Below are 70,209 nucleotides of genomic sequence, written 5' to 3'. Positions count from 1 at the left end.
CATTCTTTTGTTTTCCCATTGTGAAATCTTATATCCTGGCATGTTTATGGACTGAGAAATACAAATGACGGTTGGATTTGACTTGCAGAATCTACTTAAATACTTGATCTGTCATACTTAATTGTACAGTATGATATTCTGCTATACATATTTTCCTTTTTGAGGCCCAATTTTTGTTCTCCTAGCCCCGCCATTCAGTTGGAGAACCGATACAGTTTGATGACAATACTGCAGTGCTAGCTTATGCATAAGAAACCGTAAGGGAGACATGAAATTATGACAGTCAACCTTCCTCTTCTTTCGGTGATCCCTTCCCTCTTCCATCTCCTTCATCTGCTCTCTGGCTGCAGAGTTTGGCCTCTCGTGCTGATGGGCAGTGCCATGAAATTAGCGCTCTCCTCCTCTTTCTTCACCTAAACACAGCAGGTCTCTTGTACTGATGGAAACTTTTAGTCCGTTTATTTCTAACCCTACCGCAATTAGATAAGCGGCACAGCTCTCAGCAGGTGGGTTTTTAAAAGCAGAGGTAAATCTCCAGTAGCTGTGTGACTTGGGCAAATCTCTCGTGAGCTATCACAAACTCGCCTGAAAGATTTCCTGCCATTCTTCATGGGGTGTAGTCGTTGGAGAGTCATTTCCAACCTTTTTTTTTTTTTTTTGGACTTTTTGGGCTCAACGTGTTGCAAGCGGAAAAGAAGACTTCTGGTGGGAAGTGAGTATTATGCAAGCTAGTCAGAAAAGCCACGCTGGCTAACATGGTGTGGTGGCATCCTATGCTGGTGGGCTTGAAATGGTTGGTTTAAAGCAGACTTGTCGTTAGGCATCTGTGGCCCAAAATACTTAGAAGGAAGCATATATGCAGATTCAGAGAGCTAAATTAGGCTTGGTATAATTAATTATACCAGGGATTAATGTGTCCTGTTGCATTTTCCCTGATCTGCTAGATTAGTTGGTCTGTAAATGGTTGCATGAAGGTCTGAGTGCCATCTACCACTGTAACAGAAATTGAATTAGAGACCCTAACCATTTTGCAGGGAACTTGTATATTACCTGTACCTGTTATTTAAGAGGCAAGTATAGGGGACTTGATGTATTCTCATATATGTTTTATATTTTAATGCAAACTTGTGATTTATGCAAGTTTATTTATTTATTTAGAATTAATTTATTTAGAATTCCCTGCAATAATTTTGCTTTTGTCCAGTGTCAGGGATATGTAAATCATTGTAGCACTGATAACTTTCTGATATGAATCCCAGTGCAATGACTTGGGATAAGGCTCAAGGAAGTGTTTCTTCCTTGTGTTCTACTCCATGCCTTCAAACTCATTGCTACAGATGGCAGATGCCTGTCTTATTTTTAGCTATGTGAGGACAAAATAGAAGAATCCTAGTGACTCCCTACGATTTGTCATCATGGCTGATCTCCCTTAAATTAAACATAGGGATTGGCAGAGGAGCAAAAACAGCAGGAAAGCTGCCTCTGTTTGTTTTTAAAAAAGCTTGTCTGAAGCACTAAAATAATACTGTAAAAAAAAATATTCACTACTATGCACAGAGACCCTTGGGAGGAGAAGTACTTGCTGAGCAGTTTATCCTGCTTGGGATAAGGAAATTGAGGTCTAGAGCAGTAAAATAACTTCCCTGGAAGTCAGTTGAAGAAAGGAGATTAAAAAGCAAAAGAGTTCCTGGCTTGTGGTCCTGTACTCAGGCCATTAGACCGTGTGTTCAGGGTTGGGAGGAGAACGCATATGTTGGTGGCTTGCTTGGCTGCAAATTGTAAGATGGCCTTTTAAGGCAGGAGCATCTTTTATTTTTTTTATTTTTTTTTTTCCTTTTTTTCCTCCCCCTCGGTAGTGATCTGTTTTGCTGTGCGTTTGCCCTGATAAGTTAGAAAAGAAAATCTCAGTGGCCATAGCCAAAATTCCCCTGCTTTCCCAGTCACTGTATGTTACACGGTGTAACGGAGGGCGATCAGTGGCTGTGTGTTAGCAGTGCTGTGCTTGTGCGCAGTGTTTACTGAAGAGCTTTGGTGCAAGATGTACTTAGGAGTGCCTGTTAATAAATTGTATTAACGGCCAGCTTTAATAGCTTTGCCCATCTTGAGCCTGCTAATACATTGTCCTTGTAATTTAGTATTGCTTCCCAAGCAGTGTCCCCTTCTAAACTGAACTTTTGTTTCTATCAGGAGCAGGCATGTGGAGTTGGAGCTTAAACCTTTTTGTCTTGTTTCATACTCAAATCGGGTTTGGGATCTGAAGCTGAAACTCTCCCGAGCTTTCAGTCGACAGCGCGGGTTGTCTCTGAGAACCGTACATCCAGCTCAGTGATTCCCGCCAGCCCTTTAGTTTGAGCCTCTTGCTCTGGATGAGGCTGGACTTGTTGTCTGTCCCTTTCCCCACACGATTTAGGAACCGTAGGACCAAAATAGACCATGACCCAACTGGTCAGGCCTGCATTTCCCTCTGCTGCTGGAAATGCTCAACTTTGCAATTCTCTGTTGTTCTCACACCAGAACAAGCCAATGTTTTCTTCATTTCCCAGATCCAGAATTGGCTGCGAGTGTTGCTCTGTGCATCAGAAGAAGCCAAAGAAAATGTTAATGTCTTGCTAACTGTGCGGTAGATGGTGTTGTCTTGGTGAGGAGTGTGTTATCAGCCACCTGTAGCTGCTGAGCCCCGAGGATCTTGTCTTGTGGGTTTGTGGGGGTTGTTTTTTCCACTTTTTTTGGAACATAATTTCACTTGTCTTCATTCATAAAATTATTATAGTCATTCATTAAAGTCTTACTAAGCTGTTTGCTTTGACCTCCTGCAGCAGTTAGTTGCACAAGGTAATTATATGGTTATGAGGTATTATTTTATTACTCCAGGAATTGCGGCTTTGTTCTTGTACTCGCCGGGGGTTCATTAAGAGCGCTTAGTGTGTGTGTGTGTGTATCTTCTTTCCTCCAATTCACAAAGACTCGAACTCATCTGTATTCTGAAGAGGACCTCATTGCCTGCATACCTCTGGAAATCTCTTCCTCGCACCCCCTAAAGTAAGGTCTTTGAGGGGATTTTTTTAAGGCGCGTGTAGGGTTTGGGTTGGAAATCCCTCTCCGTTTTTAAAAATTGCTTTTTTGATCTCTTGGATAATTTGCTTAGTATAAAGTATTAAGAATTTAAATTTATGTCCTATCCTTAAAAAGCAAAATGAGCTGAACTGAGCTTACTGCGCTTTAACCTGGAGAGGCTTTTCCTGGAAAACTTTTCTTTCCTGCTCCCGTTTTTGTCTGTGGGTATTTGAAGAACTGCGGCAGCTACAAATGGCAAGCGCTGCCTTCACCTTGTCTTTAGCTAGAACTCTTGCTTTCCCCACTTATCTGCCTGCTTAGCTCTAGCCTTCCTTGCTGAAGATGCCTGAGATGAGTCAGACAGCGTTTCTGCCGTTTGTGAATTCTTGCCTTTTTCTTGCTACTTTCGCCTTTTGGTTTTGGCACGTGTGTAGTGGACTGATAGATGGAGCCGCTTCAGCCAGGGTTGTGCTGTATCAGAAAAGCCTACGCCGACTTGGTGTTGCTGGGTTGGTTTTGTTATTACGGACGATGTTCTTGGTTCTTAGTCACTGGGCAAAAAATCAGTCTTGCTGGGTGCATCACCTGGGGGCGGTGATTCACCACACAGCGCTGGTCCTTTTTGCTGGACGCTGGGCTGCGCTTCGGGGGGGGGGGCGTTCAGTCTCTCCCTACGCTGAATCTCAATCCCTTGCTCCGTATGGCACGAGGACTTGGAAAATGTGCTGACTTGGGAGACCTCCCCCCTAACCGGTTTTGCCTCCCAGCCCGTGGCCGAGCTCTGGGCCAGGTGGTGGGTGTGTGCCTGAGTTGAAAGGTTGTGTTGACTTAGCGCTGGGGGAGCTCTGCACTAGCCAAATATTTAGCTTTCCATCTGATAACCTGATGGTTGTTTCCACCCTCGCAACAACAAAATGCATTTTTTTTTTTTTTTTTTTATTCCCAAACGAATTTATGGCCTCCACAGGAGTTCTGCAGCTTCTCAGCTTTTGGTGTGGCAGATGGGAGGGCGCTGACAAGGTGGTCCTCTGACTGAGGCCCGGGTGCAGCCATAGCTCTTCCTAGGCTCTCTTCTCGATTCTTTTTTGGTTTTTTTTTTCGGTCGTTGTGTTGGGTAAATCAGGTACCACCTTTGTGTCTCAGTTTTTCCATCTGTCAAAATGTTTTTATTTAAATAAGTAAATAAATGGCTCACACTGAAAGGGTCCTATGGAAAAGGTGGAGAGGGACCCTTTATCAGGGAGTGTAGTGATAGGAAGAGGGGTAGTAGTTTTAAATTGGAAGAGGGGAGATTTAGATTAGATATTAGGAAGAAATTCTTTACTGCGAGGGTGGTGAGACACTGGAACAGGTTGCCCAGAGAAGCTGTGGATGCCCCATCCCTGGAAGTGTTCAAGGCCAGGCTGGATGGGGTTTTGAGCAACCTGTTCTAGTGGGAGGTGTCCCTGCCCATGGCAGGGGGGCTGGAACTCAATGGTCTTTAAGGTCCCTTTCAACCCAAACCTTTCTGTGATTCTGTGACTCACAGCAGTTCAAAAGAAAACTTGACTATAAGGTGAATTCACTGATAATGTGCAAGGACATTAGGATCGCTGGACAAATTCAAGTTTGGGAGTAGGCTGACCAGCTACAGCAACTTGAAGTGAGGACATTAGTAACTAAGAGACCTTTTTACATTGCTGGTTTCAATTTCAGAGAATGACGGGGGAGGGAGAGAGGAAGAGGAGAGAGAGCTGTTTGTCTGCCAGCTGAAAGTCATGACTGTTACGGTATATATTTAATCCCAAAAGTTGGAGAATCCTATACTGTTTTACTCTTCCCATCCTTCCAGAAATAGTTTCACCGGGAGCTAGTAACTGTCTTTTGCAGCCTTGCAAATAAGGTTTTATAAATAAGCCACTGTCTGGGACACAGTCAGTTGTTGTCACCTGTGGGGTGACAACAGAAGCTGTATGTACAGTGGCAGCCCTGGGGCAGGAGCCTTTCACTGGGGCCAGAGTGAACTGTCCAGGTCTTAAATGCTCCTTTCCCATTGTGGTCTGGGAGCTTGCGCCCTGGAGCTTATCCAGACGGTCCAGTTGCTGGATATATGTTGCTTTTTGAAGGAAGCGCTCCTAGAAGCCAGTGCTCCTGACAACAGGGGAAGGAATTGTTAGATACTGGGATGCAGGAGTGGGTGTTAGAGATGGGTGGTGCTGCTTGCCGTGACACTTTTAATTCCACGCTCCTTGGCTCGTACTTCCCCTGTGCGGTTCCCAGTTCCTTTATCCTTTTGCTCCACACTTGATGGTAGCTGTGGTTGAGGGTATTACCACCAGCCACCCGGAGGGGCTGGAAATGTCCGTGGTGTTTTGTCAGCACTGGTAGTTCCCCGTGTTTCGTGTGGGCACTCTGCAGCCCTGTGGCGAGGGTGGCCTGTTGCGCTTCCCTGTGCGGGAGCACTGCAGGGGTGGCCGGTGCGTTTCCATGCCCGCGTAGCCATAAAGCACGGGCACCCCCAAATAGAAAGCCTCCTCTGTCACTGAGGAGGAGGCAGGCACTCCACCCTCGCTAATGGCCACAGAGGCAACGTGTTGCTTCACCCTAAGACATCATGTGCTTACTCGGCAGGAGGAAAGCTGCTTTGATCAAGATGGAGAGTTGCAAGGAGAGACCTGTGGTCTTCTCGGGCCGCATTGCTGCAAGTGAGGATGGCCACATTTCCCTTTCTGCTCTTGAGAGTATCTTGTTGTAGGACTTGTGGAGCCAAGGAGAGCCTCTTGAATGTTTTCCAAGCTCTGAGAGTTCTCACGCCTGGGTGCAGCGAGCTTCCCCAGAGGACTGGAGGCTCGGAGTTTTCTCCAATTAAAAAACGTTAACGCCATCAAAATAACTGGCTGAGCATTGTAGCGTTTCCAGCAAAGAGATGGGGAACCAGGCAGACTTCTCATTCTGATGACTCACTGACTCTCTCCTGACCTGCCTCTTGGTAAGTGCTGTTTGGGCAGCTGCTGATGCAGGAACATGATTCTGAGTGATGGTCCCCAGGGAGCAGGACAGGGCTGCGTGCTGCTTCACCTCTGAACTGGTGGATAGTTGGATAATTCATCTGCCTGGCTCTTCGTCAGTAAAGCCTTGCTCACAGCTGTGGTTCTTGCCCGCCTCGATCCTGCCTCATCAGGAGAGCTGGGGAGCTAGCGGGGAGGAGGGGTGTTGGTGCAGAGAAATGAAGTGCCGAAGTGCTTTCTGTAGTCCTAAAAGCATGGATTGGAAATCAGTGTCTGATGCTTTACATTTCTGAATCTTCTTATAACCATGTTGCAGCTGAAGGTTTTGTCTCTGTCCCAAAGAGTGTGGTCCCTCTCTAGGACCCAAGAACTGTCCCTAACCATATCCTTCCCTGTGCACAGACAGGACCACTGGATGCTGTTCTGTAGCTGGTCCCCAGATCCTTCTGTGTTTTTTTTGGTGCCCACGTCTGCCTGAGAGAGGCAGTTTCTGTTCTGGGGATGTTGAGGATGAAGGGACTACAGGCACGTGACTTGTTTTTGAGGGAAATTATAGGTGAACTGGGAAGAACAATGTGGAATCACATTAATGGACTAAAGAGTCTTGTCAAGAAAAGCTTTTATTTTCCATTACTGACTTTTTGTGCCTGAGACTATGTAAAATAAGATCACCGATGGGGTGGGGACTCTGCAAACAGAGAAGGGAGCCTAGTAGAGCTCTGCAGGCTCTTTTATTAATACTTAATATGACTTGGATGCACACAGGAATCTTATCTGTTGGAGTAAAGGGTCATGGGTGCTTTTTTTTTTTTTCTTGCTAGCATATTTTTCACAGTAGAATCATGCCTTTGTTTATTTATTGAAAACTATAAAAAGGCTTTTCCCAATGTCTCTCTCCTCAAAAAGGAGAGCTGATGATTGGTTCAAGGCCAAAAAAAGCAGACTTAAGAGTCAAACTGATCTGTAAGCTCACTGCTTTGTTTAACTTTATCTGAGGAGCTTCAGTTTTGTGTGGCCAGTTTTACAAAACAAAAGCAAACAAAAAAGGAATGGTTTTTAGGCAGATTTTCCTCTAGCAGACACCTACCTAATTTGATTAGACTCCAGTGAAGTAACGTTATTTAAAGCTTGGCTTGAAGAACTGCGCAGTCTGTATGTTCAAGGATCACTGTGAAAGGGCTTATTCAAGTGCATTTAAAATATGGTGCACTGATGTTAAGGACGGCTCCTTTCCACAGGCATTCTTTTTTACTGGGTAGAAACCTGCATTTTACTGGTTTGCAAAACTGAAGGGTGGAAATGCGATTACTTAGTATCCAAGCATCTATATTGGCAAGCATGTGGGGCATACTAATGGGATAATACTAATGAGAACTGTTAAATTATTTACATGAATTACTGAACGTGGCATAAAGTACCTTCCACTGTTACTACCACTAATTAGACCACCGACGTATTGCATCCGTTATAAATAACCTGTACGTTGAATCAGATCAATTGTTTTAGCTTTCACAGTCCCTGTAATAATTTAATTTGGTTTTAAAATGGCTTTCAAAATTGCTCCTTTCTTTTTTTTCTCTTTCTCTTCACGTTAACTGCTTATGTAAAGTGTCTGGATGCCCTAAGTGAATTCTGCATTGTCTGTTGCTGTCCCTGCTTATCTTCTGCATGTAGGAGAATTTTCTTCTGTTTATATATAATTCCTGAAATACAAAAATTCCCAAATAAAACTCTAGAACATCTAGAACATCCTAGAGTAGGCTCTCTGGAACCTTTAGAGTCCTGACTAGAAAGGTAAGGAAGGCTTCAATTCTCTGTTGTGTTGTCATTGGAATTATAATGAGAGTTTTGAAGTCTGCCAATGCCAAAACAGATTATTTTCCTCCAAACCCAAATTGTCCAATATTTGCTCTCTCTTCATGCAATTTCACAACTCCCTTTTTTTGGTTTACTTTTGTTTTTATTTTTGGAAGTGACCTTCATGCGGGTATGTCTTTTGCAACATTGTATTTGATTTTTTTGTTGGAATTTTGAGAATTGGTTATTGGAGTAGAGACGAAGCTTGGGAAATTTTAATACAAGTGCCAATTCTTTGAGGGAGTTTTTTAGAGTAGTTATCCTGCACACTGTGTTCATGGTGACAGTGGTGTGACTCATTGAGCAAACTTCCTGGCATTTCTGCCAGCTGTGATTTCTCAGGATTTTAAAGGAGGTGATAGCTAAATTATAAATAGACAATAGGTTCCATCTGTAAATTTCAAAGCTAGATCCAGAGTTTCCCAGAAGGTGGGAGTGCTTTTTTGGACCCTGGGTTGGTTCTGTCTATGACATTTTATCAAAAGGGCAGACAATTAGTCTCCAGACATGCAAACCTGTGTCCTTGTAGTGAGATGCTCCCTCACAGTGTCTTGATTCTGGACAACACACGCACTTGGAGTCACTTCCAGATTTGCACTCCAGTTCAGCCCATCACTCTTATGTCTGCTAGCCACCAGGAACTTACTTGACTGCCAAAATCCTTGCTATGTCATGTGGAAGACCAGTGAAGTAAAAATAAATATTTACAGGCTTACTTATAAATATTTTTAAGTCTGGGGTATATAATTGCCTAGCCATGCATTTGAAAGACATACGTTTTGCTGCACTACTCTGCTAGCTAGAACCACTTTTAAATGGATGTCCTACCATCGTGTCAGTCAGGCTTTCTTAACACAGAGGGGAGCTGAACCATGCAATTGGAGACCAATTCACGGAGACCAATTAAGGCTGTCTGTTCTGAGCTCTGGCAGAGGATGTCCAGCATCAGACCCTATCAAATGATGTATTGGGTGGTTAAAAAGACCTGTGAAGCTCTAGTAGCTCCTTGCACCAGAATGGGGAGAGGGCTCTTTCACTGAATTTTTTTTTTTTTAGAGTTGGAAGGGGCCATAGAGATCATCTAGTCCAACTCCCCTGCTGAAGCAGGATTGCCCAGAGCATGTCAGAGCATGTTACTCAGGACTGCATCCAGGAGGGTCTTGAAAATCTCCAAAGAAGGGGACTCCACAACCTCCCTGGGCAGCCTGTTCCAGGGCTCTGTCACCCTCACCATGAAGAAGTTTTTTCTCGTATTTGAGTGGAACCTCCTATGTTCAAACTTGTGCCCGTTGCTCCTCGTCCTCTCACTGGCAACCACTGAAAAGAGTCTGGCTCCCTCCTCCTTCAACCCACCCTTTAGATACTTATAAGCATTGATAAGGTCTCCCCTCAGCCTTCTCTTCTCCAGGCTAAAGAGTCCCAGCTCTCACGCAGTCGTGTGGTCCCCAGTGCTGGAGATGCTTGGTGGCTCTTTCCAGCCAACAGGAAGTGCTCAAAGTCACTGATGGCTAATTTAAGCAGCTGCTTTTTAAAGACACAGTGTCTGTGGTATCCGTTCTGTGTATGCAAGCAGAGGCTGGTCTGGTGCTGTTGAAATGGCACAGTGTTTTAAGGTGAGATGGGTGTCCCCACAGGGTTCTGCATGTATGAGAGTGGCTTCCTTTTGCGTGAACTCACTTGGCTGGGGTGTGAACTAGGTGACCAGCCATTTGCAGCTTAAGTGATGTTTTCTGCCTCCTTTGCAGACCTGGGAAGGCTTTGGGATCGTTGTCTGGGTCTCGGGGCACAGCCTGCCGGAGGCACTGGAAGTGGATTGGTTCCTGGTCATGCCCGGTGGAAGGAGGGGACCCAGCCGGCAGCAGCTAAGCCGTTCAGCTTTGCCTTCTCTCCAGACGCTGGTTGGCGGGAGCTGTGGAAACGGTACTGGTTTGAGAAACAGGTGAGGAAAAAGGTAGGGTTGTTGAGACACCTGTGGCTAGGATAGTGCTAAAAGCTAGCAGCCTTGATCCATTCTGAACACTGTGCAGGAGTGTGGGTTCGTGGTTAAAGCAAGGAACTGGGAGATGGGAGCCTCGAGCCCTCTGCTGTGCCATTAGGAGATGGCTCGTCCAAGAGGGAACGTGCCCTGCATGACAAATATCTTCCAGCTTCTCTTCTCAGCTCTGCTGTGGCGTGTGCTTCCCTCTGCAGCCCCTCTCTTGACTTCAGGTATTAAAACCAGCCCTGTGGGGAGGATTGTGGAAGTGGTCCCTGCCACCCATTGCCACTCACCGTGGTTGCAACAGCCAGGGGTGAAAATCACACAGTGCTGAGTTTGTCTTTCCCCGCAGCAGATCCCAGAGCAGTGAGTCCCAGCAGATTATGAGTCCTTGTCTCTCTTGCTCTCTTGCCTGCAATACCACAGGGAGTTAGCATGACATGTCAGAGCTCAGCTGTGAATCCCCCTCCTACATGACAGAAAGGCAGGGCAGGAGGATGCCTATATTCTGTTTTAGCCCTGCTGGCTGCAGATGAAACTAATTCTCACAGTTGGCAAAGCTCATCTCCATTTTCTGGGGAAGTTGGGGGCTGAAAAAGGAACATGCAGTGACATTTAGATCTCCACATTTGGCACAAAGGCTTAAAAGGGACCAAGGTTACTTCCTTCCACACTGAAGTTATCAGACTAGACAAACTACTTGCTGCATGTTGAGACCCTGATCTACTTGGTGTACGTTCATCCTTACAGAGTAGAGAGATCCAAACCATTTATTTAGCTTTGGCCTTTAAAGACTTCTCTGGCTGCGACAGGGGAACAAGTGAGACTGTGAAGTCAGTGCCCTAGGGTTCTAGGGGAGCATCACTTATCCTGGTTTCAGTCAGACACAGCATAGTTTATGTCTGACCTTCCTCCATCAGTTTAGTCTGCTGGAGTTTTTAGTTTTCCTAGCCTCCTCTGAAGGCTAGGAAAGAGGGAAGTGTGAGAATAGTTGAGAGGTCAGCCTCTAGGAAGTGGCTGTACTCCTCCATTTCATTTTTTAGTTATCTCTACTTTCAAGAGGGAAACTGTGGACAGAATGATGATGGGCGCTTTGCAATACTGGAGAAGGAGGGTGGGTGCTACTGTAATGTCCTAGTGATGGGTGGAAGGAGCCAACATTAAGTGCTCTGGCACAGAGTCCTCAATGATTTTTTGCTTGGAGTTGCTTCCTCACTCTGTACCTCTGTTCCTCCATCTACAAGTTTACTGAAATACTGCTGGGCATGGCACAGCACCTCTGGCAGAAGAATCTGTTTTCTAGAGAAAATGCTGGATAAGGGTTTTGTCTGAGCTAAGAAGATGATGAAGCTCACCTCCAGTCTTGCACCAAAAATATGAATGCAAGACTTCTGCCATGTCTCCTCTAGCAATTCCCAGTCCCAAATTCAAAATCCCAAGCACTCCCTGTACTGGAAAATGGTAGAAGTGATGTAGAATGTTTACCAAGTGAGTGATAAATGTCTGCTTCAGGAATGGTAGCGCCATCAGCCTCTCTGCGCCTCCAATCACAGCGCTGATTACTCCAGAGCCTGTACGTCACTGCCGGATCCCTGAACTGCCATTGGATGGGAGCCTTCTCTTTGAATTCCTGTTCTTCATCTACCTGCTGGTAGCCCTCTTCATTCAGTACATCAACATCTACAAGACTGTCTGGTGGTACCCATACAATCACCCTGCTTCCTGCACCTCACTGGTGAGTTCCCCAGCAAATGCCATCGCTTGACCTTTTTCATTACACAGCTTCTTTTCATGCTTCTTCAGTCCAGGAATCACCAAGCATTTGACATTAGAGGGGTGACGGGGAGTTCACGTGCACCCCCATCAGTCAGGGCCATGTCATCCCCCATTTTGCAGGGGAGAAAATACATGGAAGGTGAGAGAGAGGTGTCAGCAGGACTCCGTCAGTCACAATTTATTGCAGTTACTTGCATGGTCTAGCTAGCCGCTAGGGTTTGAAATAGAGCTGGGACTCCAGGAGGTTGCTCTGTCTGCTGTGCCCCTTCCCCGGGGGAACAACAGAGCCTGAGATGCAAGTTTTCATTAGGATCTCACAGCAGGTCAGCAGCAGAGGATTTGGAGAGGGGGTCAGATCCTCAGCTTATGTAAACCTTCCAATCTCCTCGGTTTCAGTCTTCTTCCTGGCCCAATCAGCTGGACAACCTAGCAGTGACCTGTACCTGAGTCAGCAAACCTCATCTGAGTGAAACTAACCGCTGAAGCGGTCCTTTGGTTTATAGTGTGTCCTTGCTTCTTGGAAGCATGAGGTGGTTTCCAGCGATAGGACAAGGGGTAACGGGCACAAGCTGGAACATAGGAAGTTCCATTAAAATATGAGGAAAAACTTCTTTACAGTGAGGGTGACAGAGCACCTCACTGCTGCCAGGGAGGTCGTGGAGTCACCTTCTCTGGAGATTTTCAAGACCTGCCTTGATGCAGTCCTGAGTGATGTGCTCCAGTCAATCCTGCTTTAGCAGGGGAGTTGGACTAGATGATCTCTAGAGGTCCCTTCCAACTCTGACAATTCCGTAATTCCTTAGTTAACTATGCCGACAGGTGGTGCTGGCGTACCAGTTACCCAGCTATTCGTTTCAAGTCCACCTATGGAGTGCTGGAGACAGCTTGAAGAAAAAGCAATTCTGTTTGGGCTCCCTACCCGAAAGGATGGTCATTTGTCTGTTCCCATCATAAGTCAAGCATTCTTTTTTTACCTGAAATGTCCCTGAAGTCCCAAACAGCAGTATTCAGAGTCTGCTAACTGTTCTGGCCAGAACACATATGATGCCTTCACTGGAAAATTGTAAGTGGTCCAAGAGCTGTATCTCATTTGACACAGCCAAAGCCAACATTAAACTCCTAATTCAGGTCTATCATCCGTGAAGATGACATTTCTCAGATCAGCTTGATTATCAGGGAGCACTGATCACTACAGAGCATTTCTGAGACCAAGAGCCAAAGTGAGCTGGCATGCTCATTCTGTACTCTCGGCTGCCCTTGCTCTGGTTGCTCAGTGGCTTTTCCCGGGAGAACTTGTAACCTGTTCTCCATAGTACGTAGGATCCTGGTCCTAGATGTCCCTTTGACTCCCAGAATACCTGCCTGAAGGGTGGGTTTGTTTTGTTTTCACTGGAAATCTCTCCATGGGAAGGAACCTCCGTGTGGGGGAAGATCTTGCTTCTGGAGACATTCCTGTGTTACTGATGTTTATCCCCTTTCTCTCATTCTTAATAGAGAGATTTGGGGAATACTTACAGAAGGTCCTAATGTGCTCTCAGCAGACAGATTTCGAGTCCCACCCCAGCTGGGTGGTTTCAGAGTCCCTTCCCCTGGTGAAGACATTTTTTCTTTCCTCCTTCAGAATTTTCACCTCATTGACTACCACCTGGCGGCATTCATCACAGTGATGCTGGCGCGGAGGCTGGTGTGGGCCCTCATCTCTGAGGTAACATTCCCACTGTTCCCTCTCCTGTCTGTGGTACTGATTGCAGAGCGTGAACATCCATGGCCTGAGAAAGTTCTGCGAGTTGGAGAGCTGGAGGGTTTCTTCCCCCAGAACAATCCTGGGCGTGAAGGACTAAGATTTTTGGGGATGCCTGTCTGCCTTGGAGCTTTTGTCCTTGAGCCCCCTCATTGTCCCTGCAGCATTGGGTAGCTCTGTTGCCTCTGCAGCTATAAGGAGATTAAATGGTCCCCCTTGCTTCTTTATCCCTGCAGGTGCAATACCGTACCTCACTATCTATCTCGTGCCAGTGAAGTGGCTGAGAGAATTGGAAGCAGAAAGGTGAATAGTGAGGTTAGCCAAGACTGGAAAAATGAACAGGAGATCAGAGGGGAAAGGTCAGGAGGAGGATGTCTGAGTAACTTTAAATGGAATAGGAATAGCTGGCAGAACTGCTTTTCCAGGTCCTGGTTACTCAGTAACTCTGAGGACTCTGGTTGTGTCACCTCAGATTTTGAGACCCTCTCTGTGTTTGTGAGAGCAGAACCAGGACACATGCATGTTTGAGAAAGGTCAGTTTGAGGGAAATGCAAGTTCTGTCCACTGAAACTGTTAATGCAACTCCAGACCAAGCAACTAAGCAGTAAGTTTAAAAATAAATAAATAGATAAAAAAACTCTTAATGTCCTGTTGAACAGGTGAATGGAGAAGATGGGATCTCAAAAGTTCTCTTTCCATCTCTGATTCCTGCCATTTACATTTATGTTCCCATCCTCTGTAAAACCTCCCATAGACTGAAATTTCTGCATTGAAACCTTCCATGCAAATTCTTGTGCATCCATCTATTGGTTCTAATCCCTAAGAATCTTTTCATATTTCAATTTGCCTTCTCCCCTTTGGAAACTGGAACAAACTTTTTTGCTCTCCTTTTGAAAGTGGTGCCTCTTCACTAGACTGTAGCCTGTACAACCAGTAGAAATGGAAACCTAGTGGAAATCTAGTTTTCAGATTGCCGTGGTGCACCATCTTCTCTTCCCTCAGCTGAGAATTGTGACATTCCAGTTCTTTAGGAAAAGTAATGCTGAGACCTGATCATTCTGAAGGAAAGAGCAAGAGGAAATGTGTTTCAGGTTATCCTGGACTATCATCAGAGCAATAAGTAACTTGTGCAAATATATTTTATACTTTGCAGCTCTGAATTTTTTTTTTTAAGGTCCTATTTTAGTCATGCCCTACAACTTACGCTTATTGAATCTTTTGGGTTCTACCAAACATGAATAAAATCAAAGGAGTTCATGTTTGTAGGAGAGAGTCAGTCTCCTGGGAGGAAGAGGGCAACCATCCTTCTTACAGTGCCTCCTGGCACCCCTCTCCCTGCTCCTCTTCCAGGGGCACCCGCTGTGCTCCTATTCTAGCACTGGTGTTAGAGGGTTGTTGAGTGTTTCTTCTCTGTTTGCAGGCCTCTCAGGTGGGTGCAACATCAGCGATTCACTACATGGTGCGCCTGGTGCTGCTCACCCTCTGTGGGTGGGTGCTCTGCTGGACTTTGGTCAACCTCTTCCGCAGCCACTCTGTTCTCAACCTTCTCTTCCTGGGCTACCCGTGAGTGAAACCACCTTGTACCTTCAGGGTGGGGGGACCATAGCCACTTGGGGGTGGCATGAGCCACCATGGGATGCGAAGCTGTTGGCTGTAATCTGTCTCTTCGTTTTATGATTAAAGGGGAAGTAGGAAGGGCTGAGGGATGATGCAAAGAGGTGGTGCTGGGCTGATGATGCAAATTGCCTCAGTATGCTGTTTGCATGAGGGGCCTTTACTGCAATTGAAGACTGAGCCATTGAGATCATTGGTTCCACAAATGGGAATTAAAGAAGCTTCTCTGCACAGTTGCTGAAGCTGTAGCCTCTAGCTTTTTATGGGGGAGTTGTCCAATAGCTTCTGGAGTGAAGGTTCCTATGTGGTGTCCCACGCATTAGGGCCAACACCCATTGAGGTACCCCCTGCTTTGTGTTGAAATGGCCATCATTTCAGCCCTTTTTTTTTCTTTCTTTCCCTGCAGATTTGGTGTCTATGTTCCTCTGTGCTGCTTCCACCAGGACAGCAGAGCACAGCCCCTACCTGCAGACTGTGGTTACTTGGTACAGGACCAGATGGTGGATGATGGGTCTTCAGCTGTCAGCAGCCTGGTCAAACCCAAAGATTTCCTCTCGCTTCTGTGGGAATCCCTGAGAGAACAGTTCAATAATCCTACGTCTATCCCCACCCACAGCTGCCCCCTCTCCCCAGATCTCATCCGCAATGAAGTGGAGTGCCTAAAAGCAGATTTCAACCGCAGGATCAAGGAAGTTCTCTTCAACTCTCTCTTCAGTGCCTACTATGTGGCATTCCTGCCACTATGTTTTGTGAAGGTAGCTTTTGTCTGGCTCTCTCCGTGCCCCTGCCCGCCGTCTCCTTCTGAATGTTGCGTGAATTGCTGCCAGGCCGGATTCCTGGTTAATTCCCCTTTTCTCTGTCTCCCCTTTGGCAGCCCGGATAGCGGAGCATGGCTGCATCCGGAGTGCACTAGTACTGTTCCTGGTTGGCGGATAGGTATTGCCATAAATGTGATGCACCTCTAGTCCCATCAACCCCACTTACTAACTCCCCTTCTCCCACCCACCCCTTGTACTAGGCAGATGGATAGCTGTGTTCTTCCTAGAAAAGGGAACCTGTCGTTACCTGTCTCAGATCCAACATCCTGGCTTTCAAGTGCTTGGATCAGAGGCTTTGATGTTCAGCCTGTTGGAAAACAAAGCCAACTAGGATGCTTGGCAAGCTAAATCCAAGAATCTCTTGTCAATGTGGGGGCTGTATTTTTTTTAATCTGTCTTTTTCCTAACTTGAATGAGCTCCAGTTGGTGTAGTGAAATGGGCAGGGCTTCACAATCCATGTAGCAGTCTTGGTGCAATTGGTGCTCCTGGGGTAGTTCTGTGGCAAGCAAACCCCCTTGTTATCTGCTGCTGGAGGAGGAGCTGTACCAGCTGCAGCATCATCCCCCTGCCCTTTCTCCTTCAGGTCAAGGAGAAGGGAATCTTGAGTGTTTCCTAAGCTGTAACCCTCTGAAATCACTGGTCCAAAAGCGCATGCCTGTGATGTGTGGTGTGGGTCTGCTGGATGCACATGCAGTATGTCCCTTGTCATTGCCTCCTCTGCTTTGTGGCAGCGGTGCCAAGTTCTTGTCTGGTCTCTTTGCAGAGCACCCAGTACTACGACATGCGCTGGTCCTGTGAGCATCTCATCATGGTGTGGATCAATGCCTTTGTCATGCTCACCACGCAGCTGCTGCCTCCCAAGTACTGTGACCTGCTCCACAGATCAGCTGCCCACCTCGGCAAGTGGCAGAAACTAGAACATGGTTCCTACAGCAATGCTCCACAGCATATGTGAGTGTGGGGAAGAGGAGGGGTTGGCATGCCCAGCAAGGGGCTGAGAAGACGTTCTAGTAGATAAGCAAGTATCGGCAATGCTTATTTACTGAGGAAGCTTCCCCATTCACCATAGTGCCAGGGGTCACAGGTGCAACTCTGCTGGTCTTTCTGTTCCCTAGCAATAGAGATATCTGCTCTAGAGAGCTGTAGTCACTGCTGGTTCCTTCCCAGAAACAAATGCTGAGATCTTCTCAGCCACTGGAGAATTAGCTTGTGCAGGGGCAGGGGGTGTTGCAGGGGGCTAAATTCTTGCACTGGGAGCCATTTGTTCACATTCCTCGGTCAGAGTCCATCTGGTGGGCTTGTGATCACCTCTCTGTGCTCTTCCAGTGGGAGCTAGGACATGTCCTGGTAGTAGGGGCTTTGGTATTTTTCAAGGTGCAGTCCATTCCTGTGAACCCATGTTCAGGGTGTTGGGAGCACGGATGGTAACGCTCTGGCATTCTTTCCCCGCAGCTGGTCAGAAAACACAATATGGCCACAAGGAGTTCTGGTGCGACGTAGCCGATGCCTGTATAAAGCAGTTGGGCCTTACAACGTAGCAGTGCCTTCAGATGTGTCCCACGCCCGCTTTTATGCAAGTATCTCTTTTCTTTCTTGACATGTTATGATGGTGGGAGGAAGGAGAGGCTCAAACCTGGGCTGTTCAGCAGCCTGTTGCTGCCAAACAAAATACCTGTTCTCAGCAGAGGGGCTTTCCCGTTGCAGTACTGCAGTGATGTCTGGGCAAGATGGAAGTCATAGCTGCCTTACGAGTGCTTTCTCATGATGGTGACACAGCTCTCCCATCAGGCAGTGCCATATTCTTAAGAGGGTTCTAGTTAACATCTTCCAGGGAAATAGGTTATTTCACCTGTCCTCCCCTGCTTGAATAAAATGACACTTCCACATGCTTCAGTTTTTGTGCTGCTTTCCCTAAGTAGCAGCTAGCAGCGACTGGAGTACAACAAACATTTCCTCTGCCCAGCACAGTAGTCGTTAGCTCAGTGGTACCCAACGGCATTACACACGTACCCCTCCCCACTTTAACACTCCAACAAATTGTAGAAATCTGTCCTTTTTAACTGTTTCCCTGCAGTTCCTTTTTCATCGTCCATTACGGCTGCTCAACCTGCTGATTCTTATCGAAGGCAGTGTGGTCTGCTACCAGCTCTACTCACTGCTGCGCTCAGAGAAGTGGAACCATACCCTCTCCATGGCCCTGATCCTTTTCTGCAATTATTATGTCTTATTTAAGCTCCTCCGGGACCGGATAGTATTAGGCAGGGCATATTCCTACCCACTTAACAACTATGGACTGAAGGCACACTAGGCCGGCCAAACGTGTACCCCTTCTCTTTCCCTTCCCACGGGGCAGGGAGGGAACCTCAGAAAAAAAAAAATATTTTCGTACAGTTCTATTTTTTTCTTGCGGCGTTTATAAATATTTAAAATATTTTATATTTTGTATACTATTGTTTTTGTGGGGCGGGAAGGGAACCAGTGGCAATTAAATGTCGCTTTATAAACAAGGTGTTATTTTATATATATATAAAAAAAAAAATCAGTGTGTATATACCGTATATCTATACCCATACATATATCTATGTGAAGCAACAGGATTGTGTGTGTGGTCACTGTGTCTGCTTTGCTCACACAACTGCCTTGCTATTGCACATACTCTGGGGATAGAACTGCTGTTAATTAGGAACTGGTCTGCTGTAGAACTTGGATAAGCTAACAGCCAGAGGAAGAAAGGAAACACAAGGGGCTTTTCACCAGTATGAGTAAAGTTTATCTTGGTAACCCTCAGTACCAGGGAAGTCTTGCACTGGAAATGTGCACTGATGTGATACCAGTTTAGGGAAAAGGAGGAAGCAGTGTGCAGAAAGACAGCTGCTGTCAGTAAAAGCTCTCAGTTCTTTCTTCTTCCCACTGTTAGCAGGATGCAAGTATTTTAACAGACTCTTTATTTTATCTTCTCTCTCTTCTCCTAGCAAGTTGAGCTCCCTCACTCTGCCCAGAGAATGAACTGAATATTGAAATAATCATTTTAGGGTAGTGTGTCATTCAGGAAGGGATTTGAAATAAATAGCTTGATCTAACAGGATGGTAATTCAGTATTTTAAACATCCATGTCTAATCCCTTGAGTAATATCACTAAAATAGGGAATATTCAGCCATTTCCTTCAAGCAGTAATGTTCCTGGCAGAAATTTATTCTTGTCAAACGCCCATCAACTCCCTTATTGCTCTACAATGCATTTCAGCAGTATTTCAACCTAAGGTATGTTTAATAACTTATCATTAATAATAGAGGAAATACTTTGCTTTTAAGTGGTTCTTCATAAAGCTGAACTATACTAGAATCTAGTGAAAAAATTATTGTGGCAGTATCACCTGGAGGAACTGAAGACAGTATCAGCCATATAATTAATTTAACTGTGGATGCTGGTGACAGCTGATGGTAGCTGATGTTTTAAATCAGGTAATTAAGGAGGAGAGGGCAATGCAATGTTCTTCCATGCAGATGCCATCTGACTTAACTTTAGTCATTAGTAAAGTGCTAGCTCTAGTTTAAAGAGTGGATATATATGGGGAAAAAAAAACCAAACTGTACTGAGTTTGGGAGAAACTGCAACTACTTTCTGTTCCTTCTTTCCTTCCAAGCTAAGTAAGAATATGGTGATCTTCTCTGTTCCTGGCCGTAGGACAGCTGCTCCAGCAGCCTGATCGCAAGCCCAGGATACCTGATGAGGTAGGCAACAGGAGTTGCTTCTGAGCATTACTCAAGATAATCCAAAACAAGCACAGATGCTTAGCTTTGGTAACTTGTAGGCCTTTTCTTATCTTTCATGTGGCCCTAGTGCTGCTGGCAGGACACAGGTCATTGGGAGTTTACAGTCTGGGGCCTTCCAATGAAACACAGTACTGTGGCTTAGAGCCGTATCATGCTTTATGTAGTATAGCCTCATCTTTAAACCATAAAGCCTTAATTCTACCTTGATTACCTCAGGGAGTACATTTGGGATAAGAGGGGGTTGGCTTCTTATCAGGCTCTTTGCTGCACATGGCTTCAATTCTTGCAGTAGCTCAGCAGCGTCATGTCCATGTCACCTGTTTGTAATAGCTGGCTCAGCAGTATTTCACAGCTGTGAAGCGGTATTTCACAGCATTACTAAGTAGTTTGTTCCACTTGGACACCTAAATGATAGTAGGCTTATGCTCAAGCAACCACTGGGAGAAAATAATCTCTCCAAGGTGTAGCTTGGGAAATAGCGATGTGCAACAGAAAGCCTGAACCAGGGCTTCGGGTCACAGAGTCGATAAGGGTTCATGCTCTGCTTTTTCCTCCCCCTGCATGTAAGGCTGAAGGTAGGCAGGACTGTTCACGTAGTGAACACACCCATACTTTGTGCCACAGTTAAGAGTGACCTTACACTGTTCGCAGCATAAGGGACAGAAGCACAGTGACACTCCCATAGCGATAGGCTTTGTTTTGCTCTGAGGGACTAAGTAAGGGGGCACAACACATGCTACCTAATTGCAGGTGTGTTAAGGTCCTCCTCGTTCCAGGGGAGCTAGACGTTATTTCTCAAGGGAAGCTGCCTCTTCCCCTCAAAACGGTACCTTTGTTATATCCTGGAGCAGGAGAAATTCTCTGAGAAGGTTTAAGGTCTGGGGATTGCACCTTTCCATGCACAGTAGTATGAACTGCCCCCATGCAGTCCTGTGGATGCAACCGTCTTCCATCTTTACACAGGGACCCCTACATGGAAAGAAGTTGCAGAAGATAGTTGCAGCTTCTGTTGGCAGAAACACAGCGAGGAACTAGCTAGCACAGTTGGTCTCCCCAGTATGAACCAGACCATCCAGTAACAAGCAGGGAGCAGAAATGATGTCTGCTCAGCATCAGTGTTCCTCCCCATTCCTCAAATGGGCCTGCTCCTAAGCCTCATTCAGATGAACGTTGAAAACAAGTCCACTCTAATACTTGGTCAGGTCAGACTAGGGGGAAAAAAAAAAAAAAAAAAAGACATTCCCCATCTTGATCACTCCGTCATGCAAGTGTGTCGTAATAAATGGATGGCTTTTTGGTCTGGTAACGAAACTGCTCTAGCTTCAGGCCAATCCTCAGAAGAACAGCTTCATCCCACCATTTTGCCATGACCTGGGAAAAGATGAGAGAGAGGCAGAGAGAGAAAGGAGGAGGGGAAAAAAAAAAGTAGCATCATCACATACAGATGCTCTTGAAAGCCCTACAAAACATATGGCACCAAAACTACACATGCTTTTCCCTTTAACCCCAGTAAGTATGGCATCACTACATTTGGGATACAGGCAGCTGTGGTGACTTGTAATTACAAGATATGGACCTCTCATTTTCATGAGACCCATTTCAAGAGGGAGAAGAGAAAGGAAGGACTTAAAGAAGTTACAGAACTGAGAAGTATGGAAAAGAGAGGAAAGAGTGGTGATGAAATAGTGGGTACTAATGCAAGTAGACAGAGAGACAGAGAAATCTACCCCTCAGATACTGAGGAGTCCCTCTGCCACTCAGGAGTGAGTTACTCTGAGGCAAGTCTCTTCACCCACAAGTTAAAACTATTAGCATACCTGAGAAGCTGGCAGGTAACACTGGTGTGTGGAACAGTAGGAACCTGGTTACAGTAGTTCAGGACAAAGCCAGCATTCACAAAAAAAGAGTGCTCACCTGGAAGCTAACGGGAAGCCCAGCAGTAGAATATCCGATGGGGACCACAAGGCCTGGAATCCCAGTGAAGTTACCAAGCTGCATGAACCTGGGGGAAAAGCTGCCATCAGCATCCCTGCCTTGGGACAGCAGCAAAGCCATCTTTTTGGGGGAGAGGTAGCTAGGATCCATCTCTCCTGCATCAGGCTGAGCAATTTCAGTTCATGCAGCTAATCTTGCTCTTCTTACCTCATGGACTGGACTGTGAAGGAGGAATCGCTGCTCCCAGTCAAGAGGTCAGATTCATAGATTCTTGGGGCAGTGCAAGCAACAGCTGTGGAGGAATCACAGAATGATTGAGATTGAAAGGGACCTCAGGAGGTCAGCTTGTCTAACCTTCTGTCTCAAGGATGGTCAGCTAGAGCAGGTTGCCCAGAGCCATGTCTGAATGGCTTTTGCACAACCCCAGGGATGGAGATTCCACAGCCTCTCTGGGCAACCCGATCCAGTGTTTAAAGAGCAAAGGATGAGTCAGGCAGTGGGCAATCTTCAGGGAACAGCTTGGTTCATTAAAGCCACATGTTTGATATACATTGGTGATGCAAACTCACACCCCTGGAACACAATGAAGTCACCGAGATGTATGAATTAAGCAATTAGTTTCTATTTAGAGCAAGAACATTTGCATACATAAGTAGACATCCAGTCCCTCCTGTGTAAATGTGCTGGCTCTGCAGCTCCTGTTTCAAATACCAAGAAGGAGTTTCTCACTGCCATGGATATAGGCAGTAAGTCTATAAATATACAGCAAATCTAGAAATACACAGTAGTCTTTCTAACCAGGCTGCATTATCTTCTAAAGGCTTGAGGCACAGTGAAGTCTTTGCATAAAAGACTCTGCTCTTAAAACTGAGGAGGGAAAGTTAATGGAGTAACTGTTCTTAAAATGCACCACACAGCTGTTGGGGACCAGCTCTTTGGCCAAAGCTGCCAATACCTGGTGTAAGGATACAGTTCACAGTGCTGAAGATCTCTCGCAAAAATCTCATGCTCCGAGTTCTCTGTCGATTTGCCTGCAAACAGAGAGACTACTGTCTGACCGGGCCTTCTTGGTTCATGAGGCTCAAGTTTGATGATGACAGACTCTACCCATCAGAGCCTATGCCTTTGCAAAAGAAGACACATTTCCTGCAGTTTGGAATCAACATGGAGGAGACCAATCCATGTGGCATGCCCTCTGCTATGCCCCACTAATTCAGCATGCTTTCACAGCAGAGGCCAGTACAGCTGAGTGAAATCTTTCCACTTGTATGGGAAGGTTAAGAGAATCATAGAATTGGCTAGGTTGGAAGGGACCTTTAAGATCATCTAGTCTAAGCACCAACCTAACCCTGATAAAAAAAACATCACTAAACCATGTCACTAAGCACTATGTCTACCCGTCTTTTAAATATCTCCAGGGATGGTGCCTCAACCACTTCCCTGGACAGCCCATTCCAATGTTTAATAACCCTTTCAGGGTAAAAATTTTTCCTAATATCCAGTCTGAACCTCCCTTGGTGCAACTTGAGGCCAGAATCCTGTACCCCACCTTTAGAATTTCACTAGGTGCCTTCACTACAGTATGTTCCTTACCGTAATATAATCCAGAGCTGTGAACTGGGAAGCCAAGGCCAGGTTAGCCCGAGTGTCCAAATTCTGAAAGAGAAAACATCAATCATGGCTCTGCTTGCAAGAAACTGAAAGTGACAGCCCAGGAGTTCTCTTCCAGGTCTGCTGTCCTGTACTAGTAGTCATCCAACAGGTGGCTTATCACAGAAAATGCAGGAAAGCCTCAGGTTTCTCACTGACTTTGACACTTGTTCTGTATCAGCCAGGACAGCTACTGCTACTTACCATTTCGTGGAAATGTTTATTGAAGTCAGGTTGCAGGAAGTCCCTCATCTCACTAAGAATGCAGATTACATGTGCTACTCGCACTTCCTCCATCTCTGGAAGAGACACTTCAACCACACTGGCTCCCAAACTCTGCAGGTGCTCCACAGCTGAGTACAGAACAGGTAAAGCGCAGACATCATCCTTGAGTTCACCAGACTTCATAGAAGGGCTGTAAATCCCCACCCCCTTGAGAAGTTAGAGACCCCACAGGCCATTACAAGGCAAGTATCTTCAGCGCATCATGTGGCATGCAGACTGCTGCAGCTGCTTCTCGTAGGTAAAAACCTTCAGCCTAACAAGATCTCAATATTCCAACAGGGCAGAGGTAGGGGCTTGCAGACAGGTTCCTAACTTACCCACCACATTTCAGGCAAATTCATCTCCTCCCTCTAGCCCCCTAGTTAACCTAAAAAATAAAGGTGGACTGACAATACTTCCCAGAGCACTTGACATGACCGGTATTCTATCAGCATGAAACGATTGTTTAGCATCGTAAGATTCCCAATCAAAGCCTCTTCTGAACCATAATGGTAGAGGAACCCAGGGGATACTGAAGAGACCAGGTCAACAGTACAGGTTCACTAAATCCTGATGCACTTTAGCAAGGCCAAACATGAAGACTTCAGGAAAAGTGAATCTTTTGCAGTCTAGAAAGAATCTCCTTCTTTCTTTGATCCCAACTTCTTCATAAATACCCAAGCTTGCCTATTTCACTGGCTTATGGCGCATCTCTCCTAAGAAAACTCTACACGTGTAGAAGCATGTCTATGGAAATGAGGAGAAAAAACAGGCAAACAAAGCCTGAATACCGTGAACTCTCTTGCCTCCAATGCATAGGAGGCCAACTACTATACTAGGCATTGTAGAGTCTTTCTCCCCCACCCCCCCAAGTACTCACCAGGGTCAATTTTGCTTAGTGTAAAATCTAACAAAGCCACCCTAAGGGCACCATTTGGCTGACTTCATGGAAATACCAGAGGACTGGATACATCACAAAGACCTAGTCCTGTTTTTCCTACTGAATATTATACTGTGAAACAAGTCCCTCCCTTAGAAGTCTTTTATCATTAAAGTTTGCAGACTAAGTATTACTGAGCACAGATCTGTCTTTATACAGACAGAGGCCTAGCACACTGGACTGCATTCTTCCATTGTAACCTGACAAGCCTACAACTGCTGAGCTTTTTAACCCTCAGCAGTCAGGAGGGCTTCCCTAATACAAAGCTACTGCTGTTTGTCCAGACAGACTTCTTTAAGCATCTGCCTTCAAGGACTTCAGGCAAGATCTTTTTAATGCATACATAAGAGGAGCACCAAGCGATACCATGACATCAGACAGAACAAGAGACTTACAGATTTTTCCTCTTTACCTTTCTCACAGATGGATAGGACTTCAGCATCACATGCCTAGAGAAAAAGAGGAAAGAACTAAGTAGACTTTAGACACTGCCCTCCTCTCCTTGGTGAACACACTCACCAAGACTTCAGTCCTTATGGAGCTTTCCTTGTTCCTGTCCCTAATGGCAGTGAAACACAGCCCTCCAGGACCGCCTTAGGCCACCTGCTCCAAGAAAACAGCTGGCAGATCATCTTTTCCAGAGGAGAGGATATTCCTCCTCTGCACTGGGGCAGAGTCAGAAACTTATTTTCCTCCAGGGAAAAAATCCTGACCACGTTGTGGGGTTGCATTACAATTTCCAAGCGGTACTAGCTTGCAAGCCTAGTTTCTACTTTGGAATGATGAAATACCACTCAGCAGCTACAGCATTATCACCAAATGGATACACTAATTTTCCTATTTGATTTTAAACTAACTGCCTTCTGTAGTCAGTTCAGAAGCATTGCTTCCAATAGAAACAGCACTATGAGGAAGCATACTGCCATCAACTGTACAGTCATCACCTTTCCTCCTACCTCCAACAGACTTTCACTCAAAAGGCTTCCTTAGGAAAAAATCTATCCCTGTCAGTGTTTTCACCCAGGCTATATTCTCTTCCAATTACAGGGCTAAATATGGGAAGTTCTAATGATAACAGGCAAGAGAACAGTGAATGCACTGAATTCCTTCAAAATCTCATTTTGCAAAGCAGCAGAGAGAGAGAGAGAGAGAGAGAACAGGCACCTTAAAAAATGTCCAGTCCACTCCCAGTTTTAAGCCTTTCAGGTCAGGAGCACACATATCAGATAGGGTTGCTTTGGGCTGTTTTAGTCCTGCAGGGAACAAACAAGAGTTCCTCGTTTTATCTAGGATGCCTCTAGGGGGGCAGAGCACCTGGGCTCAGGGAGAGAGAGGGCTCACCTACCATACGGATAGAGAGGATCTGGCTCAGCAAGGATACTGTAAACAATGGCTGCATCCGCCACCGAGGTACAGATAGGGCCTGTGAAAGAGAGATCAGCGGTAAAAACATGACAATGGGTAAACAGTACCTTCCTCCCAAGGTCTTTTGTAGGCATAGATCGCCTCCCTTGTGAGAACACCACACAGCAAGATCCCTGAAGTGGGGCATGAGTCCTCTTACCTACGCTGACTGTGGAGTAGGAGAGTGGCAAGCTGCCATAAGAACTGATGCGCCCAAATGTACCTAGAGAAAGAGAAATTGGCAGTTAGCTAAATACCAGCAGTTGCTAGTTAAGATCTGACCTAGATGGCCCTGGTACACCCAGTGGGTAAGCAACAGACCCCTCACAGTCACTTCTACGTCTGCCATTTCAGAGCCCAGTCGCATCATCACTTTCAATACCCTGTTCTGCCATGATCAGACCACGATCTGTCTCATCAGTGAAACAGATGCATTCAGCAAATAGTGAAACTGTTTTCCCCCATAAGAAATTATTTAGTTGAGGAGAAATATGTGCAGGGACATTTTGAAATACATGCATTTAAACACGCAGAAGCAGCATGTATGGCATGGAAGATGGAGAGCCAGGAGCAGGATTATCAACAGGAGATACCACCCTCTGGGAGATCTCACCCACTTCACCAGTGAGACTTCACACCTAACACCAGTTGCCTTCTGCGAGTACTTGTATTGCTTTTCTGACCAGTTACATTTTTGTCATCGTCATCATTGTCTTCCTCAGATGAATCAAGATTAAGCAAGTTGATCACACATGAAGGATGGGAAAACAGAATAATGGCCAAGGATCTGGTCTGAGATGAAGGAGCTGAGACCCTTCAGAATGATAAACCATTCCGAAAAGCCAACATCTCTTCCAAGTGACAATGCTGCCTCGCTACCTTCCATGCTGTAGGCACTGTCCTGTGCATGTCTTATGTCCTCTGCACATTCCTCTTGATTACCGTAATTCTTACTGCAAAAACTGCATTGCTACTTCTTGTAACACTGAGATAAGAGGGAATGGCTACATCCTGGTTTCATATAAGCCTATTACCAGGTTTAACTTGCCAGGTACAAATCTGAGCAGCATCAGCCTCTCCATATAATTGGGAGGGACGGCAAACCATTGTGGGTGAAGATGCTTTTCACTAGCTCACTACAGATACCCAGCTACACTGAGAACACCTCCCAGCAGAGAAGGAAGATTTAAGAGGGACAAGGGGGCAGAAAGAAAAGCAGCAAGCATGTCATGTTTAGCATTTGACTCAAGTAAGTTAGGTTTTTTTGAACATCTGTTCAATAGCCAGTACTGAGAATGCTTTCACTCTGCCAGTCCAGCCCACATGACTCTCAGGGTGTTATACTCCAGAGTTTCTCTGGTGAAGTTTTACTTGACAGGAATTAACAGACTGCCTGACTTGTTTGTGGCATTCTATCTGAAACACCAAACAAGACATACACACCCTCCATGATTAAAGGGCTCTACCTTTCAGCCCGACCACACCACAGAACGAAGCAGGAATCCTCACAGAGCCACCTCCATCTGTGCCAATAGCCACTGGGCAGAGACCTACAAAAAAAAAAAAAAAAAAACCCAAACAAAAAAAAACCCCACACATTGGCCTGTGATCAGAGAGACATTGTATTGCCCCGTCCATTCCACCAGCAGCTGTAGCGAAGACAGCACACAGAGCTCTCTGTTCAGCTAGGAGTTCCCTCCAGCTTCTAAACCCACTCATAAAACTTAAATTCCTGAGGTACTTTGGCTCAGGACCTTCCTCCCACCACCCCTGAACTCCATTTAGGACCACCTACCTGCTGCTACAGCTGCTGCTGACCCACTGGAGCTCCCACCTGTGTAGTGGTTAGGCTTGTAGGGATTCCTAGGGATCTTGTGGTACCTGAGGCAGACAAATAGCGTTGAATCTTTTCCTAGAAAGGACAGCGTGTGTTACAGGGCAGGAAAAGATCCAGAAACACAGTTCAGGGATTTCAATCTCTTAGTAAAGAGATACCATTTCATCCCAGATAGTGCTATGTCCCTAGAAAATGAGACGCCAAAAAGACTTCTGCTTGAGAGTCCAATCTCGTTACAACAAGCAGCTTATCTAAAAGAGACAGGCTCAAAGCAAGAGAAAGGATGCTGCTCCAGCTCTTCTGCCTGCAACAGCACTGTGCCATTACTGGATGCCACAGTGCATTATGCAATTCCAAAAGGTGGAGCAGTTGGTGGCCAGCAATTCTTGCAGACAAGCAAGTCAGCATCCTCAGCTCTGCCCTTTTTCCCAGAGCAGCAGCTCCCAAAGTCTCCAGTCTGACCACAGTCCCCAGACCAAAGAGACCTGCCAGGCGGCTGGCTATCCAGCCGACCTCACGCAGTGAGGAAATGCCCTGGCACCTTGTTGCAGCTGAGGGGGAGCCCCAGTTCCATCCAGCTGCACATGCAGGAAGCATGGCTCTGCACATGGCTTATCAAGGCTGTGAGGACCACTGCTCTGGAATAGCAGTTCTCAGCCTGGCTAGAGCTGGAGAATTCACAACAGTAAAGCAAATTCCAGTGAAGCTGTTTTAGCTAGGAAATAAAAACACTATGTCCTCCTGAGATGACTGTACCTTTTCTCACTGTTCTGGGCCTTTAGCCATTACTGTGACTGAGCATAAGATTACTATTTATTTGTTTTCTGTCACCACTTTTGTCTACCACTCATCCTGTAAACATTCACACCTCCAGGCCTGTAAGGCCTGGCAAATCAAGTTCCTTACTCAACAGACACCACTTGGATCCTTTCCTTCCTTTGCTTTCAGGCATCTTCAGGCTTCCACAGCTACTCTGACCCTATAATCTACAATGCTGGGTTTTCATTACCCTAGGGTTCTCCCTGCACAGGTCAGTTTTATTCTCACATGCTTGCCCTATTTTTGTACCCTTCCCTGTCAGCTCTGGACAGGCTTTTAGGTCTTTCTAGATCCAGGGGAAGAAAAGGGGAAGGGATTTTTACCTATTAGGGTTGCATCCAGTTGTTCCAGTCCCTAGTTCATGCATGTTTGAGACCCCAATAATGATAGCCCCAGCCTCTCGCAGCTTCCTGGCCACAGTAGCATCTTCTGTTTCGGGCTCTGTCCCAAGATACACTGTTCCCACTCGGTGATGGTAAGGTACCTTAGGCAAGAAGACACCTTATTATTCATCCTAAAACAACGGCAAGGTAAGCAGGCACATGTGCATGCTTCACATGCACACTTCAGCTCAACAGATCCCAGACATTAGGAATCCACAGAGGTGAGCAAGGGCTAGGAAGCTTCGCTGCACTTCTTCAACTTGTCCTGTGCTGGTTTCTGTTAGGAGGGACACTAAACCTTGCAATATTTGGTCCTTCTCCCATGCAGAGGAGTCCTTTTAATACCATGACACAGAAAAGCAGAAACATGTAGACGGTCAAAAATTCTGCCTCCTTGCAGCAACGCAATCACTATGCCCAGAGGCTGGAGAAGAGTCCCCTTGGCCCCACACCACACACGAGTTCTGTTTTCCATTTTCCTACAGAGCCTCAACATTTCAGATCTGCAGTGCTTTGAAGCAAGGCACTGAGATTAGATGGATCCCAAAATACCAGATGGACTCATTTTCAGGGTATGCTACGTACTCCACTTCGATGCAGTAGTGGAAGAATCTGTACATAAACAGGACTCCCATCCTATAGGTAGGTCCCTCCAGAGCTTATGACAGCCTGATAGCACTGCTGGGAGTATTCAATGGTAACTGTTGTTAGGCCACAGGCAAAACTCCTTGCGAGTGGGAATTTTCAAATTAACTCGCCTATTTCTGAGGACAAGTATGTCCTTTAAGGTGAGAGGGATGCTTTGCCAGTGGAGCAGTCAGGGCCTGAGAAAAACACACAGTGACAGATGCTTTTATCCATTGTCATTTTGTCATAAGAGGCACTGTTTCCCACCCCCACTCCCCATGGATTAAAGAGATCAGCACAAGATATGGTACATGTCTGCTGTATGCAAGATCTGTCTTCACCTGGCAAAACTTGTTAATCCTACTCATTACAAACCCACATACTACCCCTTATTACAAACATATTCTCAGGCTTCTGCTGAGGAGTTGGCCTTAAAACCTTGTCGCAGGGAGTTGTCCACGTTGACCACCTGCAGCATGAACTGGCAGCAAGAGAAAGAAACTCACCACTTTGAACTCTTCTTTCAGACACACTGGGATGCCATCCAGATAAGACAGGGTACATTTATTCCTGTAACGAACAGTGGAGGCCTCAGCCATCTGCACAGAGGGGGAAAAAAAAGTATATGTTATATATATTTAGTTGAGCTGAAGGTCACTACCAGTATCAGAACAGATACCAAAAATGGTTCTTAGGCTTCTACTCAGCCAAACTGTAAAAGTTTGCCTCTTCTTTCACCATATGCTGATGGAAAACTACTGCTTGGAAGGATCTGTGCTAATGAATGCACATAAGCACAGAAGTCCTGTTTTAAACGTAGTCATCCAGCAGGAAACAGATTGCTTTAATGCTACCGCTCTTTGCGGGAAGGAGAGCAAACTTGTTTGTAGTCCTCTACACAAGGAGGGAAGAAAAACGTACATATTTTTCTGTGCAGTATGTCAGCAGAAGAGCCTCTGCCCCTTCTAATGGATGTTACTGCTCTTGGGGTGGCAGAGGCCCCTTTCCTACCAGAAGAAGACATTACCAGCATTATTTGCTCCCGGTCCCATTGGACTATCGCTCTGAGTGGGGGCGTGGATTTGTCGCAGTCCTCCAGCACAGCAATGATGTTCTTTGCTACCTGAGATGGCGTCAGCTTCCCACTCCTACAGGACAGGAGAAGTTGGGACCTTGTTACAAGACCCCACACACCACACCCACACACCGGGTTTGTCTCTCATGTAGCAAGATGGCAGCTGTCACAGCTGTAAGCAAGAACTAGATAAGAATCTGTGTATGGTGATGATTTCAACACAGTTGACACCATCAAGACAGGAGACTCCCTTCCTTAAGGGGAGAATTTGTCTATGCAGCATGCCCCCAACCCTTACAGTAGGGGCAGGAGCTAGGAGACTTACCCAGATATTCCTGAACCACCAGATAAATAGGGAAGGACAGCTGACAGCTTTACAGAGGCCTCAAGCTCCTGAAATCCCGAGGCCGTGAAACTCCCCATATCATGAGCTAAGACCAAGAGGCCAGCCCTCTTTATACAGGCCTCCCGTTACGGAGAAGGGGCTCGCAGCATTACTGTCATAACCCACCTTTAGCAAACAGGCCTTCCCTCCGGCCTGGCAACAGGCTATGTTTAACACTACAAACATATCTATCTCTGGCTGACACGAAAGCCTCACCTGTAACATCAGACTGCAGCGTCAGCCTTTTTCTCCAAGGCCACAGCCTGCTGGCAGAGGTGGCACTTCAGGAACAAGTGCCAGGAGTGCAAGAGGATTTATCCGAGCGCTCCACATCCGGCACGCGTCCCAGAGGCAACCAGGAGTTACCAAGAAGCCAAAAGCTCACAGAACCTTAGAGTCAGGGATGTGCTTTCAGCTCTTCCCCAGCTGGATACATTTACTGGGTGAAAGCAATCAAGCTGCTCACAGGAGCACAAGCAGCTGGGGATCCAAAGGATTCTTCAGAGACCCACAATACGTGCAACTCGCATCATCCAGATGAACCTTCCTCTCCTTCTCACTCGTGTTTGGGCAAACAAGGTATGTAGAAATCTCTCCCAGAGAAGACTGACAATAAGCCAAGGAAAACAGCATTTAAATATCCTTGCAGGGCTTGTAAAACTTGTGCCAGCTCTCCCAGTTGGCTTTCCCTTCTTATTCTATTAGAGGGAAAGGCCTACAGAGGGTGACGCTAAACAGTGACACGTCAAGGACAATCCTAACAAAGAGATGCCTGAAAGCTTGTGGAACAGTAACAGCCCACAGCAGGGGAACACGCAAGACAGGTTGTTTCCAGACCATAATTTCACCTACCGGTAGCAGTCCAGGTAGTCTTTGATCCCTTTGAAGCTAAACCCATTGCTAGCAGAATTGGACCTGCAAAGAAAGGATTAAAGGAGCAACTGTGAACCATCAAAGCCGTCTCTGTTTAGATCTGTAGACTTCAGCATCACAGTCCAATGCAGGTTGGGCATCACTCACTCACTGTAAACCTGCTGGTCACTGTTTGGACCACTAGCCTATACGCTTCAGCTCACACTCTGTCAGACTCCTTGCACACAGGTGAGACATCAGCTACACTCAGGGTGCCACAGCAATACGGGGTCAGTCCTTCTGACATGTTCTAGTTGCTTCGTATTTGTACTACGATACAGCAGTCACTAAACTGTCCAAAATTTATTCCAGGTTTCCATTTGCTACTCACCACTGGAGCATTACAGAATAGCTAGAAAATACTGGTAAACCTACCCCTGGGATTTCTATCTCAAGTTCAATCCAGACAGCCAGCAGCAGATACAGTGCGTGGTGCAGAAGGGGAAGAGACCTTATGTTGCGCATACAAGGATTCACATCAGCAAACTGCTTAAAAATTAAGCCAATGGCTCTAGTACATAAAAAATAGACCATTTCTCATCACAACAGGATGAACATAAGATCATCTGAAGAGGTAGCTAAAATTACTAGTCCTGTTATGTGTCCATATCATCACCCAAACCAGAAACCATATCCTGGAATAGGACAGCATATGTCACCATAATATGCTATCCGGGGAAGAGGTAAGGTTCCAGTAACCTGCTCTGTAATACTTAATGTATCACTGGCGGAGCTGGGGACACAAAAACCAGAAGGCTGCATCACAGAATCACCTAGGTTGGAAGGGACCCTTTAAGATCATCTAGTCCAACCAATGGAAAAAAAAAAAAACCAAAAAAAAAAACCAAAAAACACCCCCCCACACACACCACACCACACACAACCCACACACACACCACCACACCACCCAACACTAATCCATATCCCTGAGCACCATGTCAACTCCTCTCTTGAATACCTCCAGGGATGGTGCCTCAACCATCTCCCTGGGCAGCCCATTCCAATGCCTGATAACCCTTTCAGTAAAGAAATATTTCCTAATATCTAACCTGAACTTCCCCTGGCATAACTTGAGGCCATTACCCCTTGTCCTATCATCTGTAACTTGGGAGAAGAGACCAACCCCCGCCTCTCTACAGCCTCCTTTTAGGTAGTTGTAGAGAGCGATAAGGTCTCCCCTCAGTCTCCTCTTCCCCAGACTGAACAACCCCAGCTCCCTCAGCCTCTCTTCGTAAGACTTGTGCTCCAGATCCCTCACCAGCTTCGTTGCCCTTCTCTGGACCTGCTCCAGCACCTCAACGTCTTTCCTGTGGTAGGGGGCCCAAAACTGGACACAGTACTCAAGGTGGGGTCTCACCAGTGCCGAGTACTGCATCCACCCTGATCAATGCCTGCAGGAAATATATCCCTCCCTCTAAAGCAAAGGAGACGAAAGTTTTTCCTTGCTCTATCTTAAGAACTCAAGCAGGGAGCAAGCTTAGGTCCTGCTAAAAGCTGAAATACATACAGAGAACTCATTCTGTGAGACGTTGATGAAGTGCAGCTCATAGACTTTTTCAGCAACTACTGGATAAGCCCACAACTAAGAATCAAAATCAGATGGGGAGAGCATTCATAGCAGCCCAGCTGCTCCCACCTCAGCATCAGATCTCAACGAGACACATGAGCCTGACTAACATTTTGCCTGGAATCTAGTGGGATTTAATCAAGTACAGGTTGCAATCAAGAAAGAAGCTGAACAGGCTTTTATCCAAGCAACCTAACTAACAAAGCCTGATTTCCTGTGGATCGTTTTCCTTATAACCAGTGTTCTTTCTCTCCTCCAAGCAATCCCTGTGTTCTCTTTGAGATTCCTTGCAGGCAAGAAACAGCACACCTGCAAATTCACTTAAAGGGATGTATGTGCTGACTAGCCAACCACTAGGTGTATCTGCTCTAATGGAGCAACCAGAGCCCTGGCAGTGGCTGAACTTGGTTTCTCCCCAGTAAGCAGACTCCCTGAAGCTTGCAGAAACTTCACATTGCTTGTAACTACCAGTGATTTATAGGTTACAAAAGGAAAGATGACTGACAGCGCTATTTGTTTTGTAAAGTGGCTGGATGTGGAAAAATATTTTAATACAAATTACTGACGACAGCTTCCCACTAATATATAATAGTGCCAACACGTGTGTTCTTCCACTCCAGTGTTACACATCACATACTGACCTTATATCTACCAGCTGCTCGATAATATCTGAAGTGCTTTTAGCCTCAGACTTGTCTTCCGTAACCTCTGCAGCAACCTCTGGGATAAACGTGGGATCTTCGTGAATATCAAGTGAACGCATGAGTGAGAAGTTGTTCAGCCTGAAAGAGAAAAAATCACTGCTAGAGCTTGCAAGCTCTATCATGACTAATTTTTCACTGTTCAGAGGGAACCTTACCCAAGAACATTTCATCTTAGCAGTCTGCTCTCACAGCAGGGAGTTAACAACAGTTACAAGATAATCTCTCACACCTTTCCTAAAGGCAGCATCAAATCTATTCTGCTTGCTTAACAAAGCCTCCCACCTCTTGACATAAGGCCAGCCAGCCTCTGTAAACCCAAGCTGGGAAAGAAATGGTGAAAGTTTTTGATTCACTTGAATTAGACATATCACCTACAGACCAATAAAGACAGGAATGGAGAGGGAAAGAAAAGGAGAAAGTAGCATAAGCCATACATTCAAGCACTAATCCTGTTAAAACAAGCATCTCCTTAGACTTTTCCATGACCTGCTTCAACATAGTTCGTTTGCAACCAAATACAACAGGGATTGCAGCACAAGTTCAGGGCTTGGAACACATAAAGCCAGGAAATCAAGACCCTGTGATAGATGTCAAGGAACGATCTGCTGTATAACAGCAGTGACGTTTGTCTGGGTTTGATTCACTCAAAAAGCCCATGCCCCAAGTAAATATTCAGGGGTACCAATTGTGTTTAATACATTTCTTGGTGTCCTGCACAGGAGACCCAACAAATGACAGGCAAACTACGTGAAACAAGTGTGAGCCTGAGGTTCCTGACACCTCTTACCTGAGCGGCTCTTAGTGCAACATACGCCTAAAAGCATGGTTTCTAAACAAAACCATAAGTGAGACAGAAGGAGAAAAGGTTAACCTAAAATAGTGAATATCTTTAAAAAGAACATACTAAGACCTCTCAACTTCATGTCTGGTCTCATTTCCACAATACTACTATTCTTTTACCGCTACCAGTGATAAACATGGCAGATTCACCCATCCTTTGCACAGCTTTGAAAGAAAAGACTGCACTTTGGCAAAAGAACAGAAAGGCAAAGAGGCAAGCTGGAGAATTCAGTTTCTATGCACCAGCCTGAGTGTGAAAAAAGGTTAATCTTTTCTGTTAGAGACCCACTCAAACCAGAGTAGTTAAAAAATAACCTAGTAAACAATATCTATGACATAATCTTGCTCACTCTCCAATCACGTTATGCAGCTTCCCTCATAGAAAAGGTCATTTCAGATAGCCTGTAAGTGGTACACAATGCAAGCAATTAAAAAAAAAAAAAAAAAAAAAGAGAAAGAAGAAACTTGGAGGGGGAGAAAACTCCCCACTCTTACCTTATTAAGAAGGGCAGCAAGCAGATCTGTCCAAACGCCTAGAAGAAAACAAGCAGAAACATTGGTTTGCAGTAACTTTGACCTGAACACCTTCCTCACCAGACAAGGAATGCTGAATGTGCTCACAATTGCTGCAGTCTCAAAGCACCCTAGAGAGCATGCAATGCTCTGTAGTAAAAAAATAGTACAAATCCTTCTATTTCAGGCCACAAAATTGGCCCAAAATGCTTTCCCTCCACCTCTCATATTTATATAACTATAAAGAGTCTATTCTTTGGCTTTCCTGCCTTTGTCCTTCCCTGACTCGGTCTGGAAAGCCTGCAGCTCCAGGGTGCAACACTATTAAGAGGCTCTAGACAGCTCCCATCCACCCTTTTCTCCATGTTCCACAGATTATGCAAACATTGGATAAAGTAGAAGCCTATTATTTTGTTTCTCCCTGCTAGGATCTTTCCTGTTGCTCAACCAGCTCCTGCAGCAAACTGAGTCGACTTGGAAAAGCAGAGAAATTTAGAGATCCTATGGTAGCAGGCAGCTGAAATACCTCCTTTCCCAGTGTACAAATACTAGCAGCCCCGAAGAGACCAGCCTTGTTCTAGCCTGTTGTAATAGCTCAACAATAGATTTCAAAAACCTGTTAAGCGATGTGCAAATACAGTACAAGTCTGAAGCAAGGATCACGCTCCTAGATCCATGAAGCGATACATTGCCTCACACGTTACATAAGAATTACAGTCTCTTTTTTTCCTAATCTACATCTAATCTAAGGCAGCACAATTCCGTAAAAGACTGAGAATCTTGCGTCCCCCTCCAAGGGGTATGTCAGGAAAGGAAACAAGCCCATGGACACACACCAGAAGCGGCCACAATGCAAAGGATAAAAAGGTATTCTGGTTGTTACATCTCGGAAGAAAGCCACTTGCAGAGTATTCTCATAAATAAAGGCACAGCCCACTACTAGCTTTCACTCCAGGCCCCACCAGTCACCAAGCTCTGTAACAGGTCACACTGCTGCAACGAGACTTTCGTGCCTAACCTTGGCACTGGCTCAAAAGGAAAAGCCAAGCAGCAGCAACAACAAAATCCACCAGCTTTCAGGTGGATGATACCACAAGGTGCTCAGTGCCAAGGGGTCGCAGGTTTTTCTCTGCCCAGCACCCTGCTATATAGTGGTTATGCCTGCTCCACACCGGCCTCGGTGGGAACCAACCCATGGGCTCAAAGGCACCACAAAGCCCACCCAAGGAAGAGCTCTGGGGGGGGACGGCCACCTTCAGCACCAAAGCCCACCCGAGGAAGAGCTCTGGGGGGGGACGGCCACCTTCAGCACCAAAGCCCACCCGAGGAAGAGCTCTGGGGGGGGACGGCCGCCTTCAGCACCAAAGCCCACCCGAGGAAGAGCTCTGGGGGGGGACGGCCGCCTTCAGCACCAAAGCCCACCCGAGGAAGAGCTCTGGGGGGGGACGGCCACCTTCAGCACCAAAGCCCACCCGAGGAAGAGCTCTGGGGGGGGACGGCCGCCTTCAGCACCAAAGCCCACCCGAGGAAGAGCTCTGGGGGGGGACGGCCGCCTTCAGCACCAAAGCCCACCCGAGGAAGAGCTCTGGGGGGGGACGGCCGCCTTCAGCACCAAAGCCCACCCGAGGAAGAGCTCTGGGGGGGGACGGCCGCCTTCAGCACCAAAGCCCACCCGAGGAAGAGCTCTAGGGAGAATGTTGCCTTCAGCACCAAAGCCCACCCGAGGAGGAGCTCTGGGGGAGACCTGGCTGCCTTTAGCGCCAAAGCCCACCCGAGGAGGAGCTCTGGGGGGGCAGCTGCCTTCAACACCTTCCCTGACACCCACACTCGGAGGAAAGCTGGTGGCGGCTGTGTTCCGAGTCTGATGTCGACTTCGGGCTCTCCATGCCCCAGGACTCTCACGACACCCTCACCCCAAGGCCAGCTCTCTGGCATCCCACCTGGGGGACAGGGTGAACACAGAACCACGCAGAAAGCCACAACCTCCCTACAATTTCCCTACAGATGCGGGTTTTACCTTCCCACCGACACCACTCCCTCCCTCCTTCCCTCTCTCCCTCCCAAACCCCCGGCAGCCTCGGCCGGTTTCCCCCAGCCACACCGGGCTTTACTGCCTTGTTTACGAGGCAGACCCGGTGCCGGCCGGGGGCGGCCACCCGGCCCCTCGCCCCGACTCACCGTGTTGGCCACATGGACGAAGAGGCGCAGGCCGGAGCCGCACAGCCGCGGTGCCCACTGCGGAGAGGAGGCGACAGGTGAGCGCTGGGCTCCGCTCCCTTCCTCCCTCCCTCCCTCCCACCGCCCCCCGCCCGGCCGCCCTCCCGGCTCCCTCCCCGGCGCTCACGGCGTCCCGCGGCGGGCTGCGGCCCCGCTTCTCGGCCCGGCCGGGCTCCCGGCGGCGCAGCACGGCCCCCGCGCTGCCGGTGTGCCGCCGCACGCAGCACAGGTAGAAAGCGGCAGCCGGCAGCAGCAGCGAGAGGAGCACCAGCACCAGCGACGCCATCTCCCTCCTTCCACTGAGCCCGGCGGCAGCGAGCCCTCCCGATGCCGGGGCGGTGCTCGGGCCTGGCCCCGCCTGCCACCGCGGGCGCCTGCGCCCCGCCGGGAGCCGAGAGAGGAACGGCGGGAGCAGCGGGGCGACCGTCCGGTGCCCGCCGAGCCCGGGCCTTCCCCGCCGCCCGCCATGTCCCGCTTCTACCAGGCGCTTGGCCGTGCCGCCGGTGCCCGGGGGGGGAGTCCGGGTCTGGAGGAGGCGGACATTTACCGGTGGGGTCTGACAGGTCAGCGGGACGCCGCCGGTAGCCGGCCAGGCCCCGGGAGGTGCCCGGGGGAAGGGGTGGTGAGGGAGCGGTGAGGCGCCTGGGGGGGGGTTTCTGTGAGAGGGCGGCGGGGGGCGGCGGAGGGGCCCTGCGGCCGCCCGGTGCTGTGATCGTCTGGGCCTCTGTGTTAACAGCCCCCCCGGGCTCGAGATAAAGGCAGGCGTAAATATACGTGGCTTATTAACAGTACACAGCACTCGAGTCCAGGTACGAGGAAAAGATCTTGAGAACTCCTACTTGACTTGTTTTGTGTTTGTTTTGACATCTGGTGCTGCGTTATAGCAGCTTTCCAGTATCTGAAGGGGAACTACAAGGAAGCTGGAAAGGGACTTTTTTACAGGGGCATGTAGTGATAGGACGAAGGGTAATGGCTTCAAACTGGAAGAAGGTAGATTTAGATGAGATACCAGGAAGAAATTTTTCACTATGAGGGTGGTAAAGCACTGGAACAGGTTGCCCAGAGAAGCTGTGGATGCCCCATCCCTGGAAGTGTTCAAGGCCAGGCTGGATGGAGCTTTGAGCAACCTGGTCTGGTGGGAGGTGTCCCTGCCCATGGCAGGGGGGCTGGAACTCAATGGTCTTTAAGGTCCCTTCCAACCTAAACCATTCTATGATTCTACGATAATAAGGGTGGCAATGGTGGTAGTAGCCACAGTGACTTGCGCTTGAGGTCTGCCCTAGCTTGAGGGTAGGAAAGCTGGAAAACATCTTGGTGAGAAATGATTATTATACAATGTTAGAGTGTTGCAGACATTTCCAGTAGCATTAAGCATCTCCCTGGATGTAGTACTTACATATTTTAAAAAGTGACCAGGGCTTAAAATCAAGCTGTCTTTTAGGAATGCAAAGTAGTGTCTTAATTATCAGATTCGGTTCATTGTACAGGCCTTTGTAATGACTTAGAGCATTTCTGTGTGTACAAGTTCCTGAATATGGTTTAATTTAATGGATTTGCTGTAACGTTAGTGTCCCTACTTTCTAGGAAGGTAAAACAGCTTCTGCTGAAAACTGCTGTGCTTTTCTTGCAAGGCAGTTGTTCGGGAAGGCCTGGTTGTCCAGGACCTGTTTCTGGTGGCTTCAAGGTGTCACTGTGTATGGAGTGCATTGGATGACTATGTAAATGTAACAAATTGCTTTTATTCCCAGGCATTAAGCTTCGTCCCTATCAAGTAGAAGGTGTGAAATGGATGGTGCAATGCTACAAAGTCCAGCATGGCTGTATCCTGGGTGATGAGATGGGTCTTGGGAAGACTTGTCAGGTGTGTTGTGGTCTTCTTCTGGAAAATGACCTTTGCCTACTTTAGGCCAATATTTCTGCAGAATGAAAAGAAAATCACCCTAGTGATTGGTCAGTTAAGCAGCCCCATCCTGAAGTCTATATTCAAAAGAGAGAGCTCATTGTTTCTTTCGTTCCTTAATCACTTAAAATCCCTATTAGGTCCTGAGTGACACTCCAAAAAGGTTTCAGGGTTTTGTAAAACGATGAGTCGTCATTTCACACAGACATCTGAATTATTGTACAGAGTTGAAGGGACAATACACAGGAGAGGAGGATGCACCTGCAGCAAGATGATTTTTGGGTTTGTCAATAGATGGATTAAAATTTACAGGTGTCAGTTTTTCAGTGCTGCTTTTTTATTCTTCACAAGTTTTTAAATGGGTTTCAGTTTTGTTGGAAAATGAATGTTTTTGCTTTGGTACAGCTTGTGGTATTCAATAGGTAATAACAAACTGGTAGTTTTAGAAAGTGATGTATGGTAGATCTTTTTTGTGACTATGGAGAAAGGTCTTTGGAAAGGTTCTCCAGATTTCAAGGTCACGTTCTGGAATCTAAGCTTTTTTGTCGTTGATGGTGGATCTCACTTGACGTTCCCTTAGCTCTTCTTTGTGCTAGAGAACCTATGGGAGCCAGCTAAAAAGCTCAAGAGGGAGACAGTTTATGGGGGTTCAGGCTATTGGGTTTAACTCTTTTGTTATTATTAAAAAAACATAATATTTTCCTTGCCTTCTAGACTATTTCTCTACTTCTTTACTTGACAAAAGAAGTAACAAACAAAGAGAAGTTTCTGATACTTTGTCCTCTATCCGTTCTGAGCAACTGGAAGGAGGAACTGGAGAGGTAAGTTTAACAGTTGTCCGGCTCATCATATTCTTGCACAGCAAGTTACAAAGATTCTCTTCAGATGGTCTCAGTCCAACAGTTTTCTTCCTTCGAAAAGGAAGAAAAATAAAAAAAACGAAGCTACCAAAACAACAAATCAATGCAAACACCACTTGCAGTTAATGCGTAGTCTTTAGAATGCTGTGGTATACATGAATTAATCCAAGTTCTAGTATTGGCTGACTTTCAGCCCAAATGCCCCCACTATCTCTTTACTTTTTATTGATTTGTAACCCTCCGTGCTCAGCCTCTCCTAGACAAAATCTGCTGAAGACACCCAGGATTCTGTATGATGAAAGGTAAGACCCAAGTTGAATAGTGTCTTTCTTGGCATGCTCACATATGCATGCAAAATACATTACATCTCTACATGCAACCCATCTTCACTGGCGTGCAATTACTCTGCTGATGGCACATTTGCTACGCCCAGAATTCATACATTTTTGAGCTGGAGCCCAAAGATTCCTTTTAAGAGGAAGGGCAGAAAGTTAAAAATTGGAACACAAGTCTGTCTGTGTGACTATCAGGCAATGCTGTCTCTCAGCATCTGAAGTCATCCAGGTTACATTCTGAAGTGAGCTGGCCTGATTTGGATAGACTTGCAGTTGGAATAGTTGGGGCAAAGCACATCCCTTTGTTGATCAGCAGTGAACAGCTATCCAGGAGGACCATTAGCCAAATATCGGTGGGATTAAATGAAAATTTTATGGTCTTAACTCTTCCTCCATGGAACTGGTTTTATATGCTTTATGACTAAGAGGATAGATTTTTGAGGCCCTGACTTGGACCTGTTTGGCGCCAACATTCCCTTTATTTTAGCATGATTTAGGCCCATTCTTTGGCCCCAGCTAGGCAAACTGTATTTGTTCACCTGCTTCTCATGAGCTATTTCAGTTTAGAATAACAAATGGGCCATGTGGTTTTTAATCATCTGCCTTGAACTTTGAGACCTAGGAGAAGGCAGTTTATTTGGGACTCGTCCAGACCAGAACCAGCAGTTGAGGTACCAACCTGAGATGCAAATTAGTCAGGAAGGAGTTAGATTCAAAAGCTGAGATCCAGCCACATCTCACGGGAGGTTAGGGTGTTTGGACAGGAGGTTCTCATTACCTGTCCAGTAGCTATGTTTGGTAAGGGGGCTGAGGGTCTTAAACACATGAAAGACTTAGCTTGGCTCACTGTTTTTGCTCTGTCTTTCTCTTGACAACAGATTTGCTCCAGGTCTTTCCTTTGTGACGTACGTAGGCAGCAAGGAGGAACGACCCAAACTGCAGCAGAACCTGAAAGAGCAATCTCACTTCCATGCGCTCCTGACAACATACGAGGTATGTAATGACTTTGTCACTTGGAAGGAGGGCTCAAGTTTTTTCTTGCCTTTCCATTCCCCTGTACCACCCAGCTCATGCCTTGTCCTCTGTACTCGCGTCCGACCTTCCTCAGTGGTTTTCTACTCTGTAACCCATTCCACAAGCTGATCTAGGTTGCTGCAAGTTTTTGTGTCCCTCAGATAATCTACTTTAACCCCAGTTTTACTGCATAGCTGTATCACACCTTGAGTAAAGAAAACAGACACATGTCCATCCTTAACTAATATTGAATGGTATCTGCATTGGCTTTGTATGGTGCCTTGCAGACCTTTAACATCTAATAGAAGTATACACGTGTGATGCTTATTAAGTTTCTATTAATTGGGCAATGCAAGAACACTTGTGCCCTCATCAGCATGCTCTCCTCAGACAAAATTCTCATTCCTGGACTGCAAAACAGTGAGGTTCCTGTTATAATTGATAGGACTTCGGGCTGAATCTAATCATAGCTCTCCTGAGAAGGTCCTGTCCTGTTGTAAATGGAACCAAACCAGAATAGGGTTGTTTTCCTTGGTCACTGCTTTGGACTTTGCATGATCTGGTGCTTAGTTATCTGGAGTGGGAAAAAGCCCTTATTTTTCTCTTATGAGTCAGTCCCGCTCAGGTATTAGTTCATTTCAGGACTTTGATTTTATTTTAACAATCTCTTAACAAACACAACTACTTGAAATTAGATTAAAAACATCTCTTACTGCTGCTTTTTTTTTTTTTATTTCCCTTCTGATCTCCCTTTCTCTTTGCCCTCTTGCTTTCCCTCTTTTCACATATTTTAAGGTCTCTTCCTTTTGGGAGCTGTGAGACCTGTGCTCACCATTCAGGTACACTGAATCTTTTTCCATGTTGTGCAAGTGGGAGTGGGTAGCAATGATAACCCTCATCCTGAATGTGATAAATGGAGGTGCTCATACTGAAGCAAGTCAAAGGCGGCAACCAACTGTATCAAAATATTCACTTAGCTAGGATTTTTCTTGTCTCTGTTGCTTTTGATGATAAAATTCTGTGCTTTTTGAGGCATTCTCTTGAGTGACCTGATATCTCTTCCTCTTAATCTGAAGTTTGGCAAGCAAAGTCTACATTTTAGGATACTATCAGGTCATTGTAATAGCTCAGATCAATCCACTGAAGCGTATGTTTGGTTAGAGTGAAAAAGGTTGTGATACTGAAGGTGCATGGTATTTCTTACTGAGTGAGAAAGGTATGAAAAACTTTTACAGAGCTCAAGAGCATTCCTGGTGTGTGTAAGTTTCCATTAATTCTCTGAAGTTCTACTGCTGGTATTTTGCTAGACGAGTTAAAATGTAGGATCACAACAGTTTGTGGTTACAATGGCTGTCATGTAACGTTCCTTGGGTGATAAGTGGCTTCATTCCAGTCTCCCCCATTCTACCATAGTTTGCAAGTAGACAAAAAGATGTTCTGTTTCTTAACTGGTGTATTAACTTAAGTCATAAACCACGGTTCATTTCTTTTCATTGCAGATTTGTCTGAAAGATGCGGCATTTCTAAAATTGTGAGTCTGGTTTTAGTTTTTTCAAATCTAATTCTGCACATCTGACAGTGATTTCTTAAGTGTATGTTTGTATGCATGTGAGATCCCATGCTTATTTCACAAGAGCCAAGGATGTTCTTTGCTTGTGATTAGAGCTTTGTCTTTACCAGATCTCAGTGAAGAATCTTTAATGTCAGCTAAGGTGTAAGTGAACTTCCCCCAAAGACAGTTTTCAAGTCAGTTAGCTCAAAATAATACGATGCGTAGTGGCTTATAGCAGTACACTAAATACCAGTCCAGAAGACTGATACTTAGAACAGAGAAGATCTTCAAGAGCTTCAGATTATAAAGGTATTAGATGCAAAATTTGCTGAAATTCACCTGCATTATGCTATGGTAATTATGTGCTAATACCGTATGCTGAAGTTTATTGCCTCTTGCCACCAGTCAGAGTGGTGGAGGGCTTCTGGAGCTTTATGCTTTCTAGCAAGACTGATTATATAGCTGAAATTCACCCTGTAGGAAGTATTGTCATGGTCCTGCAGGATTTTACAGAAGCCTACACTTGAAATGGGAAGGAATTTTTGTATTTTTTAGTAATAGCATGAAAGCCTTGCAATATTGATAAGTGCTGTGACAAATGCTGGGGTCAGCCAGATTGTCATGAGTGGCTCAGGATCTTTGTAGGAGCAGAAACCCAGTGGCCCCCCACTGACACAATTTTGGATCTCCCAGAATTATTCAAGCCTGCTATGGGCAACCTGTTCAGCAAAGCACCTGCCCTTGGCCACTGCTGGAAACAGCAAGTTGTGCTGGATGAACGTGTCGTGGTAGAAGCCAGGCCTAAGGAAAGGTAGCCATGATCACACTGTCCTTACAATTCCATATCATATACTGCACTGCTACATATGATTCTGTTTATTTTGCAGTGTAGCCCGGGTATGTAGTACCCAGGGAGAGCAAGTAATTAGCCTTAGTATCACAGAAAATGTCAACTCCAGCGCAGTTTCCTATTTCCAAGGCTAGCACATAACATCAAAGCCATGTCACTCAAGTTTGTGGGTTTTTTTGCCCTCTAGTCTTCCTGAAAAAAAGTGGTTGCTAATAATTTGCACATTTGTCCTGTGTAGGAGCACTTGCAGCTTTGTAAAGGTGGGTCAGAGTTATCAGATGTCCCACCACCACTGCTTCTTACAAACTCATTTGTGAGTTGAGCAAGAGCCCTGCCCTAATGTAACGCATGAGACATCATACTCAGCTGTGCACATGAGCTTCTGCAATGCTCCACACTGCAGTGTCCTCTCTGCAATTCAGTTGCTCAGCCTGTGGAATAAGAATAATGACATTTGACTGTCCTGGCAATGGAGAACCTCTCTTAAATAGCGAAGAGGGGAATCAAGGCAAACAGAAAGGCTGTGGGGAGAATGTAGGTTGCTGTGACTCAAGCCCTTGTATTCTACTGGGAAGAGAAGCATGTGGGTAAGAAAAGCTGCTTTCCCTTCCCTGCCTACCCATCAGCCAGGCTTGACTGTGTGGGAATCACTCTGTGATGAAGGAGCTGAAACCGTAGTGTTAAGCAGACACAAACACTGAGGGCTGAAAAGATCTGGAGTTTGTATGAAGCCCAGAGGATCTACTAGATCACCAGTGATTCTGCAGCTTGCTAGAGGAGACACTGTATATAGCTGTACGAACCTAGAATAAGTTGAAGCTCCTGTCTTGGATGATGTGCAAAAGACTTGTAACCACTCTGCTGTCACTGCCTCCTGATAGCTGATGGGTTTTTGCACAGGTGCCACAGCCTAGTTTCAAGTGTCTCTTTCCAAATCGTAGACCTTCTAGAATGTTTGTTTAATTTGTGCTTATGTCATTTTCCCCATAGTAATGGGGAGGGAGAGAGAAGCAACAAATTCAAGTGAATTTACTTAGTTTTGATTTCAGAGAAACTCATCCAGGCTATAGTTAAGAAGCTGTGTTGGCTCTTGAAATACAGTACTTGTGAATTTCTCCCACTCTACTTGCGATGTTTGCTTGTTGTTCATGCAGTGGGACCATCTCAAGTTCAGCCAAGCAGAATCATCACTTATTTCGGTCTTTTTGTACTTACAAGAACTGTCAGCCCCTAACTAAAGATGCTGTTTTGTGTTTGTTTAGCTTTAACTGGGCTGCCTTGGTTGTAGATGAAGCTCACAGACTGAAAAATCAAAGTTCTCTGCTTTACAAGACGCTTTCTGAGGTAAAATAACTCATCTGTCTTCCAGTATCTAAAGACCTTTTCCTCTTCGATATAGCATACAATTTCTCTCTTTGTTCCTCTGAGTATTTATTAAGCTGTGGGCCGCAATCGGTTTCCATCAGAGTTGGTGAACAGATTCCCATATTTAGTGGCAGGCGAATAAAGGCTTATCTTGTTGGCTTTGCATGGAGATGGGCAGTATTTGGAGCTTATCTCTCATTCTGACTCATGTTTGGGCTTGACACATTGGAGCAATTTGAGAGAGTTAAAAATGTAAAGCAGCCAGACATAGCGCTGAACCACAACTATGCTACTGAAGTAGAAGCCTGGCTGACCTAAGACGATATAAAGCAACAAGAGACTATATCCATGGGACCTCAGGTCATGAACTACTGACTTCCATTGTCCCATTTAATGGAGCCACCCTTGTTTATTGAAATTAGCAGATTTGTTCCAGCTTCCAAAGCACCCTGCCAGAGTACAATGAACGCCTGAGTGAAGGCTGCACTTCTTGTCATGCCAGTGAAACATGGCATTAGGTCTGGGCTGGCATCAGCAACAGTGAACTACAGTACTTTGAAAAATACTTTTTGTTTTATATTAAATTCCTGAAAGTCTTATATCTTCTGAAGATATTGTCCATGATGCCTGTATTTCAGGAGCTTTGGTTCTAGTCACAAAGAAATAGTCACGATTCACCTTAGGTCTCCTCCTAAAGTATTTTCTATTACCAAACTTGAGAGGAACTCGTATTTTTTTCAAAGCTAAGCATATTCCCCAAGTCTCTTGACATGGATTACTGTAAGCAACGTGGACCAGATAACGTTGCTGTCAGAGTTAGCCAACAAATAGAAATGGAACAACTGGAATACTGCGTCCAGTTCTGGGCTCCTCATTTCAAGAGAGATGGGGAACTACTAGAAAGAGTCCAGCGTAGGGCAACAAAGATGATTAAGGGATTGGAGCATCTCCCTTATGAGGAAAGGCTGAGAGAGCTAGGAGTCTTTAGCCTGGAGAAGAGAAGGCTGAGGGGAGACCTTATTAATGCTTATAAGTATCTAAAGGGCAGTTTGAAGGAGGATGGAGCTGGCCTCTTTTCAGCGGTTCCCAGTGACAGGACGAGGGGCAACGGGAACAAGCTGGAACATAGGAAGTTCCACTCAAATATGAGGAAGAACTTCTTTACAGTGAGGGTGGCAGAGCCCTGGAACAGGCTGCCCAGGGAGGTTGTGGAGTCCCCTTCTCTGGAGATTTTCAAGACCCGCCTGGATGCAGTCCTGAGTAACATGCTCTGGGCAATCCTGCTTTGGCAGGGGAGTTGGACTAGATGATCTCTAGAAGGTCCCTTCCAACTCCAACAGTTCTGTGATTCCGTGATAATCTTTTGTTGCAGTTCTATTTCACTGCAACTATCCTATTCCAACAGCATTTTCCAATCATCTGTCGTTACCTAACACTGAGTACACAGGATTGGACCGTAGAGTGCATGGTTCTGAGAATTTTAATGGTGTTGGTTTTGCAGTTTGTTCTTATTTTGCTTACACTGGCTTCCTTGCATTGGTGCCATCCTAATCAGTTTGGTGGAGCTATTTGACTGTTACACCATACGTTATGTTGAGTGGTTTTGGCAGACATTTGCAGCATTCTGCAGGCAGTTCTGTGCCACCTGTCATCTTTAAGTTAAGCTAAAGAGTGGTGTGGGTGGAGCTGTATATTAAGTAACTTTTCATTCCAGATATTTTCTCCTAATTAATCTTGTTTTGTTGCTGGTTCTTTCAGTTCTCAGTAGGCTTCAGCCTGCTACTCACAGGCACTCCAATTCAGAACAGCCTCCAGGAACTGTACTCCTTACTCAGCCTTGTTGAACCTGACATCTTTCCTAGGGAACAAGCAAAAGAATTTGTTGACTATTACCAAGCGATTGAAAAGGAGAGTGAGCCAGGTAACTAATAAGTAATATTGTACTTCAGTCAGAACCAGCTGTTGTTATCTTGACTAGGAGACAGGCATGTTGTGTCCTCTTTATTTGCTTTCTTTTAATGCTGACTAGCTTTAAAAGAAGGCCACTAAAAGTAGTGATTACTTCCCTTAATGTAGCTCCTAAGTATTTCAGGTGTGCAGCTATATTTTAGTTTCTCTGTGTGTAAAATTGTGCTTGAATCATTTCACTAATAGATGTAAGGTTCCTTATTTATTTTGAAAATACAGTTATGAAGTTGCTGTACAAATTCCTTACATTTTATGCAGTAATCTCCTATTTTTTTCCCTTGCCTCTGCATAGCCAAAGAACTGCACAATCTTCTGCAGCCATTTTTGCTTCGAAGAGTCAAATCTGAGGTGGCTGCAGAGCTGCCAAAGAAGGTGGAAGTGGTTCTGTACCATGGAATGTCGGCTCTGCAGAGGAAGTACTACAAGGCCATTTTGATGAAAGATCTAGGTAACTGAGGGTTCTGAATCCTATCAGCTAATTTTAAAAACAAAATTAATTCTTTTTGTAAATCTGTGCTCTGTTGTAGTGAAGCAGAAGATACTTTGGCCTGCAGGATATGCATAGAATAAACGTGCCAAATTCAGTGCTTTCAGCTGCTTGATTTGTGGTTTTAGCTTGTGATAAAAAAAGAGACAAATGGATCTAGAGCTGAGTGTTGTAGTGCCAGGGAAGGTCAGCTTCAGGATTCTACTTTGGGCCAGCTTGGAATTAAAAATACTTATCATGAAGTCAGCCTCCCCCTTCCCATGTTTTTATGTCCAGACAAAAGGGTGGTACAGGAAGTTTTGGATACGTGGATCTCTACAAATTTTCCAGTAGTAGCACAGATGCCATAAAGCGTGGATGTAGACACGAGTTTCTTAAAAAACCACAGAGCCATATAAACAATGCAGCCACAGAGTGTTACCATAATAGCTCGTTCCTTGTCACTTCGCGTATGAACTAACTGTTAGAAAGCATCATGGGGTTTGAGAGAGAAAGTATTTGCTTCTCTCTGAATTTCTTCTTTTCCGTCTGTGCATACCACATCATATGGCTTGCCAGTCCTTATGTGTTGTAGGGAAAGTAAAACTGGGGGGCTGGGGACCCTTTGTTCTTCTAGTGCTAGCACTTTGCATGAACATCAACAGGCAATCTGAACCTTCTTCTTCTAAAGTCAGCATATGTGCACACATTTTCTTTATCTCTTCAGAAAAATGCAACCCTTCTTAACTTCCTGGTTGCCCTGGAGATTCTGACTGTGCTGTATTACTTTTTTTTTTGGTGCAAAATTCAATGAACAGCACCAAATTTCTTTCACTATTTTTGATGATTTCTAGATCTATAGCTCACTATTAGAAAAATGACAGTGACCCTTTCCAGGTAATCCAGAAAGTTCCAGGGAGTTTAACAAGGCAGAGTAGTTTTCTTCAGGGTCTATTTCTAAAGGTTTGTCCAAAAAATGTAAGGAAAATTTTGTTTGTTTCATGAAAACAGATGTATTAGTCTTGCGATGGAAATTCAAATGCAGAAGTGATATGCAGAGAGAGATACTCCAGTGCTGAAGCACTGCAGAGCAGTGTTCTGTACCCAGACATCCCCAGTCATGCCTGTTGATGGAGCATGGGCTTTCCTGCTGAGTTCCTTTTCTGTGCTTTTTGTTCCAGATGCATTTGAAAGTGAAACAGGAAGGAAGGTTACACTTCAGAATGTCTTAGTTCAGCTTCGAAAGTGTGTTGCTCACCCGTACCTTTTCAATGGTAAGAAAGCACTGTTCTCTCTCTTGAAGTATAAAAAGGTAAGTTTCTTGATTTACACAGTGGTTTTCTGTTATTGCTTGGCAATGTAATGCTTAGCAGAAGCAAGTAATATACAATGTTGTGCTTGAATCAGTAGCAGCTGTGAGTTTGTGACCAGTTCCAACATATGACAGTTCATCAATAATGAGGAATAAAGTAGGAGACTCTGTGAAGCCTGAGTTTTTACTGCAGCTCTCCACTTGTGCGCCTTCTCTCACCTAAACAATGAAATCACAATGCTTTGTGGACTACTGAGGGTGTTCTTTAGAGACAGAGAAGGACCATCACTTCTCAAGCAAGCATCGTGGGAGTCTGCTTGGCAATAGTTGGCAGTGCAGACACAGAGGTTGACCACTGAGTTGTTACTTGCATAGTATTAGGTCTGCTTCTGAAACTCCTTTCTGTTCCAGGTGTTGAGCCAGAACCCTTTGAGATTGGAGATCATATTGTTGAAGCCAGTGGCAAGCTGTGCTTGTTGGATAAACTCCTTTCATTCTTGTATGCTGGGTACGTCATGTTGGGGTGAGGAAGATAGAATAGGGTTGGCATAGGGAGAAGGGGTAAACTGGGAAGATAAACTGCCTTATTTAGCCATAGATTGAGCAGATATTCATCACAACATGAGCACTGCCCTATTTATTGCATATTACTGACTGCCTGAAAGAAGACATTTCAATATAAGGAGCTGCATTAGAGATGGTAGATTTTTGTAGCTTCTCTTGAAACATTTTTCAAAGCACTTCACTAACTCTGTCACATGTTCTCGTATTTGCCGTATTTGGGAACCTGGGAGAATAACCATTTGACATGGTATTCAGCACAGCTGGTCTGACCTTGGATTTCCTGAGAATAGCTTCCAATGCATCCATTGAGTTCCTTTGGGCTACCATGCCTGTGTTAGCCCAGGAGGCAGAATGCATAGAAAATGTGACAAAGAAATTAGACTGGACCAAAAACCAAGAATAAGCTGAAACTTCAGCTTTGGGAATGGCATTTGGAACTCCTTGTGTTGAGCTTTAGTGACTTTCAGAACCTGGAACCCGAGGACCTTAGGTATTTCCCTCCATCTCTCAGATGGGAGGCAAATCAAACTGCAGTTTGTATTCTTGTGCAGTCTGTGAGGCAGTGCCTCTGCATGACACAAATTCTACCTTATTTCTTAATTGGGCTGCGATTTCCCTTTGACTACTTCCAAAGGACAGAGCTTCAGCAGACCTTGGGAAGTTCTGATGTGGTTATGGAGGTCTTTGTCCTTCTGCTGTATAGCACCTTGTAAGTGGGTTACTCTTCCTTGAATGTCTTTGCCATAGGACCAGACCTGTGCAAATTCTGACTTGAAAATGCCCGTGTTCTGCTCTACAGTGAAGTCTGATTTAAACAGAGCACTGAGGCCTATAGCTGGGAGGGAGGAGAGTCGATTTCTCACTTATACACAGTTGTAGGCAGAGTTTGATCTTTGAGGGTCATTTGCTGGAGGAGGAAATGCTCTACTGTCACAGAGATGCTGATACTACATTTTTGCAGCATTTAATATGCTTTGTAGTTTGTGATTTGAGAGCAGTCTGGTGTGTCAGGTCATGTGGTGAGGAAGACCTCGTGATGCTAGGTTGAAGCTGAGTATCCTATTAGACGGGCTCCTTTGGATCCTCACCAGGCTGCATCCAGCCAGCAGCAGAGCTGTGCCAGAGAGCCTTGTCACACCTCTGTGACTCCAGACTCTAGACATGGCAACTGATGATGGCAGATGAGGTTGACTGGTTGCATCTGGGTGTGGGGCTGAAAATGTGAGGGAATGGGCCGTGACACTGTGAGGTTTAGTGTTCAGAGGTGATGAGGCCTTGCTGTGTAGCAGTGACTGGTTAACCTGTTGTAACCCCTCTACCACTGTGTGAAATGCTGTCACAGTATGTTGAGGCTCATGGTGTCTCATGTTCTTCTTCCAGTGGCCACCGTGTCTTGCTCTTTTCTCAGATGACTCAACTGCTTGATATCCTGCAGGACTACTTGGACTACAGAGGTACGTGCTGCATTGTTTGACAGCAGAGGGCTTATCCTGATGATCTCGGCTGTATATTGTTCCTCTGATTTTGGTTGATCTGCTTGGGCTGGAGAAGGGACTGTGATGGGGATTTGTTGCTTCTTAGTAGATAGGAACCATACCGTTGGAGTGGTACTGTGTGTTGGAGGGTCTTGAGTTCAGCTCTTTACTGTGCTACCACCAGACTGAAATGAGCTGGCTCTTCAATGTTGTTCTTCAAAGTAGTTTCAGCTTTGGTTCCTCGATAAAATGGAGCTAATAAATGGCAGGATAGCAGTGTTTCATATGTACTTGTGTTCAATTATGTACCTGAGTCCCGAAGTAATTGCACAGAAGGCAGTAGGCTTGCTCTAGATTGAGTTTGTCCAGCACAAAATGCAAGTTGGGCCACATTCATACCAGGAAATTAATTTTTGACTAAAACAGTTGTTGGCAGTGGGGCCCCAAAACGTTTGTGAGGGCAGGTTGGATCAGACCATTTTTGGCAAGGTTACCAAAGTCTTCTTGGGACATTCTCTTTTGTTTCAATCCATGTGGCTCCATGCCTACTTAGGATTTCCCGTGAAAGAGGCTTTTGTTTGGTGTTTATGGTTTTGGACAACTAATAATGCAGGATAAAGCCAAATGTAGGGCCATATCCCATACCGCTTGCTCACAGGAAAGCACACATTCAAGGCTGTGAGGGTTTGCGTAAGGAGGATCCAATGGTAGTTGGCCTGTTTCGTGGGGCCAACAGCCAGCACAACATAGTCTGAAATGGGACTGAGCTAACGTTCTTTTATGCTTTGGCTCTGAATTTTCCTGTTGTGTTTCCAAGCAGTAAATTAAATGCTGTGGCTCTGCTTCAGGCTCAGCTAAATTACCCTTTGCTGACAGTCAATCTGGAAGTTAGGGTCACTACTTCTCTTTATACAAGGTTTAACTAGGAAAGAATGAAGGAGTTGAAGGCAATAAAATGAGAATCAAGGCAGGAGGATTTGGTGTAAAAAGATTCAAACATACATGTTCCTTGTTTGAAAAGGCTACAGCTACGAGCGGCTGGATGGTTCTGTTAGGGGTGAAGAGAGACACCTTGCCATTAAGAACTTTGGTCAACAGCCCGTCTTTATCTTCCTGCTGAGCACCAGAGCAGGTAAGTAAGGAAAGGAGAGACAAACAACCCATCTTGCCTCTGCAGTCTTCTTTTGCTCTCTCTGGCAAGATTTCAGGGAGTTCTGAATCCTGCAGAGCCTGTTCATGTGAGGGGGATTTTTGAGGGAGACAAGTCACATCCTGAACTGGGGTCTCTCAGCTAAGACATCTGGTTTCTGTGCTTTCCTTTCGGCAGCTGATGCCAAGACACTTTTCATATTGCAGCCACTTGAGTTACTTTTTTTATTCCAAGTCCCATAATGCCTGTCCCTGTGCCAGGTTGAGCTTAAGGAGTCTCACTAGCATCTTATTTCTGCAAGCACCAAACTTTAGGTGGGAACAGACTTCCTTTCAATAAGCTGGTGGAATTGCTTCTCAAGTTTGCTGAACATGGACATGGTCTCTAGCTGGCAGACAGACTTAAATGAGAGCCTTTTACCATTCCCAGAATGGCAAAGAACGCTATGGGACTGCTACCTGTGCTTCTTCCCCTCTTAGCTCCTCAGGCAGATCTGTGTCTTCTACCTAGTTTCAAACCTCCCTGTCTCTCGATTCAAGCAAGCACAGGGGCAGGCTTGTCTCCAGAGGAGGGATCCCCACTGCATCAAGTTTGAACTAAGTTTTCTTCTTGGCTTCTGGTCAGACTTTCCTGGATAAGCCTGCCTCCAGTGATACTGCAGGGCGTTGAGGGGCGTATGTAGAGAGACTGAAGATAAGTGCCAAATGCTAGATGGTAGGAATAAGCGTTTGTCTCCCAACAGTGCCTGAACTCTCCCTGCCCATGGCAGCCAGACTTATTACTGCACATTGCTATGTCTGGCCAAAGCATTTTGTATTCAGCTGGAAACGGGTGTGCTAGCAGTATTTCCATCACTGTTATGGATAGAGTTTTTCAGGTGCATGACTGTCTCAGCTTGCAGGGATGTTCTGATTACTGCGAAGAGGTGCTTGGCATGAACTGGAAGAAACGTAAAGCAGCAGGCTACAGTATGTAGACACAATAGTTGGTATTAAAACAATATAATTAACTATATTTTTTTTTCTTTTTGTTCCATGAGAGCCCAGACTCTAACCTCAAAAACTTTGTCATATAAATACCTAGGCTCTGGTTATTGTATAGTTGGGCCTATATGGTTGGGCCTGTATAGTTGTTTCAGCACTGTAGTTACCTGTTGCTTCTGTGCTGCAGCCAAGTCATGATTTGGGCAGTCTGTTGTAGCCTCAGTGAAGCCAGCCCTTGCAGGGTTAATCTGCCTGCCAGCGGAAGAATATGTCTATGTTCATCAGCCTTGACAACTGTCCCCTTTGCATTGGTTCACTTGCACCCTGTCTTTTTTGACTGCATTGCACAGTACAGCTTGGTTTTGGGCTGCTGCAGAAAGCTGGAAGCTGGAAATGGAAGGTTTACCCATCTTTTTAGAGCCATATGAGACTTACATTTGGGGTTGAGAGATGGATTGAATTAGATACGGTTGATCAGATCTTACAGAACCTTGCACAGCATAAATTCTCCAGCTTCTCCTTTATTTTCTGCTGGTGACATATTTTGTGAACTTCTTCTTTGCTTGTAGGTGGAGTTGGCATGAACCTGACAGCAGCAGATACAGTTATTTTCACCGATAGTGATTTTAACCCACAAAATGACTTGCAAGCAATAGCAAGAGCTCACCGGATTGGGCAAAACAAGTGAGAAATGTTGCTACTTCTAGTTTGGTTGCTGATTCTCTTGGTCTCTCAGTTTTGCTTTCCCTGTTCATAGGCAATGGAGGGTTAAAGTACAACAGATTGAAGGTCAAAGAAGGAGAGCAGAGAGGATTTTATGTCTTTGTTTTTCTGTTGCAGCCTCGTGTAGTCTTGTCCTTGTCATGTGTCTAGGGTGGGAGCTTTGTTGATTTGGAGGAGGAGAGGGAATGTGGAAGTTTGCCTGCGTTTTTGCATTTCTCCTGTGTCAAGAAGCAATTGTACCAGCATTACATTTCTGCTGATTGTTACTGTTGATTTTGTTCTTGCCTTTTTTTCCTTACCAAAGGAGTGGGTGAGGGGGTAGTGCTCCATGCAAGGAAACAGCTCTAGTGCACCTCAAAAAAAGAAAACAATAAGAATTTTCTTAAACTTTTCAAGGCCTGTAAAAATTATCCGCTTGATTGGGCGAGATACAATTGAAGAAATAATCTACCGAAGAGCTGCTTCTAAGCTCCGGCTGACAAATGCCATTGTAGAAGGGGGTCACTTTGCTCTGGGAGCACCCAAGCCTCAAGGAGCAGCGGAGTTACAGGTAAAATAGAGCTATATCCTCATCTTGACTCCAGTAACATCTTTAGAAATGTCCCAGAGAGTTTTGTATTTATGTCTGATACGAACCTAGCCAAATAGATATTCTGGGGGAGATGTGCATTGACACGACAGCGTTTGCATGTCTTAGGAACCAAAATAACATCCCAGGTCCAGACAAGATCTGATGTTTGATGACAGTTTTTACAATTTTGAGGCACATCTATTGTTGAAAAAGGGTGTGTTTTTTTGGAGAAGAGGGGAAGGCAGAACCTCTCCTAATTTTACTTGTTTGTTTTTAATTATAACAGGTCTAAAGTGGAAGCTGACTCATTGTTTCTAGAACTTATTTGTCTTTGGTGCTTTTCTCTCACAAGCAGAGCTGATGTTAAGTACTTTGTCAGCTTTTGGTTTCTACTCTGAAACTTGGTCAACCTTTTGTTGACCTCTTGGCAAACGTAGTGTCTCAGGAGTCAGGGCATGATTTATAATTCTGATCTGAAAGCTGAGGTTTGTGCTGAGAACTTGGGTTGAAAACCTCAAGCAAAGTGACATTTAGGGGAATATGCCCTCTGTGTGCAGCTAAACCTGGGAAAGGTTTGAAATAAGTGAATTCTTTCGCCCGCCGCCTCACCTTCCCGTCCCACCAGCATGTATCAGCAATTATATTTTCCATGGGAGAAGTGGAACTGAGCCCATAGGAAATTCCATGCTGATATTTTTCTCCCCATGGATTTTTGTGGTATTTAAGCTTTTGTTTTAAAGGAGTTGGGGGCAAAAACATCCCTGGTATTTCTGGCTATGAAGCAAGCTGCTTAAATGCCATCAGTACAGTGCTGTTTTGTCATTTAGCCCTAGAGAAAAATGACTGTTCAAGTCTGGATGAGTTATGATTGAGGGAGATATGTTGTAGGGGCCTGTCCCATCAGGTGTTGGGAGAACTGAGCGTGTTAAAGCATAAGTGTTTTGACAGGTAACATTAAGGCTTAGATTTCTGCAGTTGTACAGCCTTTGCATTTAATCCTGAGAAGCTTGAGATACTGGGATTGGCATGGAATTGGGAGATATTAATACTGAACTTCCTCTTCTCTTTGTTAAAGCTGAGTGAAATCCTGAAATTTGGCTTGGATAAATTGCTCTCTTCTGAGGGGAGTACTACACAGGATGTGGAACTAGAAAACATCCTTGGAGAGACAAAAGAAGGGAAGTGGGTAATGGATGTTGCGCTGCTGCACAAAGAAGAGAGTGAAGAGGAGGATACAGAGAGTAAGTTAAGAATCTAAATGTCTATGAAATATATGACACTTGGGTGCTCTTAGAGAAGGCTTCCCAGGCAGGGGCGGCATTTTTCAGGCAACAAGAAGAGAAGTGGACTTGTAATTGAGTGAGTGACTTGGATTTTGTTTGTGGCCTATCCACAAACTTTATTTCTGAGCCTTTATTGGTCTTTTTCTTCTTTTTGTGTCCTTATTACCTATTTGTAAGATATTAGTAACAATACTTGTCCAGTTTGGTGGCTGGAGAGCTGAATTCCTCCTTCATGTGGTTCAAATATTTTGAGAAATTCATGAGAAAAGGGGAAATATTCAGATTGCAGATGCTGTTTTTCCCACAGAGAACCATTAACACAGATCTACAGTTTTAGAGTTATAATGGTAACTTAAGGAAAGACTGTGTAGCAGGTGTTTTGTATTTATCTCCAAACAAAAGATTATTGGCCGTGAAAATCACAACTTAAAATGACCTTAAAAAATTCCAAAATGTGAGATAAGGAATGCGGAGTCATGGAGTCTAAGTAACTAGAACAGACCTACTCTGTCTTCAGTACTTGACCAAACCAGGACATGGTCCGAATGTCACACAATTGTGGTTAGTTTTTCATAGCCCCGTACTATACGAGAATGAATTCTAAGGCTACTTTCCCTCTTCTAGTGTGGTGATGAGAGACTAAATTTCTGTTTGAGTACACAGCACTTAAATACATATCTGTGACTGAAGCAGAAATATGGCCTTGCAGGTTAGGTATTATCAGTCTCACAGCAGTTGCCAGCAACAAGTAATTGTTTGCTGAGAATTAGCAGAGAGTGGTATTTTCTGTTGGCAACTTAAAGAAGAGCAGTGGTACCACACTGTATAACAGTTACTGGGAAAATAGCTGATAAGCAGTAACTTTGGGCTGCCAGTGTTCTGTGCTTTTATTTTGTGTGGGAGAACAAAAGCAAAAGTTTGCTGTCCCTTTACAAGAGTTGCCTGTAACTAGATAGCAAAGCTAATTGGATTTGCTACTGGCAGAGATGGAGTGATCGAAGGGAACAGTGTTGGAGCCACAGCTTAAAATAGCTAATTGACCAAAATAGAAAGAAAGGTTCTTTGCCAGAGTAAGTAACTTAAATAAAAAGCTTCTGCCTAAGGAAGCAAATCTTGATTCTCTTGTTTCTATATGATGCTGACACTGGTCATACAAAAAAAATGACGAGAGTGAACATCTTTTTCTGCTGAGGATAGAACACTGTCACAGAGAAGCTAAATTTCTTTTGATCTCACTATACATTTTAGGCATTAGTGACTTTCAGTTCCTTTTTACACTTTTTAATTATTCTTTTAAAGATCACATGTACGTGTACGAAGGCAAAGATTATTCAAAAGAACCCAGCAGAGAAGACAAAAAAGCATTTGATCAGCTTTTGGATCTTCAGAAAGCCTTGACTGAAGAAACTAGTAAGGAAGGGAGAGCTCTCCGGAACAAAGCAAACGTAAGAGAAAAGACATGACAAGGCAGAAGGTGCCCTTTCATTTGCTTGTGGAAAATGAGAGTGACAGTTTTCTCCCTTTACCTACAGCTTGCAGAAGGCATGTTACAAGATTTGGATGTCAATGTGGTGAAGTTGGCTCTTGAATCTGAGGGCTTGACAATTCAGCGATTCTGATAACAGATCAGAGACATGATGTGCAGGGCACTCATAAACTTAGGTCACAAAACCATCATATCCCAAGTGACAGTTGCGATATGATGATTAAGACCTGTGGACAAGTAGACAAATTGAAAAAGAGTGTAAGATAAGGTGGACACCAGACATAGCTGTTTGGATGAGCAGTCTGTTTCCATTATACTCTCTTTCTCCAGGCCCTTCTCACAGGCCTCCAGGAACAGTCAACCAGGAGGAAGCACTTGTTGAGCGCAGAGGAGCTGGAGGCTAGGAGGAAGAAGCGCCAAGAAGCAGCAGCAAAGAGAGCAAGGCTCATGGAAGAAAAGAAGGCGGCAAAAGCAGAGGCAGAACACAAAAAAAAGTATGGTTTGACTACTTGAAAGCTGATGTCTGTTACACTACACTCAAGAAATGTGTGTCTGATTGATGAAAACAAGTCATGCTCTGTATCCATTCTGGCAGGTGGGGCTGGGGATGAGGGGAGGAGAAGATGACAAAATGGCTGCAGGCCACCCTCATGAGAGAGTTAACTTTATACATCAGGATGTTTGTGTGTGTGTGCTCAAACTGCGTAACGTAGAGATGTGAAGGTGGAAAAATGGCTTGAGCCCCTAGCAAGGGTTCTTTACCCCTGAATAGACTGTCTGACTTCACATCTAACTTAATTCATAGACACTGGCCTGAATAAGAACCCCATATCTGAACATACAGTGAGCTTTTGGGAGAAGTTTTCTCAAATGTCACAGTTGTCCCCTATGTATTGGTCTGACATCTGTGACACTCTGGCACGTGTCTTAACTTTCTCCTCCTTGTTTCCTAGGTGTTCTTCCTTTTCACAACTCTAAGTTATCACACTGGCACGTGGCTTTTAATATCACAGATAACAACTGTGGTAAACTTTGTGCTGGCCTAAAATAGGGAAGGGGAGCAGAGGGACTGCAGGTCTGGGTCTCCTGTGTTTATTGCAATGATTGAAAACTGGGTGTTTGCCCCTTGCCTTTGATTTTTGTTGAACATCATCTTGTCTTGTTTTTTTTCAGGATGGCCTGGTGGGAGGAAAATCATTACACATCTACCTGCCTTCCTTCAGAGGAAAGTGACTCTGAGGAAGAGTTTGAGGAGAAAGAGGTTGGTCTGAATGTGGATTTAGATTACAAAGATGCAGATCTGAACTGTATCAAGTATGTCATGGGAGATGTCACCCACCCCAAAGCAGAAGAGGAGGATGCCATCATTGTCCACTGCCTAGGTAGGACTTACAACAACAGGAATGTTGTTGGGTGAGGTGGACAAGGGGGCTGAATTGTCCCTACTAGCCCAATAGTTTCTAATTCCCATCCAGACTGAAATAATTTGGATTTGAGTCTGACTTAATCTGAAGTGGTGCAGAGGCAGTACAGCCTCTACTCCACCACATAAAGCTGAGGGAGAGAAATTCACATTACAGAGTTCCTCCTGAATCCATATTGAAGCAGCTTTTTGACCAGGACTATAGCAGAACATTATAATCTGCTTTAGTTTATGTTGAACTTGGTACCAAACCTCATGTGTAAAGTGGAAATGCCAAGTAAAAATGAAAGCCCACAAATAACAAACATCTAGTTGTGGGAAGTCCAAGGCACCAATCTGGGGACATAGTAGGTGCATGCTGTATGCACCCATATGCATATCTGTGAGGATATTGACAGGTTTACGTGCTCAGTGCCATGGTTAGTACTTGTTTGAACATCCCCAGTGGACAGTAAGAAGGAATTCTTCCCACAGAGTTTTTCAGGGAACTGTGACAAGTTTGTTTTTCTCAAGGGCTGAGCTTTATCCTCTAGGATGGTCCCTTGAGTACTGGTTGGCTTCAGTTCGCGTGTGGTTCCCATATCTGTTTTTGATAATCATTCATTGCATTTGTACAAAGTAGGTCCCTTTCATGCAGGGGTGGTCTTCAACCTTGCTTTCTAAAAGGAGTCTAACTTGTCATTTCATTCTAGATGACTCCGGCCGCTGGGGAAGGGGTGGTTTATTTACAGCTCTGGAGGCTCGTTCTGATCAGCCAAGAAAAATATATGAGATGGCAGGAAAGATGAAAGGTAAGAGATTAAAACATGACCTTAGGCCAAGATACTTGAAAGAGCTTAAATCCCACTGATGTTGCAAGAGTGAAGTGCCTGGATACCTTGATACTGATGTTTTTTCCTCTTTCTCTAAGTATGTGCATCCCTAGCTCTGACGGCAGTAATATAGCGAGTGCTTTGACTTGAGCTGTTTGGGTGTGAGAACTCTGCATAGGGGCTGGTCATTCCGATCTCGGGGGTGGGTAGCGTCTGTCTTGCTTCCCTGGGAAAAGGGACTGACTACTGAAACCATCATGAGGATATAAAGAAAGGCAAGGAGAATAATATAGAATGTGACAGTGAAATCACACATTGACTCACCACTGACACTTCAGGACTGATTTTTTTTGTTCTTGTTGTGTTCTTGTCTTCTGGACAGACCTGGAGTTAGGAGGAACCCTGTTGTTCCCCATTGATGATAAAAAATCCAGGAAAAAAGGACAAGACTTGGTGAGAGTTAGAAGCTCCCTTTTGTGTTGTTCTGTCCACATGTTTTTGAAGCTGTGTGAAATGAATGTTATGTCTTTTTCCAATAGTAATGGCACTGAATACTGAACATGGCTAAGTTGCAATTAAACATTACAGAAAAGGAGATCTTTTTCTCATTTATTAAAGCTAATAGTTAGTAATGCAGTTTTCCAGCAGCTGTCACTGTATACAGCACTAAACGACACAGACTCCATTTCATGGTTTTGTGTGTTTTCTCCTTAGTTGGCCTTGATTGTAGCTCAGCACCGGGATCGGTCCAACAACTTGTCTGGCATTAAGCTGTCTGCTTTGGAAAAGGGCCTGAAGAAGATTTATTTAGCAGCCAAGAAAAGGAATGGTGAGTGTTTGTGCGTGATTGCACCTAAAGATGATAACCAGTTTCCACCTCTCCTGTAGTGTTTTTTCTGAAGTGAAGTAAGAGTGAGATCTCCATGGCAGTTATGTTGTGTTCCAAAATATTTCTTCTGTTCTTGTTGGGTAGCTTGAAGTCCTTATCTAGATTGCTTTCTATATGTGTATCTTGTCCTAAAGCGTGTGCGTTCTCTGTTCCCTCCTTCTCAGCAACAGTGCATCTTCCACGTATTGGGTATGCAACTAAAGGTTTCAACTGGTACGGTACTGAGCGGCTCATCCGAAAGTATCTGGCAACACGGGGTATCCCTACTCTTATGTATCCTTTTGGAGTATGTCTTACCTTGTTCACAATCTAATATTGAAATGATCCCCTAAATATCTTGGTGAATGCAAAGCAAGGAAGCAAGGCAAGGCATAGATGCCACAGTCCAGCTTTGCTGACTTTGCTGTCATCCAGCTACTCATTCCACAGTGAGGATTTACCATTTCAGTTGATAATGACAGATTAGTGTGATTCAGTGTGCCTGTTGGAATTTGCTAGAACTAGGTGCTAGTCTTCTATTGACAGCCATCAGCTTACCTGTATGCGCCACGTCTGTGGGCAAGATGACTGGAATTCCAGAATAACGGAAGTGACTCAGAAAGTAGCAAAAATGAGAATGCGAAAAAACCATTATAACGTTCCACGCAAGTGATAACCTGCTTCCTTGGCTGAACATGGTGGAGTTGGTGTGTGTTAGGACAGGCTCTCCTAATAAAACAGCTCACTGCTTTCACCTTCGAGGAAAGGAGACAGAGGCTTACAAGGAGGCTGTGTTTTGTCACTTCACTAGGAAGACACACATTTGCTATACTGCTTCTGTCAGCAATTCTGTGAAACTGAAAACCTGAAACAAAGGCAGTAGTATTCAGAGAATTCTGCCTCCTTCCTTGGTGAGTCTTTTAGTGGACATGTTGCCTGGCACTCCTTGACACTTGACAGCATTTCCTTGACACTTCTTATTAGATACTACTTCCCTAGGAACAAAGGCTCTTCTGCTTCACAACCATATTCATCCTCAGTGACAGTTTCAAAGCCATGAAGATGTAGTAATTTCTTTGAGAAACGTGCACAAAATAAGCCAAGGATCTTTCCAACATCACCCAGACAGTCTGTATGCATCCATTTCAGAAACATGGTTTCCACAGCCGTTATTCGCTCCTGTATCTCTCTGCCTTTATTGGCCAGAACGTTTACATATTGTCAGTGGCTCTGGAGAGGAATGAGACTGCTTCAGAGCTCAAAAAGTCTTTGGATAAGGATGTTTGCTCAATCCCAGATCTGTTTTGGAGATGGAAAATTAAACTTTCACTGATGGTCAGTTGTTATCCCTTACGTTAAGTTATTGGTAGGGCTTGGAATACGGTATTGTTTGGTTATATTTTTTCCTCTTCAAATTTCATCCTTCGTCTCACTATACCTGTTTTCAATCAGCTTTTTAGTGGTTACCTGGGACACAGGGTACATGCCCTCACAGACCTCTCAGTGGAAAGGAAGGTGTCTGCATTAACAACACTGCATGACAACCACATAATATAAACTGTTTATACTGCTCCAGTTCCCCAGAAGTCTATTTGACTTCCATTCGTTCAAATATAAAATTTAGCCACATAATCACCTGCTTACAATCAAGCAAAATCCTGGCCAGTATTCTTGGCAAAGGTGTGCAAGGCTGCCCAAATTTGAGACTGGCTTTAGTAAGTGACACCTTTCCTTCTCCCACAATTGCTTTTTCATTACACAGTCCTTTGTTGCAGCTCTTGGGCAAAACCAGTTCCTTACCGCTGTCCAAAAAGCTGTGTGAAAGGTTCCATGACCCCTTGATTCACTTTAAGAAATCTCAGTGCAGAGGTTTTGATGTTGGCTTTACTCTATTGCAACAGAACTTTCCTGTTTTGTTTTGGGTTTTTCTGCCTTGTTGGCGCTGTTGGCTTTAGCATATTTTGTAGGGTTTTTTCGATACAACCAGGCAATAGTAGCTCTCCTAATAAGTGTTTTGACCAGAGAGACTGTGAGGTGCCAAACTTAATTCAATTTGAAGTTCAGCTTTGAGTAGGAAATTGCCCCACAAGCAGTGGAAAGCATGGCTTTAAATATCTAATTGCCAACACACATCTCATTGGCTGCATTTACACTGCCTGTGTAGCACCATCTGCTTAATAATTTCAGGCCTGATGCTGACATGGCTCATCGTGCTGACTGGTGTGCTCCACACTAGAAGAAGCCTTCCTGAGTTGGATACTCTTGTCATTCACTCTTAGCTCTACCAGAAAACCCCAAGTGAGTCGTTATCTCCTTTGACCCCGCTGAAGATTAGGTAAGCTAGTGCTGCATAGCACTTCAGTGGGTCAGACCTTTCTTGCAGCTGCTCGCAAGAACAGCCCCTGTGTATTTGGCAGAGGGCTTGCAGGATCAGAATCTGGCTGTGAAGGCTTTCTGGGGTGAAAGGCGGTGAGTAGATGTAGGTTATTACCTTGTTTTCCCCTAGTCATGCGAACTGGCACTCTTCCAGCAGGCCGGCTGGTGGCACTGTTAATCAGCTGCAGCAGCACATGTTGCTCTTCAGCCTCCTTTCAGAGAGCAGGGCGCCGATTTCCAGCTTGGAAAAAGGCTCCCTCTTTGCCAGAATTAAAACACCAATTATGCTTTTCTCTTTGCCGGCTTGACAGAACACGTAATTTCAGTCTGCAGACTGAAGGCTCTGTTCCTACCTCTATTCTTTTCCCATATATTTACTGCCCTTCTTTAAAAGGTTTCATTCCCAAGTGTTCCAGTGTGTGCAGTCTTGTTCTTCAGTTTCACGCACACCTGTGGCCAAATCCCAGCCCACCTACGGGTTCTCTGGCCACCATGCAGTTACGCGTGGACCGGATTTGTCTTGTGGCTGAGTTCCCCCGCAATGGGTTTAAGTACTGCAGCTGCCACCACTATGGCCAAGTATTCCTATTTGGGGCCTCATGCTTGCTTTTGTTTCTACAAGAAGGTGGGGTTCTGCCTCTGTCCTGTGCCCACCACCCTGATATAATTCTGACTAGAGTTATACCCTACTTACCCGCTAAAGTAAGGTCTACAGGGGGCTGCAAGTTTCCAGGCACACAAAGAGGAAAGGTCATGGTATGCAAGAGGTTCTAGCCCTCTGACTTGGGGGCAAGTCAGACAAAAGATGTTCTCTTTCCCTCCTCTAGGCCTGTACACGTGAAATCAACCTTATTTTTTCCCCTTTCAATTTACTTAGGAAATGCCTTTGGAGTGTGGGGGTTTTGTTGGTTGGTTTGTGGTTTGGTTTTTTTCTTTTTAAAACAATATGCTTTAAATCTGCTGAACCCAAAGAAAAGTCCTACTTCTGTTTACTTTGAAATAGAAGTGAGATTTCAACTGAATCCTGAACTAGGTTTTGCAGAATCTCAGCCAAGTGAAGTTTTTCTCGTATTTGCTACTCACCACTGTTTCTCTTTATTTGGGCAGAAATCATGTATTTTGGACAATTAATTCCACAAAGGGCTTAGTAGCTTTTATCCAAGTTGCTATGCAAAATAAATGTGTCATGCTGTTTCTTCAGCTGTGCAGTACTACGCATTTTCCCTTTCTAAATAGCAACCACTCCAAAAGGGAAGGAAGGTGTTCTTTTGTAATCGTGTCCCTCTGGCCTCTCTCTTCCTCTGAACAAGATTTTCTGCAGCAAAAGAGCTGAAATGTGGCTCCTTGTGCATATCTGTCAGAGCACGTTTACTTAAACTTAGATGTATGCTGCTAGATTGGGGTCAGCGGCACAGAGCAAGATCATGCACAGTTCAGATTGGCTGTACAAGCAGTTTCATCAGATAGGACCTCTGAAGTGGCATCCAGTCTCAGCGAAAAACTTTCCACCCCATGCTGGGGGCTTCAGCTGGTGCCATGTAAGAGTGGGCAGTAATTCACAGTGACGTTTGTACTTGTGCTGGCTCAGCTCATGCTTATGTTTCTTACTTGACGTGGCACTGCCTCTGATTCTCAAGGCATTGTGCAGACAAATTCTGTTTTTGGTGAGGAATCTCTATGGCCTGTAACTTAAGAATGATCTTTTTTTTATCCTACTCGGGAAACAATAACAAAATTGAGAAACCAGTCAGATTTTGTGGACGTCTGTAGATTTGTGATTTTGTCACTGAGTTTTGTCACAGACAAAAATTATCTGGGATATCTTACTGTGTGTTGGGGAAGGTGGAGTCCGGATTTTGGGGAAAGAAAGAGGAAGACTGGTTTCCAAGGAGATGGAGAAAATCTACAGCAAATTCAACCTCAGTATCTTAACAATAATATTTTATGTATGTGTCTCCAAATAAGGTAATCTGACCCATAAATATGATCAGTAGAAAAATATAAGGATAAGTAGATGGACTTATTTAAAGACAAGTTAATCCAATGACCCTGGAGGAAAAACAAAAGGAAACCTTTGAGCAAGGGGATGACTTAAAAGTGTAACCTACATACCAGGTTGTGTGAAAACTCCAACCGCTTTACAATAGATGATACTAGAAGAGAGAGCGTAGATGTTTATTATCTCATTTGACGGGATAGCAGGCTGGTCATGCACTGTGATTACCAAATCCAAATGTAAATCAGAATGATTCAAAACACTAAGGGATTTGTTATAAGAAGGCATAATGTCCACATTCAGGAAAATGTGCCTCTTCTAGTAGATCCAAGGTCACTTGTGTGGAACGAGTGACCAAAAATCCATCTCTCCTTGGTCTTCTGTCCAACTCATGCTTTTCAGAGTGAAAAATACAAGCTTGAAGAATGCAGTAGCAGGATTAGTAAAATTACAGATGAGATTTTCCTCTAAAAAATCAGATCTCTCTATCATTTTGAATTCCCTGCATGAATAAGTCAGTGTGTGTATTTTCATACTGGACTCTACCATCCACCCATCTTGGCTTTGGTCAGATGGTGTTACATTTGTGAGAAGACACCTAGAACCTTCTGAAAAACATGAGGAGGACAAAAACTCTCTGGATCCTCATGTTTCAACCAGAAAGAGAATGTTCTGCTTGCACTTCCTAGCATTCTCTTGAGTATTTCTTCAAAGTTATGGATGGAAACAGTCCCCCTGAAGGAACTACATGATAGGAAAATGTTAGTTGTGTTTCTATTGGAAAAATAAACCAAAGGAGCGTTAAGGGAATTCAGAAACTGCTGCTTGTAAGACCTGAAAAAGTCTCTGGTTTTTGCTGCCTTGAGCAGAAAATAATTATTTTATTTTATTCATTTACTTATTGGAATAAGCCTTCCTCTGATACAGTGAACTTGAGGCTGTAACACTGGCATGCACGTGAACAGTATTTTCTTTTTTCCAAATAGGAGGAGAGACACATTAGGGGCAAATCAAAGGTATTTATGATCTCATGCAAGTCCACTGCCGAAGGGGATGAAGAATCTGAGATCATTTCCCTTTTCTGTGTGCTTCGTCGTGAAGCAGGCCAACTTTGGGCCTGGCTTCCTACCTGTTCATCTGCCTATCTGTGTGCGCATCTAAGAGCATGCCATGAAGCAGTGCCGGTCCATGTACTTGTCCACTTGCAGGTTCTTCCTAAAATATCTGACCACTATGCCAGAAGGAATGGGAAAAGATTGGGGCAGGAGGGAACTGAACAGTGAAGGTGTCTTCCATTACATGCAGACAGAGCACACTCTGGACCAGAGGCCATCTTTGTTAGACGTGGACATGCTGGAGTGAGTCTGGCATAGATCCACTAAAATTACTTGGGAATTGGAGTATCTGATGTAGCAGGAGAGGCTGGGAGAGCTGGGATTTTTTTAGCCTTAAGAAGAGAAGTTTCAGTTTTCAATGTGTGTAAATGCGTATCAATGTGTGTATAAATACCTGATGGAAGTGAGTAAAAAATAAAAATGGAGGCAGGCTCTTCTCAGTGGTATCCAGTAAAAGAAAAAGAGGGAACAGACGCAAACTGAAATATGTGAAATACCATCTAAACGTAAGAAAAAAAAAAAACAAAACAGCACATTTTTACTGTGAGGATGTTCAAACACATGATCAGGTTGCAGAGGGAGGTTGTGGATTCTCTGTCCGTGGAGATGCTCGAAACCTGATTTGGCACAGCCCCGAGCAGCCTTCTCTACGTGACCCCGTTCTGAGTGAGGAGTCTGGGCCTCCAGAAGTCCATTCCAACTTAAACCTTGCTCCTTGCACCGAGCCTCTCCCCTGCGCCAGCTGCGTGGCCTGCCTAAGCTCCAGCCTGTTGCCTTGTGCCACGTTTCCCCACCTCTGAGCGGGGAAGAAGCAAGCCCCGTTGCCCTAAGTAGAGCCGTGGGGAGCCGTTAGCAGGCGGCGAGGCCGAGGGGCAGGCGTTCAGCGGGCTGTCAGACGCTTTCCAGGGCAGGGCCATTGCCTGGAATGCCGGCGGAGTACTCACGCCTTGGGCAAGTTGAGACACATGTTGATGCATAATAGACGATGGAGCCTATCACTTGATATCGGCCTCTTCCCGTCAGCCACGGGGCTGGGTGAGCGTCTACGCCATGCAAAACAGGAGGTAAGGCAGTTACCAAATCGGAGCGATACGGAAACGTTTCTCCGAATTCCGGGTTGACTGTTCCATTGTGAAGTCACTTGCAAGCACCACAAAATAAAACCGTGGTGTTGTTTTGGAAAAAGGGAGTGAGGGGAAATTGGTGGGGAAAAATAAAAGATGCGATCTACAGCAGCCACAATACTGCAACACAGAAACTAGCTGGTAGGAGTAACTTCAGTATCTTCTGCGTGTGTTCCCTTTGGAGACGGGATTGTTCTGGAGTAGTTCAAAGCGCAGGGCTGGAATCTAGGAGGTCTAGGTTTTCTTCATGCATTCCCAGCTCCCGGTTCGTTGTACCACCCGAAAACTATTTTTAAAGGGTAAGGCAACCCAGAGGTGAAATGGAGCAACATCTGAATACAGAAAAGGTGACTTGCACGGCACGCAGAACTCTGCCCGTTTCCCCCCCAGCTGCCCAGAGCGAGCGGTGCAAGGAATTTGGTGCCCAAGGCAGGCTTCGGGCAGCCTGTTAGCAGCTGCGGGCAAACCAGGCCCTTCTCCCTGGGGGCCAAGGAGGTCCTTCCTCATTGCAGACCTCTTGTGACCAGGGGCAAAGTGCGCTGCAGCTGCAGGCTATGGGTGGAGGAGCAGACCGAGCGGTCCCGAAGGCTACAGTGCCTGGCAATAGTTTTGGCCTCGGAGAACACCCAAAGACGTGGTTGTCCTGGATGGGCAAGCTTGAAGGGATTGGTCTTTCTGCTGGAGGAGAAAGTGCGACGGCGTAAGGACAGGTGAGGGGCAAGGTTGAGTGGTGGAGAGCTGGAGGGAGGTTGTCAGCCTTGGAGGGGCTGTGGGGCTCCGGAGGTGGGCACCCGGGAGCCGGGAGGGAGGCGATGGGCAGGTTCTCGTTAAGAGGGGCTGTGGAGGGAAGCCTGTGAGCCGAGGGGGGAGGTTCAAAGGGTGAAATCGGGCCTCGAAGGGGCGAGCAGCGGGTCCGGCCGTAGGTCCCCACCAGGTATGGCCGCAGCAAGGGCCGGCTGGGAGATGCCAGCGCCCGGGTCCGGCGGGCGGTGGGGCGGGCGGCGCCGGGCTGCCGGCGGTGGCAGGCTAAGGGGGGCCGGGAGCTGGGGTCCCGGCGGGAGCGCGGGGAGTGAAGGATGGAAGGAGGGAAGCCTGGCCCGGGGGCGGTGGCTCCGGCGGGGGAGGGACAGGGCTGCGGGGCGGTGCCGGGCACAGGAAGCGGAAAGCGGCGGCAGCAGCGACGGCGGCCGCCGCCGGGGGAAGGCGGCGGGGCACGGCACGGCGAGTCGGTGCCGGGAGCGGCATGGGGCGGCCGCGGGAGGGAGGTGAGTCCGTCCGTCGGTCTGTTTGCCCGCCTGTCTGTCAGTCTGTGTGTGCGGGGTCGGGTGCGGTGCGGGGGGCGGTGGCGCTGCCCTCCACCACGCCCTCCCGCCGCCGGGACCCCGCCGCTCTGCCCCGGGGTGCCGGGGAGCAGCGATGGGGCAGCCTCCTCCGCGCCCGGCGGCAGGCGTCCGTCCCCGGCCGGGGAGAGGTGGCTGAGTGCCCGGCTGGGCTCCGGCGGTGCAGGCTCCCGGGGGGAACACGCTGCCTCCCCGCACCCTCTGCCCGGTGCTTTCCGGGGCGGCTGGGGGCCGGTTCCCGTGGCTGGGCGGCGGGGGAAGGCGGGCGGGCGGGCCTCCCTCCTGCCGGCCCGGGGCTCTGCCGGGCAGCCTCGGCGCTTGCCCGCGGTGAGGCTGCTGGGGCGGCGGGTCCCGGCTCCGGTGCCACGGGCGGGGGAGATCTCCCGCTTCCCGGGGTAAAAAAAAAAAAAAAAAAACACGCTTAAATGCTGTCGGGGGCTGTCGGTGGGCAGCGGTTCCTCTGGTAAGCCTTGCCTCTGAAGGAACCCCTGTGCTGTTAACGCCCCAGCGCGGGGGAATCCACGCCGGTGTGAAGGCTGTGATGGTGCCTCGCCTCTCCAGGGCGTGTAAAAGAAGCTGCTTCGTGCCTGGGCTCATCCCGCCGGGCAGCGCGGGGGTCGCTGCCGGGGAGACAGAGGGAGGACACAGCCGCCCTGCTCTGCTGAGAAGCTGGGTTGGTCGCCGAAGCCATGCCCGAAGCCCCATGCTTGCGGGGCTGAAAGGTTCTTTCCGTTCGGCGAGTTACGGTGTGGGGAAGGAAGCTCCAGCTCACATGGCCGGAGATAAATCAGCTCCAGCGGCAGCCAGAGAGAGGAGAGTCTCCTCCTGCGCCTTGGCAGTGCTGGCCTGGGACGGGTACCTGGATGCTTCTGAGGGTGCCCAACAGAGGGCAAAGCTATTGCCTTAGCCGTTCGGCGTCAGTCGTGGCAGGCTTTGGAGAGCCGCCGTGAAACGACATGGTGTTCTTATTTAGAGGACCGTCGAGGCGGTAAACCGACTCTCTCATGACAAGGGCTGAACTCTTGACTGCAGGGTCTCTGGAAGCATAAATGACTTGTTGGCAGGGTTTTGGTCTGGGGAGGCAGACTTAGCAATTCTACGACTGTTTGAAGCAGTGGGGGGGTTTGGCACCGAGTTTGTCAATAGTGACTTGCCCACAAGATCTTTGCGAGCTATAAAGAGTTAAGAAATTAAGTCATACTGGCTGGAAGAGCAAATTACGATGTTGTGGAGTATATTCTGTGATATCGTTCCCTGTGAGCCTGTTACCGGGGCATCCTGACTTTGAGGAGAAGAGAGCTTCAGCAATGCTTTGCCATCTTTGAAGAGCTTCATTTTGACCGTGCTTGGCTCTTTTCCTCCTCTGGGGTTTGGCTGTGTAGCTTGGCACAACTGTGGGGCCAGTGTCAGCTCTGTGATCATTTCACGTGTTAATTTTGAAAGATAAACAGTGAATAGAGTCTAACGAAAAGCCTCCCTTAAGAATGCTTCCTATGAGCTGAAATTTTGGAAGGATTCCAGCCTCTGTCGGAACCACCCAGGCAAGTATCCAGCTGCCCATGGTCATTGGCCAGCAGCAGCCATAAGGAGCTGCTGGCCTTCTGGTTTTGGTTAGTAGTGGCAGTG

General features: G+C 45.9%; 3 protein-coding genes across 3 annotated transcripts; 2 read left to right on the top strand and 1 right to left on the bottom strand.

Annotated features, from left to right (window-relative positions):
• Window positions 1-9,643: 9,643 nt before the first annotated feature.
• On the top strand, window positions 9,644-18,350 carry TMEM39A (transmembrane protein 39A). Its single transcript, XM_074147859.1, has 8 exons — window positions 9,644-9,837; window positions 11,389-11,611; window positions 13,274-13,357; window positions 14,814-14,956; window positions 15,414-15,762; window positions 16,590-16,777; window positions 17,279-17,399; window positions 17,901-18,350. The coding sequence occupies exons 1-8, from the start codon at window positions 9,725-9,727 to the stop codon at window positions 18,132-18,134; spliced, it is 1,455 nt and encodes a 484-aa protein (XP_074003960.1). The 5' UTR covers window positions 9,644-9,724; the 3' UTR covers window positions 18,135-18,350.
• A 2,510-nt stretch (window positions 18,351-20,860) lies between these two features.
• Window positions 20,861-38,140, bottom strand: LOC141476433 (uncharacterized). Its single transcript, XM_074165147.1, is given in 21 exon segments — window positions 20,861-20,971; window positions 21,515-21,602; window positions 21,743-21,827; window positions 22,491-22,566; window positions 23,129-23,191; window positions 23,390-23,538; window positions 24,802-24,838; window positions 25,554-25,642; window positions 25,735-25,812; window positions 25,954-26,016; window positions 27,260-27,343; window positions 27,589-27,674; window positions 28,773-28,933; window positions 29,966-30,058; window positions 30,487-30,607; window positions 31,772-31,834; window positions 34,040-34,180; window positions 35,438-35,475; window positions 37,634-37,690; window positions 37,800-38,074; window positions 38,077-38,140. Coding segments are annotated over 21 exon segments (2,022 nt in total).
• Window positions 38,065-64,207, top strand: CHD1L (chromodomain helicase DNA binding protein 1 like). The gene is made up of 23 exons (XM_074165036.1): window positions 38,065-38,235; window positions 39,421-39,533; window positions 40,287-40,393; window positions 41,646-41,760; window positions 43,281-43,312; window positions 45,446-45,527; window positions 47,307-47,469; window positions 47,809-47,964; window positions 49,164-49,256; window positions 49,706-49,802; window positions 51,239-51,312; window positions 52,355-52,465; window positions 54,036-54,150; window positions 54,586-54,739; window positions 55,836-56,001; window positions 57,343-57,488; window positions 57,860-58,023; window positions 58,703-58,911; window positions 59,645-59,743; window positions 60,147-60,217; window positions 60,479-60,593; window positions 60,818-60,926; window positions 61,617-64,207. Exons 1-23 carry the CDS (start codon window positions 38,139-38,141, stop codon window positions 61,690-61,692), a joined length of 2,664 nt encoding a protein of 887 aa, XP_074021137.1. The 5' UTR covers window positions 38,065-38,138; the 3' UTR covers window positions 61,693-64,207.
• Window positions 64,208-70,209: the final 6,002 nt, after the last annotated feature.

Source organism: Numenius arquata, chromosome 1 (assembly GCF_964106895.1).
Source record: "Numenius arquata chromosome 1, bNumArq3.hap1.1, whole genome shotgun sequence".
NCBI lineage: Eukaryota > Metazoa > Chordata > Aves > Charadriiformes > Scolopacidae > Numenius > Numenius arquata.
The sequence above is the reverse complement of the archived record's forward strand: the minus strand, read 5'-3'. Positions and strand labels throughout refer to the sequence as shown.

Coding starts and splice junctions, on each gene's coding strand:
- CHD1L (XM_074165036.1), top strand. CDS start 38,139: ATGTCCCGCTTCTACCAGGCGCTTGGCCGTGCCGCCGGTGCCCGGGGG. Junction 58,912..59,644: donor CATCATTGTCCACTGCCTAG/GTAGGACTTACA, acceptor ATTTCATTCTAG/ATGACTCCGGCCGCTGGGGA. Junction 59,744..60,146: donor GATGGCAGGAAAGATGAAAG/GTAAGAGATTAA, acceptor TCTTCTGGACAG/ACCTGGAGTTAGGAGGAACC.
- TMEM39A (XM_074147859.1), top strand. CDS start 9,725: ATGCCCGGTGGAAGGAGGGGACCCAGCCGGCAGCAGCTAAGCCGTTCA. Junction 13,358..14,813: donor TGTGGGCCCTCATCTCTGAG/GTAACATTCCCA, acceptor CTCTGTTTGCAG/GCCTCTCAGGTGGGTGCAAC. Junction 17,400..17,900: donor TGTCCCACGCCCGCTTTTAT/GCAAGTATCTCT, acceptor GTTTCCCTGCAG/TTCCTTTTTCATCGTCCATT.